At 35.5% G+C, this 71,019-nt stretch overlaps 7 protein-coding genes and 1 non-coding gene across 9 annotated transcripts in view; 5 read left to right on the plus strand and 3 right to left on the minus strand.

Annotated features, from left to right (window-relative positions):
- The first annotated feature begins 9,632 nt into the window (after positions 1–9,632).
- TRNAM-CAU (transfer RNA methionine (anticodon CAU)) lies at positions 9,633–9,717 on the plus strand. The gene is given in 2 exon segments: positions 9,633–9,670; positions 9,682–9,717. It is a non-coding gene; the product is annotated as a tRNA-Met (tRNA).
- A 325-nt stretch (positions 9,718–10,042) lies between these two features.
- LOC140978337 (uncharacterized) lies at positions 10,043–13,180 on the minus strand. 2 transcript variants are annotated; one of them, XM_073443285.1, is made up of 3 exons: positions 12,802–13,180; positions 11,140–11,294; positions 10,043–10,371 (listed from the first exon to the last, which is right to left on the minus strand). In XM_073443285.1, exons 1-3 carry the CDS (start codon positions 13,004–13,006, stop codon positions 10,186–10,188), a joined length of 546 nt encoding a protein of 181 aa, XP_073299386.1. In that variant the 5' UTR covers positions 13,007–13,180; the 3' UTR covers positions 10,043–10,185. The 2 variants fall into 2 exon arrangements, with proteins under 2 accessions (XP_073299386.1, XP_073299385.1); XM_073443284.1 differs by having other exon boundaries at positions 12,793–13,176.
- A 1,520-nt stretch (positions 13,181–14,700) lies between these two features.
- LOC140979664 (vesicle-associated membrane protein 721) lies at positions 14,701–17,656 on the plus strand. The gene is made up of 5 exons (XM_073445172.1): positions 14,701–15,088; positions 16,295–16,436; positions 16,561–16,681; positions 16,813–16,875; positions 17,308–17,656. Exons 1-5 carry the CDS (start codon positions 14,899–14,901, stop codon positions 17,452–17,454), a joined length of 663 nt encoding a protein of 220 aa, XP_073301273.1. The 5' UTR covers positions 14,701–14,898; the 3' UTR covers positions 17,455–17,656.
- On the minus strand, positions 17,408–21,289 carry LOC140979663 (pantoate--beta-alanine ligase). The gene is made up of 5 exons (XM_073445171.1): positions 21,174–21,289; positions 18,965–19,936; positions 18,706–18,819; positions 18,416–18,547; positions 17,408–18,122 (listed from the first exon to the last, which is right to left on the minus strand). Exons 2-5 carry the CDS (start codon positions 19,535–19,537, stop codon positions 18,006–18,008), a joined length of 936 nt encoding a protein of 311 aa, XP_073301272.1. The 5' UTR covers positions 19,538–19,936; positions 21,174–21,289; the 3' UTR covers positions 17,408–18,005.
- A 15,340-nt stretch (positions 21,290–36,629) lies between these two features.
- On the minus strand, positions 36,630–43,722 carry LOC140979668 (uncharacterized). Its single transcript, XM_073445173.1, has 9 exons — positions 43,498–43,722; positions 39,967–43,336; positions 39,782–39,865; positions 38,922–39,074; positions 38,658–38,821; positions 38,426–38,573; positions 37,707–37,829; positions 37,522–37,609; positions 36,630–37,225 (listed from the first exon to the last, which is right to left on the minus strand). Exons 2-9 carry the CDS (start codon positions 42,808–42,810, stop codon positions 36,996–36,998), a joined length of 3,834 nt encoding a protein of 1,277 aa, XP_073301274.1. The 5' UTR covers positions 42,811–43,336; positions 43,498–43,722; the 3' UTR covers positions 36,630–36,995.
- Positions 43,723–45,900: 2,178 nt separating this feature from the next.
- LOC140979941 (replication protein A 70 kDa DNA-binding subunit D-like) lies at positions 45,901–55,190 on the plus strand. Its single transcript, XM_073445604.1, has 11 exons — positions 45,901–45,927; positions 46,222–46,324; positions 51,403–51,547; positions 51,620–51,899; positions 51,982–52,072; positions 52,173–52,297; positions 52,478–52,556; positions 53,995–54,127; positions 54,213–54,373; positions 54,482–54,602; positions 54,683–55,190. The coding sequence occupies exons 2-11, from the start codon at positions 46,293–46,295 to the stop codon at positions 55,052–55,054; spliced, it is 1,539 nt and encodes a 512-aa protein (XP_073301705.1). The 5' UTR covers positions 45,901–45,927; positions 46,222–46,292; the 3' UTR covers positions 55,055–55,190.
- LOC140979940 (uncharacterized) lies at positions 46,322–51,030 on the plus strand. Its single transcript, XM_073445602.1, has 2 exons — positions 46,322–47,595; positions 47,696–51,030. Exons 1-2 carry the CDS (start codon positions 46,575–46,577, stop codon positions 51,028–51,030), a joined length of 4,356 nt encoding a protein of 1,451 aa, XP_073301703.1. The 5' UTR covers positions 46,322–46,574.
- Positions 55,191–69,284: 14,094 nt separating the features above from the next.
- The window catches only part of LOC140978654 (putative pentatricopeptide repeat-containing protein At3g11460, mitochondrial), a 2,226-nt gene continuing 491 nt past the window's right edge, over positions 69,285–71,019 (plus strand). Inside the window, exon 1 of the mRNA XM_073443849.1 lies at positions 69,285–71,019. This exon is cut by the window's right edge and continues 491 nt beyond it. Coding sequence (XP_073299950.1) covers positions 69,570–71,019 — 1,450 coding nt within the window. The 5' untranslated portion in view covers positions 69,285–69,569.

Below are 71,019 nucleotides of genomic sequence, written 5' to 3' on the forward strand. Positions count from 1 at the left end.
GGTGGTTCGTGACGCCCTTTTGAGATGAGTTATAAAAATAACTATCTCTATTGTTTTCAAAACCACGACCTCGACCACGACCACGACCAATTCAACGACCACGACCTCGACCTTGACCAAAACCTTGTCTTTGAATTTGATTTTGGTTTCAAGGTTTAAATTCATTTTTACTTACAGCATTTACTTCTGGAAATGCTGATGATCCAGTGGGTCGGGACTGATGATTTCTCATTAGTAGCTCGTTGTTTTTTTCCGCCACAAGAAGACAGGCGATGAGCTCAGAATATCTCACAAATCCACGCACTCTATATTGTTGCTGTAAAGTTATATTTGATGCGTGAAACGTGGAAAATGTTTTTTCAAACATTTCCGATTCTGTGACCTCATGTCCACAAAATTTTAGCTGCGAGATTATTCGATACATCGCTGAATTGTAATCACTGACTTTCTTAAAATCTTGGAATCTTAACATATTCTATTCATCACGGGCGGTCGGAAGTATAACTTCCCTTATATGTTCAAATCTTTCTTTCAATCCTTTCCACAGAGCCATGAGATCTTTTTCGATGAGATATTCACATTTTAAACTTTCATCGAGATGTCGACGCAAAAATATTATAGCTTTTGCTTTTTCTTGTGATGAAGATATACCATTTTCTTTAATGGTCTCGCTTAGACCCAATGACTCAAGATGCATTTCTACATCGAGAGTCCATGGCATATAATTTTTCCCCGTAATGTCGAGTGCAACAAATTCGAGCTTTGTCAAGTTTGACATGGTGGTACTAAAAAAAATTATGATGCATTTTATTAGTTAATGAATATTGCAATACAAAGTAATGGATAAACAACAAATACAAGCATTCGTAAAAATAAAGAAAACACATGAGGAGGATATTCTCCGATAAGTACAAGATTCGTGAGTATTATAACCAAAATAATTAAAAATAACTTTGTGAAAGCCATCTTCTTTTTTCTTCAAAAATTTGATGAAGAATAATTTTAGAGAAGAAGAGAAAGTTGGAGTGATTGAATGTGTTTGTGAGATCATATTTATAGGGCAAAAACTAGCCGTTTTGTTACCGTTTATGACCGTTGGTGTACAAGAAAATAAATGTATGTATTTGTATAATTTTATGGTAATAATATGGTGTATATAATATTAGTAATGTTTTAAATAATTATGTATATCATATCACAATATTATAATGAGGTGTCATAAGATATTTTGTTTAAAAACCTTATAGGCTTTTATACTTGTCGTATCCCTTACCGGGAGTGTGGGATGTCGTCTTAACATCCTCCCAGGATTTATAACAAGTTTTTTGAAAAATTTATTTTTATTATTTATAATAACATTATATTATATAGTAAATATATAAACAATAAATAAATAAACAATTAAATAAATATTATTATTTTTGTTACCTTTTTCTTCTGTTTTGGAGCTTGGAAAAATATGGAGGACTTTTAGAGCTTCGTGCTGATAACGTGTTGTGAAAAAGTAAAAATTTATGGTAAAAAGTAAAAATCTCAAACTCTCAAAATTATCACACTACACACTTTATAATATTTTTCTCTCAACTCAATTGTGATTTTCTTCACAAATGAGAGATCTATTTATAGAAAATTTTTACAAATAATCCAAAAATAAATTACATCATTACCTTCATCATCACACACAAATTTCAATATTCAACACCTAATTTTACCTAATTTTCAACATTCAAATATTCAGCATTCAAATATTCATACACACATTTTAAATATTATTTTTCAACATCGTTCACTTTTTCATAAAAAAACAATTATCACAAAAGTCTACGATAATAAATTATTTAGATTGTTTAATTCATCCAAAAAATTTACATAATTTATTTCTAATTAAATTCTCTCTTTCTCTCTCCATAACTTATTTAGACATAATCTCGCAATTATATTATTCATTTATTTTAAGTTAATTATATTAATAATTATCTAAATTTGAATTTTAAAATAAAAATAATTTAAATATTATCGGTAAAAAATATAAATAATTTATAATATTCGTTTCACAATTTCCTATCAACTCTATTTGCTAGTTAATATGTTAATATAAGACATTTTAATGGATAATCTAATCATTGCAACCCTGCAGGTCCAATTTGGTTTTGTTGTCTCAAAATCCTTTCAGTTTAGATTTTTTTAAAACACAAAATTAAATGTCTGATTAATATTTTATTTCAATTTTTAATACCTATTTTCAGATACTAGTTTTTCACATGGCCTGAATACTTACTTGAATCAGTGGCAGCAAGACAACTCTTGGCGTTACGAAGTCAAAAATCTTACTCTAATGATTAGGAAGAACATCAAGAAAAATGACTAAAAATAATAAAAATATAATTCAATTTATTGTAATATTTAAGATTGAATTTGACAATTTAAAAGGAAAAGACACAAAATAGAGACATTTACATGAGAAATTGTTGAAAATAATATCACTTTGGTTATATTAATTGTATATTTGTCATTATTAATCTATGCAAAAGATATTGTCCTGAAAAGCTGGTAGGCCACCAATTAATTATCTTCTGAAAAAGCACTATGCGTAATTTAGAGACCTTTTTACAAAGTATTTACCTAGTTATTGCATGCCACTTTCTAATGTTTCCCACCATTGACCCATTGCTAGTCCAAATTAATTAAAGACCAATATTATTAATTCTTCACGGGATGAGTTACAAAAAATTAATTCAGAGGAATTCTCAAATAAATAAAATAAATAAGAGGCAAAAATAAAAATAAAAAATTTGTTGAGTTATGGTAACATGAGCAATCTTTATTTAATAATAACAAAACTTGTTATTGTGTTGCTAACATGTCTTATCAAATGTGTATGTATGATTTCGAGCTTGATGATTTGCCAAGAAGTGGTTAGAAACTTGACTTGAGACTTGTGTTAAATATTCTGAACAAAAATCTGAGTTTCAAGTAATCACTTCAGTTTTGGAAGAGCAAATAATTTCTGGAAGTCCAAAATCAGTTTCGAAAGCAAAACATACGAGTTTATGTTTTAGAAATCATAAATCGTCTGCAAATTACAGCTGATGCAAAAAAGAACAACAAGCTACTATAACCGACCAATTATGGTATTTTAGTCATGTATCTCATCACAGTTATCAAAACGAGACGAATCAATTTGTGTTACAAAGATAAAGACAAATATCTACAAATCATCTTCGTAAGTCAAAGTCATGATCTGTTGGTAGGATCAATCATTTATCATCTTGGTTTTGTCACCGTATCACACCATATTGATCGAGACTGCTATGAGTAGATGAGGTCCTCACAAGTCTTTCCAAGCTTCTAGCATGTTTATATCTTCATTGACACGCTCCCTAAAAAAATTTCCTAAGAGATCACCTATTTAAAAACTGTCCAAGTCAAGTACGCTTAATTTGAGATTTTTAAGTAATTTATTCATGTTTCTTTCGTCTAGAGCCACACTTTGTCCGGTACTATCCTTTAGCATCGGCAACTGTCGGCAGAACAAAAAGTTGGCAAACACAATGCCAACACAATAAATGCAGCAGACAAGTTGGCTGAATTTCAAACGTGGGTTGGAATATTTGACTAACATTTCAGAAGACGGAAGATGTGTGTTACGCGTATAAAACGCGTCTTCACACGGTCAAGGGGCTCTATAAATAGAGCTCACCTCTTTTATTCTGAAATCATCCTTTCTTCGAGTTTTCTCTCATCTGATAACATTCTATAATATTTGTGAGGTGTTTGTTCTCCTGTATTAAGAGAGTGTGTATTCTCTTTGGAAACACAGTGAGTGAGTTGTACACCACAAAATATTATAGTGAAAATTCTTTTCATCTTGCCCTTGGTTTTTACCCTAATAATTTTTAGGGATTTTTCACGTAAATCTCGGTGTCCAGTTTATTCTTTATTTTCGGGTTTATTATCTCAAATTACCGCAAGTAGGACCAACAAGTGGTATCAGAGCCTTGGTTTAAATTTCTTAAAATTCTGAGTATGCTCTGTGGTTGCAGCCTAGACTGATCTTCCACATCAGAAAAGATTTTTTGAGATTTTTTATTTAAGGCGGGATTATTTTGTCCGTTCTACTAAAATTGTTGTAGACATAATGGCGGGAAGGTACGAGATAGCAAAGTTTAACGGAAGCAATTTTATGATGTGGAAAATAAAGATACAAGCAGTTTTAAGAAAGGAGAATTGCTTGGCGGCTATTGGAGATAGACCGGTGGAGATTACAGATGATGGAAAGTGGAATGAGATGAATGACAATGCTGTTGTCAATCTACACTTGGCTATAGCAGACGAAGTTTTGTCAAGTATCTCTGAGATAAAAACAGCCAAAGCTATCTGGGATACTCTGACAAAGATGTACGAGGTCAAGTCCCTACACAACATGATTTTCCTAAAGAGAAGGATTTATACTCTTCGGATGGCGGAATCTTTATCGATGACCGACCATATCAACACACTGAATACTCTATTTACCCAACTCTCTTCCATGGGGCATAAAATAGGGGAAAATGAACGTGCGGAGCTTTTACTTCAAAGTCTACCAGATTCATATGATCAACTTATCATCAACATAACCAACAATATTCTTATGGGCTTTCTAAGATTCGATGATGTCTTAACTGCGGTTTTCGGAGAAGAAAGTCGGCGCAAGAATAAGGAAGACAGGTTGGTAACCTCGAAGCAGGCAGATGCTTTACCGATGATAGGAGGAAGATTTATGGACCGTGAGCCAAAGACGAGGTAGATCAAAGTCGAGAAGTAAGAAGAAAAATATTCACTGCTTTAATTGTGTCGGTAAAGGGCACTTCAAGAAAGAGTGTACGAGTATCGAGAAGAGGTTTCAAGGAAATGTGGCCAGTACTTCAGGCAGTGGTGAAATGTTATTCAGCGAAGCAGCAACTGTTGCAGAAGGCAGACACAAATTTTGTGACACGTGGATGATGGATTCAGGAGCGACGTGGCACATGACGTCTCGGAGAGAATGGTTTGTCCATTATAAACCAGTCTCAGGAGGATCTGTATTCATGAGAAATGATTATGCCTTGGAAATCGCTGGGGTCGGTACTATCAAAATTAAAATGTTTGATGGCACCATTCGCACCATACAGGAGGTACGACATGTGAAGGGACTGACGAAAAATCTTGTGTCCTTAGGGCAATTGGATGACATCGGGCGCAAAACTCGTATCGAGAACGGGATCATGAAAATTGTGAAAGGCGCGCTTGTGGTTATGAATGCGGAAAAGATTGTTGCAAATCTGTATGTACTTTTGGGAGAAACACACAAGGAGGCAGAACTAACTGTTGCATCAAATGGTTCAGGAGAATAATTAACAGTGTTATGGCATAGAAAGCTCGGGCATATGTCAGAACGGGAGTTGAAAATTCTCTCAGAACGGAAGCTGTTGCCGGGACTTACAAAAGTGTCATTACCCTTTTGTGAGCATTGTTTTACCAGTAAACAACATAGATTAAAGTTTGGCACTTCTACTGTCAGGAGCAAAAGCATATTGGAGCTGATTCATTCGAATGTTTGGCAAGCACCGGTTGTATCCCTAGGAGGAGCGAGATACTTTGTCTCGTTCATTGATGATTTTTCTAGGAGATGTTGGGTGTATCCAATCAAGAAGAAATCAGATGTTTTCCAGATCTTCAAAGATTTCAAAGCGCGGGTTGAACTTGATTCAGAAAAGAAAATCAAGTGTCTTAGGACTGACAATAGAAGAGAATATACCAGTGACGAGTTTGATGCATATTGTCAACATGAAGGCATCAAAAGACAGTTCATAACGGCTTACACACCTCAACAGAATGGAGTGGCGGAGCGGATGAACAGGACCTTGTTGGACAGAACAAGAGCTATGTTGAGGACTGCGGGTCTAGACAAGTAATTTTGGGCAGAAGCAGTCAAAACCGCTTGTTATATTATCAATCGTTCTCCTTCAGTGGCGATTGATCTGAAGACTCCGATGGAGATGTGGACTGGGAAGCCGACAGATTATTCTCATTTGCATACATTTGGAAGTCCGGTGTATGTTCTGTACAATGAGCAAGAAAGATCGAAGTTGGATTTGAAATCCAGAAAATGTATCTTCTTGGGTTATGCTGATGGAGTAAAGGGGTTTCGCTTGTGGGATCCTACTGTTCACAAGCTTGTCATCAGCAGTGATGTTATCTTCGAGGAAGATAAAGTAAAGAGAGACAAAGGCACACCGAATTCAGAAACTATTATATTTCAGTGGAAAATAAGACGGATGAAGGTCAAAATTCTTGTAAAGCAGTACCAGAGCACGAAGAACAAGAACAAGTTGAGTCTGAAGTTTCCAATTTGAGGCAGTCAACTCGAGACAGAAGACCACCAGGTTGGCTTTCAGATTATGTCACTGAAAGTAACATTGCATATTGTCTATTATCAGAGGATGGTGAGCCATCGAGTTTCCACGAGGCTACTCAAAGCTCGGATGTATCCTTGTGGATGATAGCAATGCAAGAAGAGTTGGAGGTATTAGACAAGAATAAAACTTGGGATCTTGTTACACTACCACGAGGGAGGAAAGCCATTGGAAACAGATGGGTCTATAAGATCAAGCGTGATGGCAATAACCAAGTGGAGCGGTATCGTGCTAGATTGGTCGTAAAAGGGTATGCTCAGAAAGAAGATATTGACTTCAATGAGATATTTTCTCCTGTGGTTCGACTTACAACAGTCAGAGTAGTTCTAGCATTGTGTGCGGTGTTTGACCTACATCTAGAACAGCTAGATGTGAAAACAGCATTTCTTCATGGAGATCTTGAAGAAGAAATTTATATGCTCCAGCCAGAAGGTTTTGCGGAAAAAGGCAGAGAGAACTTGGTTTGCAGGTTGAACAAATCTCTGTACGGTCTCAAACAGGCGCCGAGGTGTTGGTACAAGAGATTTGATTCCTATATCATGAGGCTTGGATACAACAGACTAAGTGGTGACCCTTGTACGTATTTCAAGAGGTCTGGTGATGATTATATCATTTTGCTGTTGTATGTGGACGATATGTTGGTAGCAGGCCCCAACAAAGATTAGGTCCAAGGATTGAAGGCACAGTTGGCTAGGGAATGTGATATGAAGGACTTGGGCCCAGCAAACAAGATTCTAGGGATGCAAGTTCACCGAGACAGAAGTAACAGAAAGAATTGGCTTTCCCAAAAAAATTATTTGAAGAAAGTCTTGCAACGCTTCAACATGCAAGATAGTAAGCCAATTTCGACCCCTCTTCCTGTTAACTTCAAGTTATCCTCAGATATGTGTCCTAGCAGTGAAGCAGAGATGATAGAGATGTCTCAAGTACCATATGCATCAGCAGTAGGAAGTTTGATGTTCGCTATGATCTGTACAAGACCGGACATTGCTCAAGCAGTGGGAGCAGTTAGTCGGTACATGGCGAATACTGGAAGAGAGCATTGGAGCACTGTTAAGAGGATTCTTAGATACATTAAGGGTGCCTCGAATGCTGCATTATGTTATGGAGGATCGGATTTTACACTCAGGGGCTATGTCGATTCAGATTATGCAAGTGATCATGATAAGAAGAAATCTACTACTGGTTATGTGTTTACACTTGCAGGAGGAGCAGTAAGCTGGGTTTCAAAACTGCAGACAGTTGTGGCGTTATCTACAATAGAGGCAGAATACATTGCAGCTACTCAAGCTTGCAAGGAGGCAATATGGATTAAAAGGTTATTGGAGGAGATTGGACACAAACAAGAAAATGTTTCCTTGTTTTGTGACAGTCAGAGTGCCTTGCACATTGCAAGGAATCCAGCATTTCATTCCAGGACGAAATACATTGGAGTTCAATTTCACTTTGTGCGAGAAGTAGTAGAAGAAGGAAGCGTGGATATGCAGAAGATCCATACAAAGGATAACATAGCTGATCTTCTGACCAAGCCAGTGAACACTGATAAGTTTGAGTGGTGTAGATCCTCAAGTGGTCTAGCGAAAACATAAGCAGCAGAGAATGGCAAGATTGAAAGGATGTGTGGAGATGTGTTTGATTCTCAATCAAATCTCCAAGTGGGAGAAATGTCGGCAGAACAACAAGTTGGCAAACACAATGCCAACACAATAAATGCAGCAGACAAGTTGGCTGAATGTTAAACGTGGGTTGGAATATTTGACTAACATTTCAGAAGACGGAAGATGCGTTTTACGCGTATAAAACGCGTCTTCACACGGTCAAGGGGCTCTATAAATAGAGCTCAGCACTTTCATTCTGCTAATCATCCCTTCTTTCAGTTTTCTCTCATCTTATAACATTCTATAATATTTGTGAGGTGTTTGTTCTCCTGTATTAAGAGAGTGTGTGTTCTCTTTGTAAACACAGTGAGTGAGTTGTACACCACAAAATATTATAGTGGAAATTCTTTTCATCTTGCCCGTGGTTTTTACCCTAATAATTTTTAGGGGTTTTCCACGTAAATCTCGGTATCCAGTTTATTCTTTATTTTCGGGTTTATTATCTCAAATTACCGCAAGTGAGACCAACAGCAACAACTCCCCGCCCTCATCGTTCTCGTGACACACATGCCCACCAACCTTGCTTAATTGATCAGTTCATGACAAGATCAGTGCATATATGATTATATCCTTGTCCACATCGTTCTTGGCGGCATAAATATAACTACTTCATGTTTTAATAATACGTTTATTTCAAAGGAATCTTCCGTTGACGAGGACGAATCGGATGGAAATGGCAGAGGAATGCTTGCCCCGCCCCCTGAAGACTGTAGACTTTGAAGATCAAATCAAGAGAGAATGGTGGAGATTAAATCGGAGACAGTCTCTATGAAGAAAATCAACTAGAACGAGAACGATTACTGTGTGAGTACTTAAAAAGAGACATATTTTCAAAGATAAATTCTACGCACCAAATCAAGTTTGTAACTCTTCAATATTCAAGTTTTAAAAATACATAATTTGAAGAGAGTTCATTCACACAAAAGAGTAATAAGTTTCATAAAATAATTGATTGAAATTCTTTACTTATAGATAAAAAAATATGTATAATTGGTTGTTGACTTTTTGTCAAAATCAATTTGTAATGTTCTCGATTATTATTGACAGTAGTCTCGGAGTTTCAGTTGAGAATGTGAAATCAACTGATATGAGTTTATACAAAGATATTATATAAATCAAATGTTTGGTTTTAGTTTTTGTGTTTTGGTGAAATAATTTTGGATTTTTTTTTTTGCATATTTCGAATCAATATAAATTTATGTCATTTCGTAGCAATTTAAGATTCAATTAGGGAAATATGAGGTATTATATTACATAGTAGCACTCAAACACAATATTTTGTGCAAATTAAAAATTATTTGTATATAAAAATTAAAATAAATGTAAAAATGATAAATTATTAAAAATAATTAACTATCTTATCTCTTTAAAAAAATAAGATAAGGATTTTTTTTTAAAAAAAAGGCTATTTTAGGAAAAGTAAAAGAAATGTAAAATAAGTTATATATATATATATATAAATAGTTTTACATATAAATGTATATGTAAGCAATGACTTTAGATTATTATTTATAAATAAATGGCCAAAATATGACCACAAGGGGTGGTGGCGCAGTTGGCTAGCGCGTAGGTCTCATAGCTTCTGAGTAATCCTGAGGTCGAGAGTTCGAGCCTCTCTCACCCCAAACCATTTTTGCCTGCGTATGCGATACTGATCCGACTCGTTTCTGTTTCATTGTCGACCCTACCCGGTTTCTAATCCCAAAGAAGATCCAGATTCTTTCGTCACCAATCACCCTCTTCGTGGCTTTTGTTATTATGTTGATTATGCCATTCATGTGTTATCTGAATGTCTTTGATTCAACGTCTCATGTGCAACAACTTTCTACGGAAAGTTGGGTTTCCCTATATTTTCATGCGACAAAACTCATCCTTAATTATTTATCAAATAAATTTATGTACTTCAGCGAAAACTCATCAAATTTGAGAAAATAAACAATTAAGTCTCAATAGAGATGAATTGTTTTTAGTAATTTTCTATTAATTTAACTCAACATTCATGGCAATCTCAAATCTCGACTATATTAGTCTTACTGAGTATCCAAGGATGAAACAGAGTACCTAAGTATACTGATACGCGATATCCCTTGTACTTAATCATCCTTGAGCATACCCAAAACAGCATCTTCTTTAGATTGTTCCGAAGTAGGATCGGTCTTGGGTGTATACGAGGATATTGTTTTGGCTACACCACGGTTAACTCCCGATACATCTTGTGTTTCCATGGCTTCACGCGCTGCTTGTTCTTTCGCTTGTTTAGCTTTCTCCAGCACTTCTTCCTGGGGATAACTGATAAGTGTTCCGAAAATAATTCAAAATATAATCTTTTAACATAGACAGGGACTGATCAAGCTCATAGCAAAACAAACTCAGAATGATAGCCAAAATTAATGTGTTAAGTTATTATCCATCAGTGACAAACTTTATATTTCTGTTTAGACCATATCTCAGGAGCTTGATTTTTTTGGGAAAAGTGGTTTCAATGTTTCAAGCTCTAGAGCACAATTCTCATATATTTTATTAAGTTAATCTTGGGTGACCTTTGTGGTCTAATATTTGACCAACCTGCATGGTACATGTTGGCTGTTGATTATAGGCATATATTCATTGGGTAATCAATTTAACACGCACGCAAGGTGTGTTCTGCATGCGTGTTAAAGTACAAAACCATTGTCTGTCATCTCCCACAAGCTCAAACTTTTAAGATCGATCTCAACCCTGACCTAAAAGTCGAACTCTACATCTAGACACGACACTTCAGAATCAAGATAGAATATATACCGCTCATTATTTTTTATTAAGGCCATTCCACACAAAGGATGCTGAAATCACAAGAAAAATGTAAGAACTTCCATTCAGTCAAAACAAATCCAGTTGTCAAGCTATAAATTCAATAATTTTTCTTTTATTTCTGAACAAGTATATATTTATTTCTATTAGCACGTGCAAACAGTTTGGTGGCCTGGTTCCACCTCGAAGGCTGAAAAGCGTTGCTCTCCTAGCTCGATCAAATTATTTAAGACCAAGCAACAGATCAAAATATGTACCTGGAATTTCTGAATTTGCTTCTGCTGCTCAGCTTGTAATCTGCCGACTAAGCTGAGAAATTCTCCAACTGATGACTCTATGCACTCGTTGAGTGTCTCGGCCAGAGCTTTCCCCAAGAAAAATGCATCCAAGATTTTTCTGCTCTCGTTTTCACCTGCAAAAGGTCGTTTGATATTCATTTGAGGCAGTGTTGTTGATGCTTCTATGTCAATAAAATAACATTTTTTTGTTATCCGTTAAAGTAGACGAAGAGGTGTTTCTTCACCTAGTGGTTTGAATTTTTTTCAAGAAACATGAAAAAGAAACAGACAACATAAAACCATTCGACAGAAATAATCAGACTGACTTTAGTTATACTTCTATAAAACACTTGCAAATTGAAAGTCGAAGGAATTTTGAAGATGCTATAAATAAACTCTTGCTTGAGCAGCTCTGCCAACCTACATTTACACAGTTAATGCTTATGCACAAAATCTACTCCCAACTAAACTTGAAAGTTAATAAACTCGGATATTGAGCATCATACACTAATTAGAGTTGCATCAAATAAGTTACTATTCCACATAGGTTTAGCATTAGAATATGCAATATGTGGACACAACGAAATAAAAATTAAGTTATTCAGTTTACACTATGAGTCAAGTCTATAACAATAAATTCATTATAACTAAAACATGAAACTGGATTGCCGCAAGAACAATCTCAGCAGCAATTTCAATGTGTTGTCTCAAAGGAAGAGACAACTAGCAAGTGCAGTGGTTAAGAAACTCAGTGGTGGAGGGTCTTAGCAATAGACTATAGAGATAGTGAATATACTTCAGCCTGTATATACATAACATAATTTCCACGGTAAGAACTCGATGCACTCCAGGCAGTGCTGACTGAGTTCTTCCAATCGGTTGAAAGCAAAACCCATTTCGACAAGGAACTAAAGCCGGTTAAACAATGAGGAGAAACTTGGTTAGGTAGAAACAGATTGTGGACACAAAATTTCTTAAAGCCAGCAGGGCCAAAACTAAATTCATAAACAGTAAAAACAAACCAACCTATGTAGATACAATTTGCTTAAAAAAGCATTCGTTCTCTAACATGGATACCTTGAGAACCAAATAAGCATATGTTTCCCCAACTTACAATGGCTAAGGCGGTAGTAACTAGGCAGAAATTGCTAAATTCGCTAATTAAACTTGTACCTGAACACGATAATATTTAACTAGAAGCCAAAGATTGATTGAATAAAACTGAGAGAGTACTATTCCAATTTTTATGAACTTTGAGCCTCAATTTTCATTAGCATGTCAAAAGTTTGAGACTTTAGTCCTTTAAACAGCAAAGCTAGAAATTTAACAGAAAGAATGGAACCAGATGAAAGATTAGGAAGGAGTGGCGCTACTTCCCCTCCGCCGCTACACTGTAGTAAAATAAATTTTAGATTCAAATCCAACTCAACAAGTTTTCATTAGTTTAGAACGATTCCCATCCCAAATCTACACTGCCTAAGATACTTTTAGCAAAACACCAAATACAAATCCACATTTAACCAATAAAGATCGAACTTTTACACGATTATCTGCACCGACATGAAATTCGAATTCGATCAGCAAAAACATAACAATAAGAAGCTGAAATGTGCTGACAGATAGAAATGGTACCCGAATCACCTGTACTCCTACACCCAACTGACCCAAGATTAATTCCTCGAAACTTGTGCGACCCAATTGAGACCAGCTTCAGATTGGATGAAAACGATGGATGTTCACGCCAGAAAGCGGCGGCTTTTTGTTGGCGGGTTATCAACGGGGTACGAGGTTTCGAACAAATCGAATAGGCTTGTTGGGACGATGCTATCACTCCCCCGCCGCTCATTTTCTTCTTCCTCCCCTTCTTGAATTGAGAAAAGAAAGGACGCTGACTCAAGAGAATGGTTCGGTTTCAGTTTGCTGTTTGCAGTCGAATTTTAGTACAACTGCAGCTGCATTTAGATGCGGCTTTAATGGTTTGTCCGAAAAGGTGTCCTCGTATCGGATATCCCCTTGAGGAAAAATGAGACTACCCTTCCTTTATTTTTTTTTATTTATTTGTTTATTATTATTATTAATTATTATTTTTCAAGTGAAAATTGTAGCTTTTTTTCATGTTAAAAAAATGACACTTTTTTGTCAAATATTTTTTTATTTAGTTATTTTGGTAAAATATATTATCAAATTTGAGTATTAATAATATATTATCAAGGTGCACGTCAAAAAATATTGAAATTATAACTTGATAATATAAAAGATTTTAGACAAAAATAAAGATCCAAAATTATATATAATATATATTTTTTTATGTGTATAGATTTTTTTGGTCAAAACTTTTATTTCTACTATTTTATATTTATAGTGAGTGAATCAAATTCAGGCATATAACCAACCAAGCCAAACATATATTCTATATTTGGTTTGGTAAGTTGGTTTGATTTAGATAGATTATCAACTTTATATTAACATAAAAAGTATAGATAATCAATTTGGTTCATGAAGTCTCTATCTAAAGAAAAAAATGATTGAACCGTGGTGCTTGATTAATTTTAAAAACCACTCTGAATCGTAGTTGATCGAAATTTGATCCAATCTGTACTTTAATTTTCGATTTAGTTTGTGGTTCGGTTCAATTTATAAATATTGTAGATACTTCAATCCTAACATAATTATATTACCCTTATACATCATGCAAATTCCATCATTCATTTGGGGTCGTGATATCTAAATTGGGAACATGTAACCATTAGATCTAGCATAAGATTTAAATTTTCTGAATATACAGATCTTCGTAATAGCATTCAAATGTTTAGTAATAATAAAACTTGTCGCTTATTTATCTTGATTCAGTTTGTAGATTTTTGTAGTGAAATTTTATTTATATTATAGTTGTAAAATCGAATACTTATCACTTTACCAAAAATTGTAACGGATGATAACAGTGCGACTTAAATATTTTAAACTGTATAACAGCCCAAACAGCCTGATTCGATCGCTCTCGTAACAGAAACAATTATTCCACCTCAATAATCATTCTCAATAGTTGCACTCCTTGCGATCAATGAGAGTATAAAACGTGACATTGACTCTGATACCTATTGTAGGACCAAACACTTACCATTTCACAAAAAGTTATAGCTAATAATAACGGTGTACTCAAATTTTTTAAATCTTATAACAGTCCAAACACTACAGTTTGATTATTATTACACCCAACAATAATTTAAATCGATTTTTATATAAGAGATTGAAAAAATGATACTTTTATTTTTATATTATATTATATTATATTATATTATATTTATTCCATATTTAACCAAATACCAAAAAAATCAAAAGGCTGTAAATTTTATTGAATAATAATAATAATATAAAATATCAATTTTATTCGTATTTATCGATGTTTGATATTTTTAATTTTATATTTTTTTATTGAATCAATTATAATAATTATATTTAAACCATCAATTTTAGTGTTTATGATCTAAATTATGCAATTAAATAATGACAAAAAAATGTAATGAATAAAAAAGAAAAAGAAAAAACCAGTTGTTGGCATTGGTGGTAGCAAACCAGCAATGCTTCAGTCTTCAACGGCTCACAGCAAAAGCCTTTTCCTAAGCCTTAGCGTGTAAAGTAAAAGGTCTCCTCTTCGGAAACCCTCTCTTCTCCACAATTCCTCTCTCCAAAATCCCTATATTTTGCTGGCAGATTGGTAGATTCTGGCTTGGTACAGAAATGGGGCAGCAATCGTTGATCTACAGCTTTGTGGCTCGTGGGACGGTGATTCTGGCGGAGTATACGGAGTTCACGGGAAATTTCACCGGAATCGCAGCTCAGTGCCTTCAGAAACTCCCCGCTACCAACAATAAGTTCACCTACAACTGCGATGGTCACACCTTCAATTACCTGGTGGAGGATGGATTTAGTATGCGCCTTTTCGATCCGTCTATTACCCTTATTATTTGTCTTGTCTTGTTTATTTGTCTGATCCGATTGTTTATTTGTGTTTTTTATTTAATTGGGTAGAATTTGTACTTGCGTGTTTGGCTTGGTTATCGATTTCGCGAGATACATGGTATTGGTTTTTAGTCACGAGTTTACTTTTTTGTTTGGGATCCGGATCTTATTTGAATGGCTTTGCTTGCTTGAGAGTTTCCTTTTGAGATAGTAGCTTAGATCTTAGTCCACTTTACTTGTTTTTTCTTAATTGATTGTTTGTACAGATCCCTATACTTTGTTTCTTTCATTTGATGAAATTTTTGTTGTTTTGATGAGGATGAGCAAATCAGAGTGTTTGTATTTACATCTTCTTAATCTTTGGTGTTTAAAGCATCACATCGAAGTTTTTAGTTCATTGACTGTGCTAAAATCTTTTCGACTTGAATACTATTTTGTTACAAAGTTGATGTTTGATGGGGTCAGGACTGGTGCTTCTGTTGAACCATTTAGATTATCGAGGTTGTTATTTATTTTGTAACTGGTTTTGCAGTAGTTGTTGTTTTGACGTGGTTTACCATCTTCGAATTGATTTTTGGGGTACCATGGAATTCTTAATTGATGGGTTTTGGCACCCATTGCTTGAGAGTTTCCTTTTGAGATAGTAGCTTAGATCTTAGTCCACTTTACTTGTTTTTTCTTAATTGATTGTTTGTACAGATCCCTATACTTTGTTTCTTTCATTTGATGAAATTTTTGTTGTTTTGATGAGGATGAGCAAATCAGAGTGTTTGTATTTACATCTTCTTAATCTTTGGTGTTTAAAGCATCACATCGAAGTTTTAGTTCATTGACTGTGTTTAAATCTTTTTGACTTGAATACTATTTTGTTACAAAGTTGATGTTTGATGGGATCAGGACTGGTGCTTCTGTTGAACCATTTAGATTATTGAGGTTGTTATTTATTTTGTAACTGGTTTTGCAGTAGTTGTTGTTTTGACGTGGTTTACCATCTTCGAATTGATTTTTGGGGTACCATGGAATTCTTAATTGATGGGTTTTGGCACCCAATCAGTGGAAACTAACCTTTACTTTCATATTCTTTTAATTTCATTTCCAGTTACTTCACTCTCAGGTTGAATGTGTGATCATGCAAAGTTTTAATGGACTAATGGTAGGTGTTTTTTAATGGCAGCTTATTGTGTTGTGGCTGTTGAATCTGCTGGAAGACAAATTCCAATTGCATTCCTGGAAAGAACAAAAGAGGATTTTACCAAGAAGTATAGTGGAGGAAAGGCTGCTACAGCTGTAGCTAACAGCCTAAATAGAGAGTTTGGGTAATAGCTTACTGTTTAATCTCACTTTTTCATTTTTCATTTATTCTTAATTATGATGGATGTTATTATATTAATCCATTAAATTGACAAATCGTCTTCTATTGACATAATGACTAAAACTTAGGCCCAAACTGAAGGAGCAAATGCAGTATTGTGTAGATCATCCCGAGGAGGTCAGCAAGCTTGCTAAGGTGAAAGCTCAGGTTTCAGAAGTCAAAGGAGTGATGATGGAGAACATTGAAAAGGTAAAAGCATTTGTCACGTTTCTCTGTCATATTTTCATGAGCAACTTCCTGTCTTATGGTTGTATGTTATGGCTGAATTTATTGTTTCTGATATAAAAGTGTTATTTGTATTGTGCTTATTGCCTCTGCAGGTTCTTGACCGTGGAGAGAAAATCGAACTTCTGGTGGATAAAACAGAAAACCTTCGCTCTCAGGTCTGTGAATGCCTTGTTATATTAATTGCTTGCTGTGTGGACCTCTTGGAGTCATATATTTAGTGGAATACCTGTTACTAAACTTTGACTATGACCTGGGTTGTGTTGAATTAGTCTAAGGTTTCAAAGTGAAATGGTTCGGTTTTAATTTCACGGGAAAGAATCAACATAACCGTGTTGAACTAGATTTTGTCAAAGTAGTTCTGCTGAAGCTAAAGTACTAGGAGTGGTCATATTTCCATTTTTATGCTATAAATCTTGGTAGATTCTCTGTGAACTTGTTGAACTTGGTGGTTATGAAACTTTCGGGCCATTGGTTAGATATTCAAATTTTATTCCAATTCCTGGGGATCGAATTACATTGTTCAATCTTCATGTGCATATTTTTTTCACGACATTGAATTATACACGTGCATTTGTAATTTTACGTAGGCCCAAGATTTTAGGACTCAGGGAACAAGGATGAGGAGGAAGATGTGGTTTCAGAATATGAAGATAAAGCTGATTGTTCTTGCCATAATTATTGCCTTGATTCTTATCATAGTTTTATCGGTATGTCGTGGATTCAAATGCCATTAATTTGGATTTCGATCAGGTTGGTTAGCGACCAATACTAATGTTACCTCAATCAGTCAGATATTTCTGTGCTTCCCATGAATAATTTTTGTTTACACTGTAATTTGTATCTTGTGAAACAATGCTTATGCCTTGTACAGATTGTACTTTTTGAACCCCTCTTTATACATTATTAGAATGGCCGTATGTGAAGAAAGTTTGCATATACGTGTTGTGTTTCGTGATTTCGTCTGATCACAAAACTTTTCTTCATTTAAATAATTATGATGATGAGATACCCCAACGATCCTTTCATGTTTGGTAGGCCTCATGCCTAAATTCTCATATAAGTACCGTCTCAAAGAACGTCAAATTAATCGCTCAACTTTCACGAGGAAGGTGGTCTGTTAACTTGTTAAAAAATTACACGAGTATGAACTCAAACTTGAAGTGTTGTATTATTTCGTAAACGAACAAGAAATCGTCTGGACGGGTGGCTGGAGGGGAACCAGATTTGATCTCGTCCAAAGACAAGGTATGAATAGTCAATGATATCAACGATTTCCGAACATATGCTAAACGTTGATTTCCATGTTGTCAATTAGTCTGACGTTTCCAAACCAAGCGGCAACACAACACACTGCAGGTCTATTGATCTCTTTCAAATCTTCCAAACTTTCTTGATCTACAATCTGCTTAGCAATGAGAAAACAAAAAAGAGAAATCAGAACATTTCAAGATTATAATATTATACCATATGCGAAATAAGCATGGTTTATCTGGGTAGTTATCGCTTCGCTCGATCAATCGTGGATTTCATTTGACAACTTTTACAAAGTTTCAAAATACCAACTTGCTAACTTTTAAAAAGTTCCAATTTTACCAACCTAATTTTCGATTTCTGAACATGTTATACATTTTTGTGTTGTTTTTAAAGTATCCGACTCATCAAAGTTCTTGGTCCAACATGCCCTATGTAGCTAACCTCGGCATAATCGATTATTCCACCAGCTTCTTGTATCGCATGGATAAGAGAATCTTTTAGTTCTTTGCAATCAACTTGTCCCTTCTCTGCTGCAACTTTAGCCTTATACAGAGACTTGCTTATCGATAACGCCTGTGAAAACCAAAAAATTCTGAGTCAAACAAAGATTAGGAAATAGGAAATTTGCACCATCGATTCGAGACCTTGTCTATTTGATTATTTCTTCTCAAATGTATATTACACTTTGAGAATTTAATAGGATTCATAGGGTGGTAAATCAAGAAAGAAACCTTCCCCCGCTGGTCTAAGGAAAGATGCACATTACGCGAACTCATTGCAAGGCCGTCTTCATCTCGCATCAACTCTGAACCGACCACTTTAATTCCAAAATCTAAATCTCTGACCTGAAACATAAATCCTCAATTCCAATCATGTGTAAACTTTATAAAATGACATACTAAACATTAAAACAAGAAAAAGAAAAAATAACATTTAGTTTTATATGACAAATTCTTAAAGTAGTTCCAAAGAAAGAGACATGAAACTAACCATCCTTTGGATGATCTTCCATTGCTGGTAGTCTTTCTTGCCAAATACAGCAACATCAGGTTCAACTATATTAAACAATTTAGTAACAATTGTAGCAACTCCTCTAAAGAAAATAGGCCTACTTTTTCCACACAAACCCTTCTCCAAATTCTCAACCTTAACCCAAGTCTCATGCCCAATCCCACTATTCTCCACACAAGAAACAATTTTTCCCTTTTCTTGACCATTCGTGTTCTCAAAACCATCATTTTTTCCGTAGTCATACAAATTCTTGGGATTGAAAACAACATCCACACCACCAGGAACGGACTTCAATTTTCCGATATCACCAAGGAAATCAGAAGGATAGGTGGACAGATCCTCATTTGGGGAGAACTGCCCAGGATTAACATAGATTGAGACAACAGTGAGCTGTGTGTGTTTGTGGGATTCTTGAATTAGAGAAAGATGGCCTTGATGGAGGAAACCCATTGTTGGGACTAAGCCAATGGATTTGCCTTGAGATCTCATGGATCTTGACCATTTTCTCATCTCATCTTTATCCGATATTATCAGTGGCTCTTGATTTGCCATGAATTTAGAATTACTTTTGATTGAGCTTTTTCTCTACAGTGTTTGAGGATCAATATCCAGAATTTCAATAAAACAACAATGAATGGGGATTCTTCATTAGTTTGAGGATCTTTCTTTGTACTTGAAAGAGGTGGACCAGATATACTGAAGGGATTACCATTATGCCAATATGGCTAATAGAGGGATATAGTATAAACTATAAAGTCGTTAATCTGGCGGATCAGTAGATGAAGAAACAATTAACAAAAACTCCTGGAGGCTGAGCACTAGATATTTGATTGCCTATATCTGCCAGAATCAAGGTGCAAGCTTTACCTCCAATCACAATGCTTCTTCAGTAGATCTCTCGAAATTAATTAACATGAAACCAACTTGAAATACAAGAGAGAAAAGAAAACCCTGGAGAAGAAAGAAAGCATATTAAACACATCTATAATCACACGAGAAAAATGGTATTTTTAGTTGATACAGTGCTGAAAGATCAACAATTCTCCAAAAAAGGAGAACAAACTATTAAGTACCAGTAACAGTGAAGAACACACACAAATTATAAAACAAGCCATTATACAAAATTTGTGATGAAACATAGGCCAACCTTGAAATTAAAATGCTGTTATAGAGAACAGCAAAGAAGCAACTATTAAGGCCTTCATTCCATTGAACGGCATTATATGAAATAAACATTGGAAAGTGGGGTAAATATAACTGTCTTATCACTTGAAAGAGCATAACCAGAAATTTTAATCTGTTAGGCAAAATTTGATCTTGATTCATGTTTGACCAAACCACATAAATTTCAAATAAATCAACTGAGAAACTGAAAGAAAAAAATCACACTTATAAAATTATTTCCAAATTTTGCAGTTTATTTTCTAAATTATGATGGCAACTCCCACAATATGATAACCATTCACACTTAATAGATAAACCTGGCATTTATGTACCGGATAACTAGAGAACAAATAGTACATAACAAAATGATTTGAAACAATGAACAACCCTCAAAAGAGAGCAAGATCTAACACCATATACCATCTAATAAAAACATCTGCTGCAAGTATCCACCATTCCACCAAAAATAAAAATTGTTCTTGAATCATCAACTTAACAAAACTCAAAATCACAAATCCACATAAATACAAAAGCCTAATCACCTATATCTCCGCATACAAAAGCAGAACATGACCGATGCAGCGGCCACCTCAAATAAATATTCTTTTTCAAATTTCATGAAAGATTTTTAAAATATAATTTTGCTCCAAAAATTCATTGAATCACACCCAGTTCCAGAAATAAATTCTAATGTCCGCCCCTTACTCAATCAAAGACACAAATATATGACAACAAAAAACAAAACAAAAAATACAACAAATTGCGAACCAAAATCTCAATGAGGGGACACAAGAGATGACCCAGAATAGAAATCGAGCCAGAGGCTTAATCGCGACACCAATCCACAAACACGAATAATGGAAACTCACAAAATCATAAGATAGGAACAAATATAACAGAAACAATGGGAAAGATATACAAGAAAAAAACGAGAAAATCCAATGGTAATAATGATAATAAAAAAAAAAAAGCTTAATCGCAATAATCGAAGCGGGAAATGAGCCAAAATGGGAAGAAACTGTACCCGAAGAAGGGTGGTGATTCTTTTTCACGGCAGTCACCTCCTCCGACCCACTGTGTAGGCACTTAGCCACGCATCCGAGTATTTTAATATTTACAAATGTGCCCCTCAACTTCTTGTATTCGGTCTATACTCCCAAATATGGGTATCTCACTCTCAGTTTACCGTAAGAAACCAAATAAATTCCGAGTCTAGCAATTGATCCCGCTGTCGTGTAGGGCTTGATGATTTAAGCGGAAGCTGGTGAAAAATCCTCAATCAAAACATTTCTTTGGGTTCATTCCTTACCCACAAAATTGTGGTACTATATCATACAAATTGTGGTACACTTCATTTGAAAATGTGTACAATGTGGTACTAAAAAAGTACCCAGGGACTGAAAAAAAAACGACGGCTGGAGACTGAATGCAAATTTCTCGATGATTTAATCGTATCCAACGAGACGGCGTGACTGGTAAAAAAATGGGAGACTTTCTATTCAGTACCCATTTTCTCCAAACTTTCTTTTCACTCCCTATCTATTCTCAATTACCCAAAATACCCCTCAACCTTATATTTTAAAATTAATTTTTCTATATTAATGGCCCATCATGCTTCCGTAAAATAAATTAAATCTTATACCTTTTTGACCGGAGTGCCACCGGGTTATATCCACCGTATTTTACGAACTGCTCCTCACAGTCCAACCACACGATCGCAACCGATGGTTACAGACGCAGATTCCTTCAGCAGCACTTAGCACAACCCTAATTCGTTTCCTACCTTAGGGTGTACAGTAAAAGATAAAATTTTGAAAATAATTCATGAGAGGGGCTAAGAGCAAAGATCTCTTTATTCAAACACAAACATTTATTATTACATTGAAACCTCCTGTAGAGGAGGAGAAACTTGTTTAGCTACTTATAGTAGCCGAACTTGAAAAACACATAAACTAGAAATATTACAATTTATGATTGAAAGAAATGAGGAAAATGTTCGATGATCTTCACTTCCTTCTTTCTGCCTTATTTATAGAAGGCTTCTTCGGATTTGAAACTCGGACTTCAAATCTTGATAAGCCTTTACAGCTTGCCTTGGGACCATGTAGTGGTTGAATGGTCCTTCCACTTTGTCTTTTTCTAGATTATTAATCTAGCAATCAACTTCTCATCTTCTTTTAATTCTCCGAGATACCAATAGAGATGAGTCTGGAATAGATCTGCTGTTATCTCATCACCCTTTTCTTTGTACATCTTAATTATTGATCTGAGAGCAGCAGCTTCACTCCGCTTGTAGTTTATCCTTCTTTTCAAAACTTTAAGATATACTCGATACATCTTTGAGTTTTGATTTTTCTGGTGTGTATTACTGGTTCCAAATTACCCGTATTTATATTGTAAATTTTTGGGTCCAGTTTCTTGTTTTGATTGGATTTCCTTTATCTTTAAAGATAAGGTATCCGATGTTCTTTGTCATTTTTCCACCGATTATTGGTGGTCCTGTCCTTCCACTTACATGGTGGATTTTCTTTTTGGTGAGTGGGTTTAGTCACATCTCCCCTTTAATTTTGTCGAGGAATCTTCGGCTTTTTGTATCCTCGAGGAAAATGTGAATGTGGTCCTTCCCCACTTGTCCTTGCTTCGGTAAAATGTTTCCGATCAGATCTCGGTTTGAAACCTTTACCGAATTCCGGTTCTTTCTGATTCTGGCATTCAAGGCAGATGTTTTCTGACCATCTTCCTATGTGTGCCATATTACAGAACTTTCGGCGAGTCTCTTTACTTGCCGGCATCTTGCTGTTCCATAGAAGATTTCTTTTCTTTTCGAATAGATCTTCTGCAAAGCTTGTAGTTTTTCCTGTCATAGTGTTTAACAGGAATGATCCATTTAAAGAATTTTGGTAAAACTTAAATGGAAACTTGACTTTGTCCATCTCTGTGAGACAGACCCAGATACCCCATGCTCTCCTGGTAGACATATCATCTTCATTAAATGAAGAGACTAAGGGGGTTTCATTTGTAGGAGGATCCTTTATAAATTTTTGAGAATTCATGTCTGGCCTCCTTAGCTTGATAAAATGAAAGGCTTCGTGTGAGCCTTTTCCTGCTGGTTCTGGTGCTGCACTGAAAAAGTATAGCTCCAAAACATCTCCTCTGGACAAATGATCATTATTTGCCCAAGTCTCATGAACAGCTTCCTGAATCCATTTTGGTAATGCTGATATCTCCGGGAAGCTGGGCGAAGTAGTATAAACTGAGGCAAGAGCCCCAAATTCATACCAGGCTTTGACCTCCTTTGGATATGAATTTTGTTTCATCCATACCCTAGGATATTTTCCTGCAATATCAACTCGAACCATGGCTGGGTTGATGCCAATTCTTGTGTTTAATTTCTCCCAATTCTGTTGGTAAACCTGGAATGGAGAAATTGCATTTTCATTAGTACCAACCTTAGTTTTGCCTTTGTCAGTACGAGGCCTAAGGTTGATCTCTCCCTCTTCGATCCCCGAGGTGGAGGGTTGACTTGAAGACTCAAAATAAGGATCAGGAGTCTCAATTTTTGTTTTAGCCGACTCATCCGGGGATGATCCCGACTTAACACTTGTGCAAGGGGTATTTGAATCCCCCGCTACAGGTATAGAGTCCTGTACTCGAAAACTCTCCATTTGGGAAACCAATGGTTTCTCAATACCTTGGAGGATAGGCCTTTGCATTACAGACCATAACTGAGTATATGCCTGTAAACATCCTGTAATTCGATCAGAGACAATTCTCTTATCGGCTTGTTGTAGCCTTCCCGCAACTTCTGCGTTTACGGCCAACTTGTTGAACTCGGTTTGAAGCATTTCAAGGTGTTCCCTCAAATGCCTCTGCATCTTGATAATAGCATCAATGTCAATGCTGTCCATCTCTTGTTAAAAAATCTGCAAGAATATTTTCATGAGATTTAATTATCATAATATCAAAAATATAATTTTGACATAATGCCTGCCATCTTAATAATCTGGCCTTCTCAGGTTTAGATTCAATTCTATTCCTTAAGAACGCTTTCACCTGTGTGTTATCAACTTTCAAAGTGAATTTCTTTGCAAGTAAAAATAATGGCCATTTTTCAAAAGCTCTTTTTACTGAATAAAATTCTTTTTCGTTGATATGTCATCTTATGGCTTCTGCATCTGAGAATAAACCGTTACAATATCTGCATGGTTGTTCTCCCTCTGGTGTGAGCTTAGTAAGAACTGCTGCTCACCAATGATCACTGGCATCGGTATACAATACCAGATTATCCTCATCTTGAGGAATAGCCATTTTTGGAAGATTCTTACAAATCTTCTTTAATTGACCTAGTCCTTTTGTGTGTTCATCTGTCCATATATATCTAGCATCTTTTTTCAATAATGGACTAAAGATTTTCCTGTGTTTTGCTAGGTTTTTAATAAACATCCCAGCAAAATTAACAACTCCTAAAAAACTTTGAAGTTGCTTCTTGTCGTTGAGTCTTTCTGGAAAATTCTGCACTTTTTCCACTATGTGTTCTTGCAGAATAATTCCTGATTCATCGATTTCAATTCCGAGGAATTCAATCTTCCTTGTTGCAATGACTGCTTTCTTTTCAGATAAGACCAGTCCTTCTCTTTTACAGACATTGGAGAAAATCTCCAAATGCTTAACATGTTCATTCATATCTTTAGATGCTATTAAAACATCATCAATATAAACAAACATAAACTTAAAATAATCTTTAAAAAGATTGTCCATTTTTCTTTGAAATATCTGGGGTGAATTAGCCAATCCCATTGGTAATACTTCCCAAATATAATGTCCCTGAGGTGTAGAGAAAGCTGTGAATTTCTTACTTTCTTCTTGCATCCTAATCTGGTAAAATCCAGACTTACAGTCGAACTTAGAGAATATCTTAGCGTTACGTATGCAACTTATTAGATGTTCTCTACTAGGTATAAAATACCCATCAAACTCCAGAATCTTATTAATTTCTTGATAATTAATAACTAATCTGGGTTTTTCTCGTTTTATCTCACCATGATTCCTTACCAGAAAACCTGGACTTCTATATGGTGACACTCCTGCTTTGATTAATCCAAGGTCCAAATGTTCCTTGATTATAATCTGCATATCCCTTTGGTCAATGATATTCATTGGGATAGGCTTGCAGCGGACAAATTCATACTCTTTGCCTTCCTTAATTTTAAGGCAAGCTTTGAGTTGATTTCTGTCCCACCATGCCAAGGGATCTTCATTATAATTTTCCTTGATCCTCTTCTTGACATCTTCCAGGGATACCTTGGATTCAAACTCTACTTCATTTTTATATAGAGCTATCTTAAGGCATTCTATCTCTTCTGGTTGGAGTTCTTTATCTGCTCTTAACTGGAGCATTGTTTCTCCAAACCTTCTAGAGTCTTTCATGTTTGGGTTCAGAAGTTGTCCTGAATCACCACGCTTGCTGCGAAACTGGATTGGCAATTTTCTGTAAAATGCCTCTCTTAGTCTCTGGACTATGATTTTGTGGTTACAAGGAGTTGTAAACACTAATTTTCTTGTCTCATTTTCTTGAGTATAGGATTTTAACATTTGTAGGAAATTGTTTCCTAGTAAAATGTCAGCTCCTGTATCATGAAAATAAATTGGTGGTGTCTTCACCTTATACCAAGGTGTTTGCCCAGCACCGCTAATCATTATTTCAGTCATCTTAATCCCTTTACATAAGATTAAGATTGTTCTGGAAAAATCTCTTCCAGCAATCTTTGGTAATTCTTCTGCCAAACTTGTTGGAAAAACTCCTCGTTTTGCTGTACAAATACCAGCACCTGAATCAATATAAGCAGCAAAATATTCTGCTTTATATTGTTCATATAACATTCCGACTGGAACGTATATGGAGAATGGACTTGTGGTCATTGGATTTTCCACATCTTATCTTCTGCCATAAACTCCATTACATACTCTAGACGTTTCCAAGGTTTATGTTCCTCCAGAAACTCTAGTCCAAGAATCAGTTGATCTGATTCTTTTCCTAGACTTCCTGTGATACGAACTTCCAATTCTCCAACTTGGATCATTCCTTGGTAAGTTCCTATCATAGGTTGTTCTAAATAGTAGATGGTATTACAAGGAAATTGATTACTTTGTTTCGTAATATCAAATACTATTTCAACTTCTTTCCACCCTTCTGGGCATCTAAGCTTTCCTATTGTTGAAAAACTTTTTAGCTCATGTTGGATTTCTTGAACAGGGGTTTTTCCCCATCTGTAGCTTGTAATCCTATCTCCTTGAAAAGATAGTCTTCTTGATTCCAATATAAGACTTTGATTCCTTTGTAGAATCTGTTTGTCTTGTATTTGGATATCTGTCTCCTGTATTACTGGAAACTCAACTCGTTCTGGATAAATTGCCTGAGCAACTTTTCCAAATATTTCTGGTATCTCAATAAACTCATTTCTAATAAACAACTCTGAATGATGTGTCTTAGATAAAGCATATGAGATTTGATAGGTAATAGAATATGGTCTGTTACCTTCCTTCATTAGCCTTTTCTCCTTGAAATTTTGATGTAATGTCAAGGCTCGGCTAAAATCTCGATCTGCCAGGTTGTAAGCTATTCGTGGATAGATAACTCCTACAATCTTTCCTGCACAGAGATTTCCTGAGATAGTTCCCAGTACTGAATCTTGAAGGTTCCCCATTCTTTTATCGCATATAGCAATATCAATGGGTGAATCAATACCTTCTTTGAAAGTAGCTTGTATCATAATTTGGATTGCTCCAATATGAATCCAGGACATAGTCCTTGCTACTTCGATCTTGAGTTTTTGTAATTCCTCCTTTATTTCTTCAGAAGGAATTAATTGCATCTCCATTCTATTTCCCGTAAGTTCCATTGGGATTGCCATTTCCCTTCTGGAGACTTTATAGATTAGATGATGCTTTCTGTTTCTTAGGCCAAGATTTCCTAAGAACTTTTCTACCTGTCCTGCAGCGAATCCTTGGTATCTCTGTAGACTTGGATTTTCTTTCATGATTCTTTGAACCATATTATTCGATATTGTTGTCTGGCTAAAGAACCCAGACAAATCCTCATGTGTTTCGTGTCGAAACACCTCGTTTTCAGTCAGATTCCGATTCAGTTCCATCGGATTCTCCCTGACTTAAAACCTCTTCTTCTTCATCTATACTCTCATCTGAGGTAATGTCCTCAAATCGGTATACCTGAATAAGATCTTGGTAATAAACTGCTTCTTCGATATCCGGAGTTGGATCGAAGCATTTAATACCTCTTTTTTCATTTTCTTGACAGTTAGTTGAGATGTGTCCTCTTGCTCGACATGTCCAGCAATTACAGTCTTTAAAACTCTCATTAGCTCGTGTGTGAGCCCTTCTGAACGTTTTCTTTGTAGGTGTTCTTCCTGTGCTCCGAGATGTACTCGATGCCTGGGAGGATATCCTACTTCTTGATGGTCCGCTTCTTTGTCCAGATTGATAAGATCTGGCTTTTTGTCTAGACCATATTGTTCTTGGTTTCCAAGAACTCCTTCCCCTTCTAGTATAAGGATGAGTCCTAAAACTTTTTCTTTTATGCTTTTGTGATTTAGTTCCAATAATTGTTGGAAGATCATTTTCTTTACAACACAAAGGCGTACGTTTATTAATACCCCTTAATCGCTTGTAATTCTTTTGTAATGCTGCCAAATGGCACCATTCCGCCAATTTTCCTTTAAGGAAAGAAGCTCTTCGCGCCAATGTATCTGGATTTCCAGGTACATATTCCCTTATGAGCATTTCTCTCCAGGGACTGGGCATTTTTGCGAAGAAAAGCTGCATAGCTATATCTTCTTCGACTCCTGAATTCCATCTATATTTGGTAAATAACATAATGTATTCATCCACTAAACAGATGTCATGTAATTCAAGACTATACAGAGCTTGAGTATATTTCTTCCTCTTCTCTGTGTCTTGACTATTAAAATAGTCTACCCCTATAAATTGTGCTTTAAATAGGGTAGCCATTCTTCCCGCTATCTCGCTTAGAGATTCTCCAGCTAGGACCGACTCTTTAGTTTCCACCGAAGTCATGTCCCAAGCAATTTTCACTGATCCCATAAGGCTCATTTCTAGGAGTTTGATGAATCCTTGTCTGTTGAGATCAAGTGTTCCTGCTGCAATTCTCATAGCAGATGTCCAATCATCTATGAGTTCTTCTCTGTTTTTGAAATCTAATACATCAAGGTTAAGCATAACCCCGTAAGGATGTATAGGATCTAAAACAGTTTTCCCATAGGGGGTTTGGTGCAAGGGAATTTGATTTCTCCTTGTCCTTGTTCCCGCAGGGTGTGAACCTCCACCAGTATGGAAATCAGTCTGAGATTCTCTCATGTGTATATTTTGAGATCCCACACTTTCCCTTGGTAGTTCCTGTGAAGATGACCAGGTTATAGCAGGTGTTTCACCTCCTGCTGTGTTCATCTTTAGATCCACAACTTTGAGATTTGCGAAAGATTCCGCAAGTTCTTGTAGATCATCCAGACCAATCCTTTCTAAAGTTGTCATCAGATTAATTTCTTTTCTGAGACAGACTTAATTAGATTGATCATCTTCTCTTCTTCAGTCAAAGGTTTTGACACCACTCTGGCCTTTCCTTGTTGATGTAACAAAGGTTCAGTACCAAATGATGGTGGTAACCATCCTCCTGAAGATCTTTTACTAGAACTTGGTTGTTGTTCTAGTTTCTGAATTCTTGTTTGAATATCCTTTAGTATTCCAAGAATTTCTTCCTGGTTTTCAAGGATTTTTTCAACTCGTTGTGGTACAAAATATAGCATATTACCATAATTTTGTACTGTTTTCTGAATTTCTCTAAGATCTAAAGAGAGCTTAGAAGAATCTGGTATAATTTCCATAAACTTATTAGATTGAATCATAATTTTACCTGAGGATGCTGATGCTCCCCTTTCTGTTTCTGATATCTAACAATAGTTAGATTCCCTTGTTTATATTCCCAAATATTGGAATAATTCTTGTTAATTATTTTTCTCGAACCTAAGTTCGGATTCATAATTTTCGAAATTCTCCTCCTCAAACATTTCGTTTCTTTGTAACAATAAATTTTGTGTTTGAAATAAATCAACCTAGGCTCTGATACCATTTTGAAAACGTGAGGATCAATTAAAATTAAAATATGAGATGAGGATATTTTTGGTATTTTAAAAGACCTTTTCTCTCTCCAGGGAGTTGAGGCAAAACCCACTTTGGTTTGGGGACTGAGCATCAATTCCCCCTAAAAAAATTTGTTATCTTTTAAAAAAAAATTAATAAAAATCAAGTCAGGGGGCGTGACTTGGAACATTTTTATAAAAACATCTGTACGTGTTGTCTTTAACGAGTCTTTCATTTATCATTATAATAATAACAATAATATACATGATTCGAGAAATAGATTGAATGACATTAACATGATTCGAGAAATTATCATGGGATAAATTTAAGAAGAACGACTAGTCCAATCAGCTAGGGGTGGGCGCGGGTCGGGTTTTCGGGTTCGGGTATCCGACATGATCAAAAATTTTCTGGTATTTTCGGATACCCGGCAAAAACAAACCTTTTTTTAAAATTTTTTTACTATTTTTTTGATAAAATATATGTATTTTTCACATTCCACAAAAAATCATGTTATTATATCGAGTTATGACTAGTCATTATATCATATTATGGCTAGTAAATTAAAAAAACACAGGTATTTTTCACATTTCATAAAAAATCATGTCATTATATCATTTTACGATTAATCATTTGTCATTATATCGGATTATAACTAGCCACAAAAAAATACATGTTTTTTTTAGTTGAATAGACGGATATACTCATAAAAAAAAAATTCAGGTATCGGTAAAATACCCGAACCCGATAATGTCGGGTACCAGACAAACCCGATTTATTTTAAAAATACCCGGCCGATCAGGTTCTATCCGATCGGGTACCCAGTACTCGAGAATAAACGCCCACCCCTACAATCAGCAATGAAGAAACAGTTCATAATCAAGCTGTTGGCTAAGTTGAGTCGGTGAACAAGAACCAACCAAAAATACATCAAGAAGAGGATGCTACAGAAAATAATGAAGATACAACGGTCCAACAGCCAGATCCAAGCCCATGTAGACTAATCCTGCGGTGGAATAAGAATCATCCACTCAAGCTGGTCATCGGTAATTCGACCGCTCATCTTAAAATTAGAATGTAAATGTTAGATGAGTTCATACATGCTGCATTTGTTTCTCAACTTGAACCTCATAAGATTAGTGTGGATTCACAGTGTATAAATGCAATGCCGAAAGCACTTAATCAGTTTGAGAGAAGTAATATTTGATATCTAGTTCCCCGACCGATTAATCTAAATGTTATTGGAGCTAGATTCGTCTTTAGAAATAAAATGGAAGAGAGTTGATCAGTAGTAAGAAATAAAGCTAGACTTGTAGCTCAATGTTATAGACAAGAATAAAATATCCGTCCTTTGGTTATTTGCGCATGCTAAACTCCTTACTTGATATCGGCTTGATTTTGTTGAAGATAAATAATGTGTGCTTTGCAAAGGTGAGTTTCAAACTATGGCCCATTTATTCTTTTCGTGCCCTTTAGCTAAAAAAATCTGGGATGCAATTCGTGATTGGCTTGGTATAAAGAAATTGATGGGCTCGACTACTGCAATCATTCGTGCCTTCAGAGGCGTCTACCGTGGGAAGTCTATGCTTAACAAGTTGAGGCTATTGGCGTGTTCTGCTACTATTTATCATATCTGGAGCGCGCAGAACCGAGCAATATTCGAGAATGAGACTACTTGTGTTGAAGAAACTATTAAAAAGATTAAAATTGTATATATTCGTTACATACCGAATGCGATTAATGTACTATAGTAATCTAGAAAGGTAGGTGATTCGAGTTATGTATTTTGTATCTCTCTTGGGGATATCCAGTATAATTGTTCTTGTATTAATTTTTTACCCATTTAATGAAATATTTTTTCATTAAAAAAAATAATAAAAAATATATTTTGATGAATCATTTGTTCATGTAACTAAACTTGAGGTCATCATAATAATTCTTACATTTGCTGCCTTCAAGTACTTTAAAATGTATCAAATAGATGTTAAGTCAACATTTCTAAACGATCTATTTAATGAGTAAGTGTATGTTGAACAACTTTCTAGTTTTGTTATTCATATTCATCCTAGTTATGTCTATAAACTTGACAAAATATTAAATGTCTTAAAGCAATATCCTCGTGCATGATATGACACATTGACTAATTTTTTGCTTGAGCATGACTGTGTGATTGGAACCATAGATAAAACATTGTTTAAATTTACTAAAAATGATTATTAATTATTTGTGCAAATTTATATTGATGACGTAATATTTGGTTTAGCTAACCCTAAATTTTGTGAGATATTCTCTAAGATAAATAGAAACATTTTGAGATGAGCATACTGGGATAATTAAATTTCTTCCCCGGGTTGCAAGTGAAGCAACTTGAAACAGACATTTTCATCAACCAGACTAAATATACCTTGGATTTTTTAAAGAAGTTTAGCATAGAGAATTGTGTTGTGGGTGTCACTCCAATGAGCTCATCAATCAAGATAGATAAATATAAAGGGAGAATCTCAGTGGAAACAACAATGTACAGATGATTAATTGGATCACTCTTATATATGACCGTTAGTCAATCAGACATAATGTTTGTGGTTTGTTTATATGCTCACTTTCAAGATAATCCTAAGTAAACTCACTATATTGTAGCTAAACATATACTTAAATATCTTAAAGGAACTCTATGTTTGGGTCTTTAATATCTCAAATACTCCAAGGGAAATGGTATTCTTGAAGAAGAACCCAAGATTTCATCTGTTCAAGTTGCCATCAATCTTGCTATGGAGCGAGTTAATCAAATTTCCAAAGATAAGATGAGCGAGTTTGACAGCCAAATCGATTACCGGACTGTTGTTCATTTTGAGGTCGTAAAAAACAGAAGAATGTGAAAGCAGTGGCAGCACTTGAGAAGAAGATGTTGTGTTGGGCAGAGACATATGTCATTTATGAAGCTCTCCAACAGCGAGACTTCATTGAGCTTAAATTGAAAGAAATCATATGGTACTTAATCCAACAGAAAAGAGAGAACTCTGTTGTTCATAGATCGATTGCCAAGAATGATGTAGCCATCATCAGTACGCTTGAAATGGACACATTGTCCTTGTCAATGTTGGTAAAGGTGAAGTGGTAGGATTATGAACTCCCAACAACTGAAGATGTGATTTCTGCTGTTTTAGATTTAGGGAAAAGTCAGGTTGGTGAGAGGTCATCTTCTGATGATGTTCCAGATAGAATTTCAAAGGATCGGGCTGTTGAGAAAGTAGTAATGTAAGAACAAGTTCAAGCCACTGAAATAGACAATCATGTTGAATTGGTTACAAATGTTCCTTCCTCCCCTCATCCATAGACAATTCAATTTGAAGTTCTCCCAAAGATTCCATTAATTTATGTGGATGAGGTTGTTTGTCACTTTCTCCAATCGATTTTGACCACTCAAAGATGGAACACTCTTCTCCTATGCTCCAAGATCCAACCGTTGAGTAAGAAGGTGTCTATGCTAAAGATGATCTAAATTTGGAATCAGTGCCTACCAATCAGACCGGTGCAGACATGCAAGTTGATCAGATTATTTTTCCAGAAAATCTGACCGGTAAGAAGATGGTAATTTATGGTGCATTCAGGTCAGCTGATGCACAAAAAGAAGTTGTGCCCAAGTACTTCGCGAGCTAAGTTCAATAGAGACAAGTTTCAGGCTAGCCGTAAATCAAACTGTCACTAAGAAGAAATATGTCACCATGAATGTTGAACTGTTAGGACAGATTACTCAAGTCAAACAACGTATAGACAAATGTAAAAAGGAAGATTAAGAGAGAGTGGAAGAGCATAAGGCAAAAAGGCTGAGGATCGCCGTAAGTTTGATGAAGCAAAAAAAAAAAAGAGGTTGTGGCAATGGCGCGACGGTTTTGGTTAAAGTTTTAGATGATAGGACTTTTTATTTTGTAGGTGTAATAGGATTTTATTTTATGTACATGTAACATTGATATTTCATTTATTCAATTAAATACAATTGTTCTTCAAAATTATATGTTACATAATTATTTTGTCATCACTGAAAATAGGGTAATTGTTAGAATATTTATATTATCCTAAGTTTTAGTGATTGACAAATAACATCATCGAGATGTTTTAGGATCCAGACCTTATCGATTGTAATTTTAGGTTTTCAGACCGATGGATCAATTCAAGCTGTTCAGGCAGAACATCAAAAGTTCAAGCGGTAGATTATTTGAACTCTAGTTGCAAGTGATCATCTCTCATCAGACCAGAGCAAGTCTTAAATAAAATACACATGTTTAAACTATTAAACTCCAACCGCAATGCAATTAGTCAAATATGAGAAATTTAAAAAGGGTACTGCAAATCAAGTTGTTCAACAAATTCCAGATATAGAATGATTACATAGTGTTCTACCAACTTGTTTTTCAGAAGCTAAGAGCTTAAAATCGGAAAAGCGAAATAAACATTAAATGAGCATTTGATTATATGTACGAAAACTAAAAGCGACTTGTCCATTCTGTCAGGTAACAATACATATTATAGTCCATTATGCTTTGTTAAATGTTATTGTTAACAATTTGATTTCAGTGACAACAGTTAGGAAAGAAGGACATCGACATGAGGAAATGGATAAGGTTGACAGTGGGTTTGGGCAAATAAATCTGTTGCCACCTCATCCTATGAGACATGCATCTGCAAAGCATTCTTTATTGTCTAGTGAATTAAGTCTGACATAGTTTAGCAGCTATCTTCCATTGAGATTTGATAGCTCTGAGATTGAGGAGTCAGCAGATGAGTCGATTGAGAGCATAGACCATGTATTTGTGACTGTTCTGTGTGCTAGATATGCTTGGTTATAATTAGCTACATTCCAGCTTTTCAAGAATGTACTGTTATTGTGGCATACGACTGAGGTTGGATTGAGAGCCCATGGTCGTACTGTCTATTGGGATGTGTTTCGATCCCAATTTCTTGATAAGGATTTTTTTATAACAGACAGACAAAAGAAAGAGAGATAATTTGAGGGATTGAAAGAGAGGAATATGTTTGTTGCTGAGTATGAGTCTTGATATTCTGCTTTGTTGAGGTATGTGTCATATGCTTCTATGAATGCCCTTGCTAAGATGAGGTATTTCCTGATAAGGTTGAAGCTAGAGTTGTTTGATCTTGTGCAATAAAAAAACCCCGATATTGTTTGGGGATGTAGTGATGAGAGTTGAGATGGCTGAGTTAGAAATGCAGGAGTATAGGGCTCAGAGAAAATTACGAGAGCCGTCACTGAGACCACATGGACATTCCTTTAAATTTCAGAAGGGTTCATCTTCTTCTTAATCCTCATCTGGGAAGCATCGATTTGATCCATGATGTGTTGAGAGTTGTGAAGGTTGTTCTCAGTCTGTTCAGGAACAAAGAGGAAAGTCTAGAGTAGTGATGTATTTTTAATTGTGGTGGACCTTATTTGATCAGACAGTGCACACAGACCAAGATTACGTGTTATGAGTGTGGTAGTGTGGGCCATATGGCGATTCAATCTCCTAGTCGTGAGAGGCAGCAAGAGTCTAAGTGTGATAGAGGCAAATCCTCAGATAGAGGATGATAGCCTCAGAAGTATACTCAATGACCTTCTGGAGGACATACATATATGCTGGGAGATGGTCCACCACAGGAACATGTGTATGCCTTGAACGAGAAGGCACGAGAGGATATGATAGCGGGTAAGTGTTACTTATGTTCTTATCCTACTTATATTCTTGTTAATTTAGGTGTCTCGCATATTTTTATATCGTCGAGGTTTGTTGTTAAGCATCATATGCGCCCTTATCAATTGCCAATGCCTCTTTCTGTCTCGACATACTATATAGTTGATACATCATTTGTATTATTTCTTATGAGGGCTACGAGCTGAGATATGATATGATTATCATGAAGATGATTGATTTTGATTGTTGTGGGAATTGATGTTTTGAGAAGATATTGTGCGACTGTTGATTGTTATCAACGAATAGTATATTTTTTTTACAAAGATAAGAGATATCGTTAGATCTTTTATGAGAATGGTTCTCGTCCCCATGTTTCGTTGGTATTTGATATTCTGAGCTCTCGGTTATTGAAGCATGAATATGAGGGCTATCTTATTTATGTTGTAGATATGATAGATAAAAAGAAGAAGGTAAGAATAGAGGAGATACCTATAGTTGTTGAGTTTTCTGATTTTCCTGATGAGATTTCAGGATTCTCATTAGTTTGTGAGGTTGGGTTTGGGATTGAGTTGATGTCAAGTGCTTCTCCTATTTCTTGTGCTCCTTATATAATGACACTAGCAGAGTTGAGAGAATTGAAAGCCCGGTACAAGACTTGTTGGACAAGAGATACAGTCATCCTTGTATATCGTCTTGGAGTGAAACAATTCTATTTGTGAAAAAGAAATATGTAATGATACTGCTTTGTATTGATTATCGATAGCTGAATAAGGTAGCAATTAAAACTAAGTATCCCCTACCTGGTATTGAAGATTTATTTGAATTGTTATAGGAGACTTCAGTGTACTCGAAGATTGAGTTGAGATCTGAATATCATTATATACGAGTTAGGGAGGAGGATGTTCTAGAGATAACATTCAAGACCAGATATGAGGATTGGGTTGAAAATATTTTCAATTTGCGGAGCAACTTTGTTTCTTTTATTTGAGTTAAGATATATGTGAAATAAACTTTAAATTTTTTAAAAATAAGGGTTGGTTTTGTGAGTAGAAAATGATCATATCAAACCTACCAAAGGTAATAGCGATTAATTTAATCCTTTTTATTATTAATATTTTTAGAGTTAAATACAGTAATTAATTGATTTTATTTTAAAGTTTTGCGTTAATTTGTATTAATTCAAAACAATAAGATAAAAAATATAAAAAGATAATGAGACAAAATAATTAGTAAATTAATTAAAAATAAGAGCGATAATTGCAATTTTGAAGTTGACATGCCTAATTAATTATTTAAGATATTCCCTCTTTGTAATAGGATGGTATAGATATAATAAGAGATAATTAAATTGTTTAATTTATATCAACTAGATTTGACTTCAAGTTTATTTATCTACCAGTAAAAATTTCAAATGTTCACAACACTTTCTAATATAATTATCAATGATTTTTAATAACGTTATGTTTTCTCGAGTCTTTTGATAATTTGCATGAACCAGAACCAAAAACGTCAATAATTTATACGAGGAATGGTTTATAATTTCATAATGTTGCAAGAAGCACTCGTTGCCATCACACAGCACAGCAAGACAAGCAACTCCATCAATAGAAAAAAGTAGAATCAACTCAAGAAGTTGCAGTCAATCACAGCTAAGAATTTTCTGACTGCAATATTACATGCCAATGACAGGTATTTGGTACAACACATGAACCAAAAAGACAATTAACATATTTTCTCTATGTAACGAGCAAGAAAACACCAACCGAAAAATCACTGCAACTGCAACTGCCGACCTTTTAGAGGAAGGCGGAACCGTAAATGCCCTCTTCCAAGAGGGATTCAGGTGGCAAAAGAATAAACGAATGAGGAAAAAAACGATTCAATATACTTGAGAAGAAAATATGAACAGAAAGGACGAAGATACATCTACACAAAATTGTGACCCAGCAGCTGTTCAAAGAGGCTATAATGTGTATTCACCTCTGTTAGAACTACGCATTTGTATTCTTTTGAGATGGGATATTAGGCTTCATTTGCCGAACTGGGTTGGTGTTCCCTTTAGCCTGAAGTGCAGCAGACATTGATCTTAAATGATTAGCAATCTCAGTAAATGAAGGCCGGGAATCTGGATCAGCTGACCAGCATTGTTCCATCAGTTTCCGCCAATCCGGATCACACCATTCTGGCACCGGGGGACGTAGAGTATCCTTGACGATTCCACCTAGATGCATAATTAGGAAATAATTTCATATTTATATCAAGTCCACCACAAAATCCAGTTCAGTAGCATTTTCAATTCCTCATGGACCTTATCATGGACTTGTTTTTATATATTCCAACATTGTTATCATTTAAGCAACCGACATCAAAATTCCATTATTCAAATTGATCTTGTGTCACAATTACCTTATCATGGACTCGTTTTTATATATTCCAATATTCTTATCATTTAAGCAACCAATATCAAAATTCCATTACACAAATTGATCTTGTGTCACAATTAAAATGTTGGCTTACCAATTATTGCCCCACAGTGCATATTGGAGTAAGGTTCTTCCCCAGTCAAAATCTCCCAGAGTGATATGCCAAATGAAAACACATCAACCTGTTGAGCTCAAATTATAACATCCGGTTCTATCAGATGTGACTGAGAAGCATTATTTGTAAGATCTAACATGGCATATAATTACAATGGTCCTCACCTTTTCAGATACTCGGATGGTGCTTCCATTCAACAGTTCGGGTGCCATCCATGGAAGGGATCCTCGTACACCGCCAGATACAAGAGTATTGCGTTTTATTCTTGACAGTCCAAAATCTCCAACCTACAAAAAATTTCTTAATCGTCAGGAATATTACAGGTGAAGAAAGCCCGATTGCGAAAATCTGATGCATACACAACCAAAAAATATCACAAAATGTCATTTCATATTAGTAATATTTGTCCTGCACACAACATGAGAAAGAAGGAAGAATTTAATTTTATGTTCCACACAAACAAACTATGCCAAGGAACTCTTAGCTTATATGCAAGTTCTTTGCTCCCAAAAAAGAACCTATCAAAAAACGTGAATATTGCATTTGCATGTGCTCCAAAAAGGCCACGCGAACATCGATTTTGTGAAAACGATCAAAAGTAGCTAGCATTCATACTGCTTCAACACTTATCAAAGCCCTAAGTTATTGAATACAGAATCTAAAATGGCGGATAATTATAATTCCAGAAACAACCAAAATTAGGAAAAGTAAATAAAAATAATAACCCAATTGGTTTAAAAAGTTTTCCCCTTAATAACTGAATATGTCTTCCAGCTTATTGTTTTATGAACAGAGGCATCCCAATGGCAATCAGCACCTTTACAGGGAAAATGCTAACACACAGTTCAAAATGTTGTCCACAACATCACCGATAAAAAAATACCTTGCATATAGGTCTCTGAAGATCTCTCAGGTTTACCAACAGATTATCACATTTCAGATCAAAATGGACAATATTTTTTGAGTGCAAGTACTCCATACCAAATGCAGCATCCGTGGCAATCATAAGCTTTTTACGATGATCAAGTACCCTGCCATATGGACTTTCAGAATGTCAAGTACAAAATAATTAACAAGATTATGCAGAATTAAGGAGGAAAGGAAAGTTTCCATACTTATCTTTCTTAATTAGAGCATTCCTAAGAGATCCATTGGCCATGAATTCTGTCACGGTCGCTAAAGTTCCCCCAGCCCCATCAGGTACCACCCCATAAAAGGCAACCACATTTGGATGGTGAAGATTTGACAAGATTTGCGCTTCCCTCCAAAAGTCTTTCGTCTGCAAAGGCACAACAAAAAAATCACTTTCACTTTAGTGTGTGGTACAAAGGTTTCGCACAGGAAAGTGACAGCTGAAAGAAAATACACAAACGACCCACCAACTGCTCTTGGTCCGATGATTTTCCTAAAAAACAGGTCTTTTTAATTCTCTTAATGGCAACATCTGTTCCTCTCCATTTCCCATGATATACCGTTCCATACATGCCAGATCCCAGCTCTCGTAATTCTTCAAGATCAGCATTTTTTATGATCTACATTTCCACACAGACAAGATAAATTGGCAATTGATGAAGATACATACTCCAAAATTGAGAGAGATACACACAAAACAAAATCAACTCCATTCTACAGATATCAATCAACTTCTGGAAAATAGTTCAATACCGGATTAGTGTCAGGAGAAAACTCGTGCATGATATAGACATTTTATCTGATTGATCTTCAGTTATCTTATGGTAACAAATGATGCTCTAATAACTTCTAATATAGGCTGGAAATAGAGAGTTTTTCCAAATGTCAACTGAAGTCTTTACATAAGTTTATACATCACATTGCGTCAGAGCTCTACACTTTGCAGGGGATTTCCAAGATCAACTTTTGCATAAAGTTTTCCATGTGTCAATAGCATAGCCAGTCGATTTAAATAACAGAGGCTAGAAAAAACTATCAATCTCTTAGTTGATATCATCAGTTCAACATACACAAAATGTCAAAGATCATCCTAACTCGACATTCAATTGACAGTCTGAAGAACAAAATGATGGCAACATCTGCCAAGATGTTCACTTACCCCTTACTCCTTAGTAAGGCAACAAAACAATCTTTCTCAAGTGTCTCTTCCACTTTCCCAACACAGCCATTAAAAAATAAGATTACACTAAAAAATGATTAAAATGACAACTAGCAAACATTTAAGAAGCTAAAAAATTGCTCTTAACAAGAAAAACATAAGTTATACCTGCAGCCCATATAAATCAGCTTCCATTTCAGCTATCATTGCATCACTAAACAATTCCTCTTCGTCGCACTCAGCATTGGCATCCTGCATCAGCAGAAGTCACTTAAAAGTTATATTAAATGTTGGAACAATGAATTAGGATTCCGAATGAAATTAAAACAAAAAACAAAAAAAACAAATACCACCTCTGCAACAGTATTATGTACAGGGCTCTGAGCTTCTGTTGAAGATTGGATATTGACAGCATATGATCCCTCTGAGGCAATAGTGTCCGGAGAGGGAAATTCAGCATGTGATAAATCAACACCCAAGTTCTGAGCAGCAGGAAAAGGCTTCTTCTGCTGATGTAGCTCAGGGTTATCAAATATTAAAACATCTTGTAATTCTCGGGGCTTGCCAGAAAGTCCAACATTGGCTGACATTTCAACCCTGCGGTCAGAGTTATTGGGCAACTCATCATAGAGGAGGGAAAATTCTCTCGGGTATAAAGAATCTCTCATATGATTCTGAACCAAAGAATGATTATGTGGCATTCTGTTCAAATTGGTATTATTTAAAGCTGCTTGTCTATGCAAATCTTCTGGTCTTCGTACCTTGCACTGCTCATTTCCAACAACCCTTGAACCCTCGAAAGATTCGCACGCCAGAACCTCAGATAAAACCAGATCACTAGATAATCCACTAAGTATATAGCCATAGCAGTTTTCATCTGGATGCAGTTCTTCAGAGTTATGAATAAGCCCTCCCACTTCTAAGTTCCTGGTCCAAGATGAGTAGCTTTCTGTTTCAGCTCTAGTGACTCCACCAAAGGTTTCCCCCATATAATTGCTATGGGATTGCTTGATTTCTGAATCATTTAAAGTCGTTGGGTTAGTTACAGATGATACATTGACCAAGCAACTAGAAATACGACGATCCTGTTTTGGAGAGCCAAGACAATCAAGGGGAGCTGCCTCGACATTGACATTTTCCATTTTTTTTGCTAGCTCCATGGCAACCATAGGCACCTTGCTTGACAAAAGATTTTCTCCACAATATGAAAAATTTCCATTGCATTCGTGATTATTCTGTCCACCGTATCTCGAGCTACATTCATTTTCATTCAGCATAAAACCTTGCTTTCTCAAATCCTCATTTTTTGATGGGCATTTCTCGACATGACTATTTGCATCATAATTCGATTCAAACTTCTTCCACAAACCTGAGCCAAAAGGAGAGATCAATGTATCCCCTGAAATAGGAAAGGATGGCTCTGCATTAGATTCTTTAGTTTGAAGCTGAGCATTGATAAAGCCAACGCTGTCATGAAATTGCCCTGGCTTTCCTAGAAAAGCATCTTCTACAATGTGAGATGATGATTGAGGCCTTCCCAAGTTCAATGAGAATGACTGAGTTGCACCTTCCTGCGAAGAACAAGCATATTTCTGCCCCTGTTCCTGAAGCTTTGAATCAGAAAAGGCATGAGGCATTCCACGATAGCAACCAGATGAGTTATTGGATGCTGAAAATATCCCCGCAGACATAGCGGGTTGAGGAAGAGGATTTTCTAGTCCCAATTCCCTCTCCATGATTGCAACAGCATCATGACAGTGTTGCTTGGGTATGCTGTTATTGTGTTCTAGTTCTGATGGAGTCAAGTTCTCCCCTTGTAAAATCAAATGAGACATTTGAAGAGTATTACCATGAGAATCAGCGTAGCACATGGACTCTCCAGACGGAATTGGCATTTGGACAGTGCCAAATGCACCTGGATCTTCAACACTACCAAGTAATGCAGTGCTTTTAAACGCAGTTTTCTTGTCAAATTTCAAGTCAGCCAATCTACCAGGAACATGAGTCAAGGAAGGGGAACTAAACAAATTATGGGGCTCACTCAAAAATTCAGTTGGATGAGGAACACCAAGACAATCATTGGTTTCCAACGGACATAGAGGAGACGATGAGATTTTTTCGTAGTTTGGATTGCTTTCTGAATTTGGCATCAAATGAACTGTTTCGCAAACAGAAATCTGGCTGCTGTTGTATTTCTGAGAGCTGCGATCAGCCTCGGCTATACCATTTACGGCAATAACATAGTGACTACCAGGGTCGCTTTGCTTAATTGAGCCAGTATCAAGTGCACAATATGTTTCAGGTTCATCAGAAGGAATTAAGAATATGCGTGGTCTTAGAGAACCTTCGGGATTCTCAGAACCATAATATTCCTCAATCATGTTTTGCATATCTTCATCGGAAGACACAGATATAAGTGCGTCAAGATCCTCACCTGGAAGCTGGTATTTGATTGAGTGAGGCTGGTTAAAAATTCTCCCAGTTTTATTTGACAATTCCTCCCACGAGATATTCTTTGGGATTGAAATAATGCGGGTCTCTCCCCCAACGAACCTGAGCTTTCCATCACTTGGTCGTGGCAGTATTTTGCCACCAAAACTGCAAAGAAACTTCATTTTTCCAGAATGAGAGCCCTCTGAAGCTCCTAATCCAGAAGAATATAAAGATTTAGAGGACTCCGACTCGCTTAATATTGGTATATTTGGCACCAAAAAAGCCTGATTACAAGACACCTCACTTCCAGACTTTCTGGGCTTATGCCCACCTGCCAGATTATCCTTGTATTTTGTGCTTTCTTTATTCACATAAACAACGTTTTCAGTTTCTGTCATAGACCCTTGAGCAGAAGCAAATTCCGTGAGGTCGGAGCCACATTCAGAATTCATTCTTGTTAAACCAAGAACTCTAGCAAGGTCCTCATAAAGAATTTGCCCATCCGACACCCCGACCCTCTTCTCGTTGTTGGTACCATCACCGTCCACTGCAGAAACAACTCTAGCCGTGGCAGACCCCTGAAGAAATTCCATTGAGAACTCACCCCTCTGTGAAGGTACATTGTTATTTACATAATCCCACACTGGAACACTGCTTCTGGTCACAGCTTCCAATGAATCCTGCTGAGTCCATTGAGTATAAAAGCCAGGCGCCTCACCGTTCACGGTTTCAGCAGTATTTTTATTGGGCTTATTTAGCTGCATTGGAATAAATTCTTCAACTATCCCAATATTCTGTTTGATTGCACCTCATCGATCAACCAAACAACTCCAACGAAGCTCTCTTTCAAATATAGGAGGACAACAATGGAGTTAGAGTTACTCTATGTTCCTTCTACACCCTCTTGTTTAAACTCTAACTTCTTTCCAAACAACTTCGCATGGAAAACTCTCACGTCCCATCCACTAAATTACAAACTCTGGCAGTTCCTAATTTCTTTTAGTACATTCTACCAACATTATTACTAAATTTCCTACCTACACGATTTTGCAATTGCATACTACAGGTGCCAATAGAGTGGGGAGAAAAATGAAAATGCACGCACTCACACTAAGAATATAAAACAGTGCAGCAGATACGAGCTATACCCAGCTAAGCATAAGTGCCTACAATAAGCACAATGTCAAAATAACTACAACATCAGCACAACTCTATCGATCAATGATTTTTACCCCCAAATATTTCATCTTCGTCTCTAGATTATCAAACGCAATTATCCCGAGCAATTACCTGAAATCCACATCGGAAACAAAATCAAACATCTGCGAGCTAATCGCACTTCAGAACATAAACTGTTTCGAAATTGTTCGTCTTTAATAAGGATAAAACTCAAAATTTTCCAAACGATTAAAAAACAATCATTTGCGCAGCATTGCAGTCAATCCACTGACCTTTTGCTGTTCCGGAGCGATTGTTCTTTGAGACGTCGTGATTCAACGCTCCCAGATGGGAAATTAAGAGGAATTGCGCCGATAATTTGGAAATTTGAGCCGATGAAACGAGGAAAAAAATTGGGGCAGAGGGAAAGATATGGCGCTGACGCTCCGTTTGCTTCCAATTCTTGGCGTGGAAACCGTTCTCCTACCCGACCCTTACCCCCAAAATATGGTAATACAGGTCCGGGTTTTGAATATTATATATATATCATGCATATTTACATAAGTCTTCATTTTTATATCAACTTTTATATATATATATGTATATAAATTCGATATCATGTGTATCTAATCGTTGATGTGGCATTCATTTATTGGATTGAGTAATTGAATATTTATTGGATTGAGTAGTAGTCCAAACACCTTATTAAAAATGTGTGTATGTTTTTAAAATAAAAATACGTGTTTAACGAGAAATAAAAGATTTTTATAAAATAGATGTTCAAATTTATTTTTAATTATAAGTTTTTTTTCTAAATAGTTATCAAAACATTTTTTTATAAAATAGTTATTCAAATACATATTTATTTCAAAACAACTTACAAAAAAAAATTTGAAAAATTTTTATAAAAACATTTTAAAATATTTATCCAAACGTAGTCTTAGTTAAAAACATTTAAATAAACTCTTGAAAACATTACTAATTTGATAAATGGTTGAAATAGAAGAAGAAAGATTAACTCATGCAAAAAATATCATTTCAATTTGTAGGTTGGAATTCGGGTAAATGGATCGAATCACTGTAAACGGTTCAAAGCAAACCCGCGGGTTTCCTCCTGTTAGTTGGGATTTTGCGGGAACGCTATTCTTTCACTATTTTAATTTTTTTATTAAAAAGCGTGTTGTTCCTCCATTCGACCAATAGTTAACGTGTAAAGAAAAAATAATAATAATAATATATATTTATATATTATTTATATTTATCTACATATCTAAAAGAGAGAATAATGCGTTTTTGGCCAGTTTGTGGCAAGTTCCCGGTTGTTTCCATTCCACGTGGATAACATGCACCGCTACACATATGCATGACACCCATCTATCACATGTCTCCAGTGTCTGGTTCGTACACATGTCTCCAGTGTCTGGTTCGTACAATTGATTTCTTCCTCTTGTTTGTTCTTCTCGTCACTCTCGGTCCATACACTTCGACTCTTTCACCTTCCGCCCCCTCGGTTTTCTCTGCCCAGCGATCTCTCTTTCTTCCCCCCGCTTCGCCCCGCTCAACTTCGCCCGCCGTCTTTTGCTTTTCTTCCTCCTCTCCTTTCGCTTCGTGTTGTTCACCTTCAGACGTTGTTGTTCCCGGCCACCCACCGTCACTTGCTGCTCTTCCTCTCTTCCTTTCCCTTTGTGTCGTCCACCTTCGGCCAGTGTTGCTCCCAGGCCAAGACTCTACGAGCCACGCTCTTTTGTTTTGCTGTTACGCTTACTTGGGCCTCGGACGTTGAATCCACTGACATTTTCTCCCAGGTTTCGATGCTTATTGTGAAATTTCCCCAGCTAATTACAGTCACATATATGCTTGCCTACTCATCTATTTTTTCATTTCAGTTTTCTCGTGCTCTGTGAAGTACTCTGAACGGTTTAGCGGCCTTCTTCACTGCATACCAAAGGCATCGCCTAAGGTAAGATATAAGTGTATCGGCTACCAGCTGTTTCAAGTTTAGACAAGTTGGTTGCGCAGCTTGTGGAAAGTACCTTAACGGCCTTATGAAAATTATGAATGTCATGTAAGGTGGATATACTTCCCGGTTTTTAGATCCCATAACGGTCCATTTAAAGACAACAACAAACGTTGATAATGATGATAGCCACATATGTAAAAAAAATTCAGATAACTTTGTGACAAAAGGTTATGTGATGAATGACTAACGTGGAGATTGGTTTGCTCTCTGGGTAAAAAAAAAAAAAAGCTGGAACACCATTATGGCAGTGGTGTGTGTGGGGGAGAAGATTAGAGCAAAACAACTACTTCTTAAGAAGCCAATATTTGTGATGTACTAGGCATTCTAACCATATGTAGGAGGTCTGTAGCTCACCTTGAAAGGTTGACTTGGCTTAATTTGGCCACCATAAATGATGTTGTCGAATGGGTATGTCTTAATTCTGAAATTAAACAATTAGAAATAAATTACTATAGAAGCACGTGATACATTTGCATTATATAGATAGTATGGTTTTTACATTATATATTTTTTTGAAACATAACATTTTATATATATTGTAAAAAACCATATTTTTACATTATACTAATTTTATTAAACATAGAAAATATTTCATAAAAAAGGCTGTATTTTACAAACTAAATTATTTAATATAATGATTATTTAATGATGTAGTAGGGATAAATATAGAGNTGTGTTCTTCTTGGAGCTTCATTTTGCCTCAGTTAGTCTTATCATTGTTGTTCTTCTCTGTTTCTTTGGATTTTGTTTGCTTATTTGCTTTTGTCAACGCATTGGCTTGGCACGCTCTGTGGAATTAGTCGCCTAATGACAAATTCCCCATGGTTGTACGGTCTTTGTCTTCCGTTATTCGTGAATTTGTGTGTTAACGTGCTTAAAAATACCTGAAATAATGAATGTGTGAATTGATTTGAATTATACCAGTTCTTAGGTTGAAAATCTGAGTATGAGTGAAAGTGTTGTAATTTATAATTTTTTTATATAACTTCCCCTGTAGAATTGCGTGGAAACTATTGCAGCCAATTAAAGGTGCAGCTCGCCCTCATTGAAGAGTTGCGTACAGAAAAAATGCTAGGTTCTTCAACCCGACCAGGATATAGGTTTGGTTCTTGGTTAAAATCTTTTATTGCATAGGGTTTATTTATACATGTTTGTGCTGCGTCAGTTTCCTGTTTGGCTTGCAACATTTTAGAAATTACTCACCTTGCCTGTGTGCCATATTGCGCTTTACTTCGTTTTTTTACACTACATAAACGTTTGTCCTATTTACACTATAACATTTTCACATTTTTAGTGCGTCGATTTCGCAATAATATCACACTCGCACAAACAAAATTCTTAGATGCCAATATGGAAAAAAACACGACTAAACGAAAATATGCTTGCTTGGAAGATCGTAGAATGGCAAAAAATAGCCGGCGAAATACAAAAAACCAAATACAAATATCTACCGACGGTGATACAAATTGTGTTGAGGCAGACTTGTTGCAATCTATAGTCAACTCCCCAGACCTGCTACCTGATGTGCCTAACTGTGAATTTTGTGATGCAAAGCGTATTTACTTAGAACCACCAGCATTTTGTTGCGCCTCGGGAGAAATAAATCTTTTACTTACAGAAATGCCTTCCGATTTAGTACAATTATATTGTGGTAGTGCTGAAGATGCTAGAGAATTCAATAATTGTGTTCGTAGTTACAATAATATGTTTGCGTTTACATCACTTGGAGTCCATTGCGACAAATCTTTAGCTAGACGTAATGATGGCATTTACACATTCCGTGTACAAGGTCAACTTTATCACTTCATGGATCAATTAATACCATCAAATAACGAAAATCCCAAAAACTTGCAGTTGTACTTTTTTGACACTGAACATGAAATATCGAATCGAATGTGTGTAAGCTCAAAGTTTAAAGAAAATCTTATACAAAAATTGATTCATATTTTAGCATTGAATCCATATGCAAGTTTCTTCCGGAGCCTTAATAGCATTAAAAATCTGAGCGAGTATAAAATTTCCTTGCAAGCTGACCCTATTATTGACCAACGAACTCTTAATAAGCCTACAGTGTCTCAAGTTGCTGGAATATGGCTAGAATCTAACGAACATGAACAATGTACAGGCCAGCATATTCAAGTTTATCCAAAAGATAATCGCCCTCAGATAATCAAACACTATTTTGCTTGTTATGATCCTATGCAATATCCTCTCATATTTCCAAATGGAGAATCTGGTTGGCATCGCAAAATTGAACGATTGAATCAAATGCAAAAAAAAATGCGCCCTAAACCGCCATGCAGAAGCCAGACCATTTACGACATCCAAAGTTTCACAAATGCTGAAAATGTCATACAGACTGAAAATAAAGGTGACTCTAGGTTGCAATTTTTTTACTCATAAAATTAAACTTTAGTACTCCAATGTGTACATTTACTTATGTTATAAAGTTGTTTTTTTTATTCATGTAGATTTGAGCAAGCGCAATATGCAAAGGTCAACGGTATCATGTCGTGAGTATTACTGTTATAAGTTACAAATAAGAGAAAATGATAAATCTTTTCTATTACATATTGGAAGGCTTCTTCAACAATATATAGTTGATATGTACATCAAAATTGAAACATCAAGGTTAGATTTTTTCAGGACTACAGACATACAAAACCGTTTACGAAATGAGGTATATCGTGGGTTACTAGATGGTATTACACAAGGTTGCCAAACGGGCCTTGATGTTGGAAAACGCATAATCTTACCTACGTCTTTTATTGGAGGACCTAGAGATATGCGTAAAAGATATATGGATGCTATAACTTTAGTTCAACGCTATGGAAAACCTGATATTTTTTTAACAATAACTTCCAATCCAAATTGGCCAGAAATAAAAGCGTTGTGTTCACCTTTTGATGAAATACAAAATAGACCTGATTTAACCTCTCGAATATTTCGTGCAAAATTACAAGTGCTAAAAAAAGAATTGTTCAACAAAGATATTTTTGGTCATGTCCTTGCTTATGCTTATGTAATAGAATTCCAAAAACGGGGTTTACCGCATGCACATTTTCTTCTTATTTTGAATAAGGCTTCAAAATTATTTCATCCCGAAGCATTTGATAGAATCGTTTGTGCTGAATTACCTGATCAGCAAACTCAGCCATACCTTTTTTCCCTGGTAGCTAAGCATATGATGCACGGACCTTGTGGCTCATTGAATCCAACATGCCCTTGTATGAAAAATAGCACATGTAAATTTAATTACCCTAAAGAATTCTCCGAGAACACTAAATATGGAACAAATTCATACCCTATATATCGTCGTCGAAATAACAATCATTCTATTACTATTAGGGGGGCACAACTTGATAACCGTTGGGTTGTGCCTTTTAATCCATATCTCTTAGCCAAATTTAATTGTCACATTAACGTTGAAATATGTTCAACTATTCAGGCTATAAAATATATATACAAGTACATTTACAAGGGTCATGATAAGATTTTATATACATTAGTTGCAAACGATAGCAATCCCGTAGTTGATGAAATTAAAAATTTCCAGTGTGCAAGATGGATTTCACCACCTGAAGCAATTTGGCGTATTTTCAAATTTGATCTAAACAATGTACATCCATCTGTAATATGTTTACCAATTCATTTAGAGAATGAACAAGTAGTTACTTTCCCTGCCAATCAATCCCTTACCAGCATTGCCAACAACTTAACCCTCAAAAAAACTATGCTAACACAATTTTTCTTCATGAATGAACACAATGAATATGCAAGAAAAATGAAATGCTTATATATTGAATTTCCCGAATACTTTACGTGGCATAGTGATTCAAAAGAATGGGAACCACGTAAAAAACAAGAGGTTATAGGGCGGATTTATAGTTGTCGTCCATCAGATGGTGAAAAGTTTTATTTAAAGTTTTTGTTAATGCATGTGCCAAAACCTACCTCTTTTAGAGACTTAAGGACAATCAATGGAGAAACTTTTTCTACATTTAGAGAAGCTGCGCAAATGTTAGGTTTAATGGAGGGAGACAACACTGCTGATATGTGTATCCAAGAGGCTGCTACTTACTTACTACCTCATGCTTTGCGTCAACTATTTGCTACAGTCCTTGTTCATTGTAATCCAACCAATCCGAAACAATTGTGGCTGAAATACGAAAATTTCCTTTCAGAAGATTTTGTGCAAAACAAAACTCTTACCACTAACGCAATTAGACACAAAGTTATAAACATTCTAGCTAACTATCTCTACTCGATGGGGAAAAAATTGGAAAACTTCTTCCCTGCAAGTGATGATATTCTTATAAGCTTTCATGACAACTTAACAAAAGAATTGCAAAGTGAGCAAGACATAATTACACCTACTGAAGACCTTGCTGCTGTTGAACAATTAAACGCAGAACAAAAATATGCTTACAATAGAATTTTATATCACGTGAACAACAATTTGCCAAATGTTTTTTTTGTTGATGGTCCTGGAGGTACAGGAAAAACTTTTTTATATAAAGCACTTCTTGCCACAATTCGCTCAGCTGGTCACATAGCACTTGCTACAGCTACTTCAGGAGTGGCAGCATCTTTGTTGCCAGGTGGTCGCACTTCACATTCAAGATTTAAAATTCCTTTGGATGAAAATGATCCGAACCTTTGTAACATTAGTAAACAAACCGCATTAGCTCATTTAATCCAAACAGCAAAATTAATTATTTGGGATGAGACAACAATGGCTAAACGCAGCATTATTGAAAAATTCAATGACATGTTGCAAGACATAATGAGTTCAAATGCATTATTTGGTGGTAAAATCATTGTATTTGGTGGAGACTTTCGTCAAACACTACCTATTACTCTTAAAGGTACAAAAGATGATATAATTGATGCTTCAATCGTCATGTCACCTTTATGGAACCAATTTGAAAAATTAAAGCTAAAACAGAATATGCGAGCTCTGCTTGATCCTAACTTCTCGTCTTACTTATTGAACGTTGGTGATGGAGTTGAGGATACTAATGAAAAAGATGAAATTCAAATACCATCTAGAATAAACATTCCATTTGTAGATGATACTACTTCTCTAAATATGTTGATCGACATGGTTTTCCCTAATATTACTGATTGTAATTTGGATTTCTCTTTGTTTGTTAAACGAGCCATACTAACTACAAGAAATGATTTTGTGCATGAGATAAATGATGCCCTCATTAATAGATTCCCCGGCGAGGAAACCACATATTTTAGTTGTGATGAAAATGCAAGTAGTTGTATTGTCCCAGACCAAGAAGAGTTGTTTCATTATTTGACTCCTCAAGGACTCCCTCCTCATAAATTAACTTTGAAAGTAAATTCACCCATCATATTGCTGAGAAACATTAATCCAACAGAAGGGCTTTGTAATGGTACGCGTCTTCTTTGCAAAGGTTTTAACAACAACGTTATTTACGCTGAGATTTCAGTTGGCACCCATGCAGGAAAGCCTGTATTTATTCCCCGTATAACACTAGAGGCTCCAATCGATAACTTCTCATCTATTCCATTTAAAAGAAAGCAATTTCCAATACGACTATGTTATGCAATGACCATTAATAAAGCACAAGGGCAAACTTTAGATTATGTTGGTGTGTATTTAAAAGAGCCCGTTTTCTCACATGGACAACTTTATGTTGCGCTATCAAGAGCCAAAACCATCGATCAATTGACCGTGCTGATTAGACCATCAATCCCATTTGTTCGAAGTACAAATTACACTAAAAACATCGTGTATCGTGAGGTGCTTGAGGCTGCAAATATACGCTAACATAGGCAAGCTCTTAACCTACATTCTTTATACGTACTACATGCCCGCTTCTTATACTTTTTTGGATGTTTTAAATGCACTAACCTCTTGTTTGAATTGTGCATCGCTATTTTTAAAAACCTTCATATCTACTGCTGCTACATTTAATTTCATGTTAGTATTATACTCCTAAACCAAAGCAATACTTTTAGTTTCAGCTTTCACATCCTCAAACTCTAATGAAATCACCGGTAATTATCACTGTTTGGAAATTCCTACCACATAAACTACAATTATCATTGTTTACAGTAGTCAATTTCTTCACCTAAAATTAGCTGCTACAATTTTCTAAATTGCTCGTACTGATCCTTCTCCATTTTTGTTCCCATTTAGATCAATGGAAGATAAGTGCACAACGCTTGAACATCTAAAACCTGATCTTCACAACTGGTTCGTCAAAGTTTTTGTGTCAGAGAAAACACCAATCCGCTTTACAAAATGGGGAAGACAACAAAAACTTGTTTTTACTGACAAAGAGGTTCATTCATTTATATTTTTTCCCAAAAACTAATTGTTGTTGCATATCTTTTACTTCAATAATTTATGTCAGCAGAATACAAGCATGCAGTGCATCATTTACGAAAATGATGTCGACCAATTTGACAAATTGCTTACGTCGTACAAAACATACTATGTGGGCAATGCAAAAATTAAAGAAATAAGTGGCAACACCCCAATTCTGGCAGCTTCCAAATATCAAATGATCCTTAATAGAAGTGCCTACATCAAGCTTACCGCTGAGGAAGATCAGTTACCTGTTGCCCCTGCCTATCATTTGACACCATTTGCACAATGTCATGAATTAGCAGATGTTGCAAACAAACAAATAAGTTATGATCTTCCTCAGGTCTTTCTCCTTTGTATAGTCATAACATTACTTTTATTTCTGACTTGATTAATTTTTTTTACCAGATTTGTTATGCAGCGTCATACATGTCTTCCCAGCACGCTACATCGAAAAAACTAAAAGAAACTTACAGGATTTTGTAGTTGTCAATGAAGAGTAAGCCACTTTTGCTCAAAACACATAATGTAAACTTGTACAATTCAAAACTTTCTCCAAATCTATTGAATTCACATTTAGAGTTTTATTATGTGCACAGGCGTACACCCTTAATCCTTACATTGTGGGAGGAATTTCTTCAAAGCGAGGCAACCTATTTAGCTGAAAATGCTCACAATATGCCCATAATTTTAGGCATGCGGCTTTCTGTCAACACCTTCTATGGTAAAATTTCTTTTTTATTAACCTATCAAAAAATGCAAATGACTATGTTAAATGATTCATAACTTAGTATATGTTGTTGCTAATTGTTCACATTCGATCTAATAAATTTATTTTGTCGTATCCAGATGATGCTAAGAATCATTTTAAAAATACATTCTCACAGGAAATGTATTATTGTAGGGCTGTCCATTGGAACATTTCCCAATAGCACTATTTTATTTGATCCTCCATTACCACAGACAGAGCAGTTGAAATTATGGTAATTTACAACTTCATCATTAGTATTTTTTTTCAAGCTTCACAACTACTCATTCTTTTACAAACAAACTACTATATTTAATACATAAGTTTACCATTGTTGCTCTTTCCTAATATAGGTTACTATTACTCTTCTCATATTTCGTTATTCAAATGCTTACATTTTGCACATCTTTTTTTTTGTACCTATCGCTTTTATTCAACTTATTATTTACACCGAAAACAGACAACAGTGTAGTTATTTGTGCCAAACTATAACTCATTATGTTTTCCATTACTACAACTCTTGTACCACCACCAACTTAGACTTCACTAGATCTCAAACATAAACTCAAATCTTTATACTTTTGCTTTAAAAAATCGGTTATTCATCTTCGAAGTATAATACAACAATTTATTTCCAAACATTCCTTTTAATCCACGTACTCTATTTTTTTTATTGTTGATATGTGAAACCTTTGACAATTTCAGTTAGATATTTTTGCTGCATTTGTTTTTTTTTTCCTTATATTGTATTTTCTAACATTATTCATGGTCTCAGCATAATGCGCATGGTAAAGTTTATAACATTAAAAAATATGATAAATGAAAACTTCGCTATTTGTTATTTTGTATAGAGTTTTACAATTACTCCTTGCTCTTTCAGAAAAAATCTTTTTCCCCTTGCTTATTTTTGCTCACAACTCATTATCTACAACCAACTAAGATAAGATATTGTTACATTACCTAATTTTAGCCACTTTTGTTAGCCATTATTTAATTTGTTGTATAACTAAAACCTTACACCTCTTTAAAAAGTGTCCAGCACAAACTCTTTAAAAAGTGTCCAGCACAAACTGAAATCTACAATTGATATCCACCATATTCATAATCACACTCTCATTTTACATATTGTTCTTCTAGAGCTGAAACAAAAATAAATGTTTGCATATTTTACTGTCATCTAACCTGTAGCTTTTGTTTTAACTCATTACCTACAACAAAACAACATAAAGTACTTTTACCTAGGCCTAATTTTAACCACTTTTATTAGTCTTTTTTGCATTTCGTGTATAGCTAACACATTAGACCCCTTTAAGTGGTGCCATCATAAACTGAAATCTAGAATTGATTTCAATCATATTCTTAACCATAGTCTTATTTTACATATTGTTCTTTCAGACTTCAAAGTACATAGTCAGGCAATTTGTGAGCATAACCATGTTAACTTTTCATATTATTGAACCTTATATTCTTCTCATTATTCAAAGATATTTTCATTCATTCTCATTGTCTGCTTTTCAAAACTTCTACTACTGACATTACAAGTAAACCAAATCAAACTTTGGAGTGTTTTTTTTTTTTTTTTGCTTAACACATAATTTGTTTCTGTTTATCTTTAAGTATGCTAGCTTTCTATAAATACAAAAAAAGTAACTTACACACCAAAAATTTCATAGGATGAAATCTAACAAAGAATATGTAGAGGCTGTTATTTCCCAGAGGCTATATGAGAAAGAAAATCAGAGCATATACCAACCATTTGAATATCAGATTCGCAAAATCAGTCAAATTCTAAGCTTGACTGAAATGGTAATATCTTACTCATTCAAACACTACTTTGCATTTCTATAAATTTCATGAGTACACTCTAATATCACTAGATTTTTACTCACAGGTTAAATCTTTCTGGGTTAGGGCTAGACTAAAGATTACTGATCTAGAGCGCGGTCTATATTTTTTAGCATGCCCAAGCTGTTCTAGACCTTGTGGAGCAGCATATACATACGAATTCACGTGTTTCTACTGCAATCATGATTTTCCAAGTCCAAAACCACTGTTAGTTATCTATATACTTTAAATACCTAAGATATTAACATAATAATATCTAATACTTTTACTCCAAATTGTAAAAACCTTACATTGTCACCAATTGTTTCCATATAGATTACGTTTTCAGGCAGAATTATTCGATGGGACTGGGAGTCTAAATGCCTACGTGGAACACAAGGAAGCAACAATCTTGTTAGGCATGTCAGCGGAAGATATCATTACAGCTGAACACGAGGTAAAATTGATTAAGACACATTTTTCTTCAACACAAAACTCTCTATACCTTTTATATTTAATTTAACTTATATACAACAGGGAAGACAGCTTAAATCTTACGAAATCAATGAAAAAATCAAAGATTTGCAATTTCTCTTCCAAATTAGAACATCCAGAAATGAAGCAAGGGGTAGAAGTTTCGTCAGGAACACAGTTATAGCATGCCTTCAACCAATAGAACTATCATCAACATCGCACTCTTCTGAAGAAAAGAGCTCATCTTTACATGTGCACAAAGAGTTGCTGCCAGATGTTACCACACTTGATTTTCAAGAAAGCTCCTCAACAGTACAAGAAGCACCTCTTCCAACAGATCAGATTGAACATCATCCCAGTACAAGTGTTAAAAGAAAACTCAATTCCAAAGAAGATATAGCACAGAGAGATCTGAAATATGCTAAAGAAGATTGAGATACTTATAATGTACTCAGTTTTAAAACTACTATGTAGCAAGTTTCTTACACATGTTTTGCCGTAAACAGGACACGAAAAATTTTTGAAATGTATATACATATAGATTCCCACTAGAAACTCTTATGTATATGTGATGTGCTTCTACTGCTAACCATCCCATATATGTTATTACATAACGTTGTGTCTTATTTATATTGGAAACTACAGTTATTTCCACGGTATTCATCCATTTAACTCGGAGTCGATAAATACCATACCCTTCTTGCTACGCAGTTCAAGCAACAAAGGAAAAGTCGCAACAGTAAATTGGGAAACAAGAGCTCTAGCCTTTCTGCAGCTTCAAAGCCATCCATTGTTTATGAGGTACAACCCTTTACTAAAAAACACTCTCTTCCGGCTAACGGTTGATGTTCTCGAATATTAGGTGATTTGCATGCTTCAATTAATTCGGATTCTTATGCCCATTGCAATTAGTGTTCTATGTTGTTGCTTTTAAGCCTCTCAGTATATCTATAGATTTCTGCCAGAAATTTGTAGTTTCCTCAAAAAAGTTAAATTGTTGTATTTTCTGAATTCTTTATATTTCAAACTATGAATGAATTTTCAAGACAATGTTTCGCCTCCAATGAGCTCACGGCCAGATATAATATGCTTCATGTAATGTTCTCTTTGTAACAAGCCAATAGTACACTAACTCATAAACCTTAGGATGAATGCAAACATATAGACAAAATAATCAGCAGACCAATACTATGCACATGTTATCACTATGATTTGCATTCATGTTATACTTGCTGAGTTAATATACTATTGTTTTATATATTCAGCTGCTGCAATGCACAATTGAAAAGAAATTTCATTTCAGGTAACTTGATTATATCTTAATCGTTTAGTTTTAGCAAAAAAAAACTCACTACTCAATAAAAATTTTAAGAAAAATACTCATTTAATAAAAGTTTATTTAGATAAAAAATTATTCTGCAGAAAGTTCCTTTGTGAAAGATTCTCACACACATAAATGATGGAGAAACCTCGGGACAAAAGGTTCCTTATATATCTGGCTTTACATCAATTTTTACATCAATTTTTTAGCCCCCACTGATTCATTCATTTCCACTTGAAGGCTGAGCACTCTGAATTGCATTTAGAAATTTTAATTTCTTGTCGTACTTATTCGGTGTGTACTGTTGCTTTTTTGCCATCCAATTCTCTTAAATGGCAAGTTATCTTCAATGCAATTCCACTTGAAGGCTAAGCACTCTGAATTGCATTGAGCAATTTTAATTTATTGATGTACTTATCTGATGTGTACTGGTGCTTTTTTGCCATCCAATTTTTCTTAAATGACAAGTTATCTTCAACACAACCTTTGCTACCTCAATTTTTCTTATGGGTGTACGAATATGTTAAAACTCTACTAAATAATAGGCGACCATATAAAATTAGAACAATAATGAACATCATCATGAACCATATATTTAAAACTACCCACATAAATTAATTGAAATATACTTTAAAGTTATTCATTTAAATGTTGAAATCAATTTCCCTACTATCTTTTTTCAGGTATAACTTCATGTACTATATTTATTTCTTTCAATAAACTTCGATTTTTCCTACTCAAAATTTTAAAATTTTCAAATCTTAAACAACTTAGCTATATCTTATTTCACTTTTTTTTATCAACCAAATGTTATTTTATATGTTTAGTTATGCGTTACGATATACAGTGCAGACTCTTGCTCAACAAAAAAATTTGAATTCCTTCCAATTTGAAAATTATTTTTTTGTTTGTAAAAGTGTTCATTTTTTTGACACACAACATAGAAAAATGATGACTAAGCTTGCTTCAACGTTACAAGTGTCAAAAATAAACCATGTAATGACTAGCCTTTCTTTTTTATTAAAAATAGTAGCTTTTAATCCAACACGTGTCAATAGTTGTTTATGACTCATCTAAAAAAACCACCTCTTTTGCCATATATAAATATCTACTTACCTTATTTATTACTTCAAAGTTAGTTAATTATTTTACCATATTTTCACTCTCTTTATTAGCTATATCTTCTGTTCATAATCAAATCTAATGGAAAACAACCCATACTGTACTTGTATCGATTGTGGGCAATGTTACTACAACTATCTATTTCAAAAAGAAGTTGACGTTATGATGAAAAGATTTTACTCCAACCCAGTATGGACGGTCATCTTCCGACGAGTGCTTACAATGGAAGAAAAACTTTCTCTTTTGCTAGAATATGCAACTGATATTGAGAAAGAATTAGATATCAAAGATATGCATGCATCAACATCAAACGATTGTCCACTAAATAAATAAGCAAATGTTTTCCTTGTGCTGTATAAAATGCTTAGTTATAAATTGTTTGTATCTGCTTATTAAGAACTTTAGTTTGTACTATATCTACTATACATATATAAAAGTTGTTTTTCATATCTTATTTCTATGAATTTTTTTGTCTTGTAATACATTTCCCTCTCTGTAAATCTATTTTACATATAGCATACTAAAATTTGCTTTCTCCTTACCATGAAAGTTAAGCTAATTCTATTCATATCTTTTAGTTTTTTAATTAGCATCTTGTTACACTGTTGTTATAAGTAGTTCTACAAATTCAATACAATTCTATATTTTCATATCTTCAAAAAATAAAGTAGCAATGCTAATAAATATATTGCCTAAGCTCTTGAATATGAAGTAAAGAAATCTTCAAACATCTTTTAATAATATTTACTTTAAATATTCTCATCAATTGTTCAATTATCACATAACCATTAATACTCTAAAATACTAAAAAAATCATAAAAATTTCTCTTTCATTTATAATAAAAAAAAACCATATGTTGAATAACAAACTTGGGAAAATACCTCAAAAATTGAGGTTATCAAAACTAGTATTATATAAAAGGACAATTGCCAAGTTGCAGGATAGTCATTCTCTGTGGACTGAACTTTTGATTTTTTCTAAATTTTTTATTGAATTGTAATTTTTTTTGTTCCAAAGGATCAAGTATATTACTTGTTTAGTATCATTAATTGACACATTAAATTTTTTTTATATATCTTTTGTATTGGATAAATTTTTAGATTAACGTAATAATCTGAAAATCATATTAGTTAGATAAATTTTAAATTATATTGAATAAACTATGCGCGAGAGGCTCGTTCAAAAAATATTTATATGATAATGATACAAAACTTTCAATTAGCAAAACTTAGCTTTAAAATGATATGTTTTATACATTTGGGCGAGAACAATTATGCGTTGATTCAAAATTTGTGTATTCCCTTGTTTCTCCATTCGAATCTCGACCACTTTCAAATAAAAAAAGTTTGTTATATTTTCCTATTTATTTATTTATTTAATAAAACATTAGGGTGCTACAAAAATTGGTTTTAATATTTCCACGTGAAATACCAAATATAACTCACACATAATTGAAATGACAAACAACTAGGAGTAATGTAATTGTTGAACATAATAATTAGGGGGAAAAAGTTGTGTTTCAAAGTCGAAATTGAAATACGAAATACAATTTTTACAACACTCATTGGTAATGAGTAGGTCTCTTGTGAGACGGTCTCACGAATCTTTATCTGTGAGACGGGTCAACCCTACCGATATTCACAATAAAAAATAATACTCTTAAGGTGTGTTTGGTTGGAGTGATTAAGTGGGGATCATGATTTTTTAACCCACCTAATCCAATGTTTGGTACGATTTTTATTTAACCAACTCAATCTCTCATATGAATGATTATGTTGTATTAAGTGTGATTTGTCCGTAAAACCCCATGACATCGACGATCACTCCCTGCCTTCTTCGGTCCCGAACGTCACAAGTTCCTCCACCCCCTTTTGGACCTTCATAAAACACCAATGAAACAAGTCATAAAACAATGGGTGTATTGGATGATTTATTAACGTTTTCAAATTTCATGAGGGCTTCGGTAACATGTGGTTGAGCAAGAAGCTAAATTAATATATGAAATCTTTAGAAGCGATCGGGATCATCGGAGTCCTTCCTTATTGATCTAACAAGTTAGCTGCAAATGGCACCCTAAATATTTTTTAATGCAGTTTTTCCATGGGAGTCAACTAAATTTAATTTCTTGCCCCACTGGCACGGAAAAATGTTACTGAAAGAGCATCAAATCAACAAGGCATATTAAAAACTATAACAAACATAAATATGTTTGAAACATAATTTACACATTATCGTCGTATGTTATCGAACTGTAATATACTTAAACAAACTTTGAACCACAACCATCTCAACTTTGATCTTCACGGCCTAACGAATAAGATAATATGCCGAATATTTCATAAATCAATCTACAATAACAAATAATCCACATAAAATTTTTCAAACTTCTCGACGTGAAATTACTTTATTATATATCTAACTCAACCAAATACTTATCCAAAATATACTTAAATGCATATATTTTAATTCTTATTTTATTTTTTTTATAATCTGAATTAAAGTGAAAACGTATTTGTTAAAAATGGAATAAAATTCAATTTTTTGTTAAATGACAAATTAATGCATCAACTTTTGTTAATGGTCTAAATAATATATACAGATAGGAATCGACTAGTTTTCTGATGATATTTAATTACAATGTTTATTTTGTCATTTATCACAAAAATGAACATTTATGCTTAATTTTAAAATAAGTATATTAATTTTTGGAAAATTGGTTTTTTTTTTTTGGTCCATTAACATGTCAAATTTTGGTTTTGCTCCATTAATTTTTCGAAAATTTGGTTTTCGTACACTAACTTTTAGTTTTCGATTATTTTAGTCTAATTGTCAATGAGACATCTGACAGGTCAACAATTTTTGATATCACATCAGTAGTTGGACCAAAATAGACAAAAATTAAAAATTTTATCAAACACTTTTATTACTATTTTTTGTTATGTTATAGTTAACTTGAGTTATAAGGATTATAAAAGATGAAAATAGCGACAAAACGGGATAATCTATTTTAGCCTCACTTGTAATCACATTAGGTCTATTTGTGTTCATTCAAAGTTGTGCAATCTTGGTGCGTTTTTGGGAAATATAGATTTTAGGAATCTCAAAATTTTATGTCAAATCAGAATACTTGTTTAAAAAAAAACATGTAAATGGACTTTTCAAGTACAACAAAAGAAAGACAGATTTGATCGAAATTTACAAATTACAAGTTCCAGTGATCAAAATAACTCATTCAACAACAACTGACAATCACGGAGCTTTTGCATGGGGAGTATTGTTGGAATCTGTAACGGGGCTGCCAAGGTATCGCGCCGCTATCGCCGACAAACGATCAATCTAAATACATGAAACAAACAAGTAAGATAGATTTGAGGTGTAATATATATGAACAGAAGAAACCATTATTTTTCACAATGTTGAAAATACATAATTGGTTTTGTATGATCTATTCGAATCACCTCTGCTCTCAATTGCACGTTTTCTGCATTCAATCGATGTTCCGTATCGGACATCTCTCGTCGTACAACAAGAGGGTTGCCACAGCTAACACATGCAACATTCTTGAGATTCTCCTTGTGGCTCGTGTTTTCGGCTGTGAGTCTGGCGTTTTCTGCATGGAGCTTCATGTTTTCTTGGTGGCCATGTTGCGTCTTGTACAAATCGAAATCATGGAATTACCATTTGAATGATAAAAATAATCCAAGATTAAAGATACGCTAACAAAATTTTCTTCTTTTTTTTTTTTTTTTTTTTTTTTTTTTTTTTTTTTTACCTTCAGTTGTATGCGCTTGTTTTGGAACCAGTGCTTCACTTGTTGCGGCTCCAACCCTAATTCAAGGCCCAGTGCTCTTCGTTGTCTGTCGTCCGGGTTTGGGTCGTCTTTGAAAAAACTAAAAAAAATTCAATTCAATTTATATATTTTTTTATTATAACATAGGGTGACAGAGAGAGGATTATACGACTCCAACCACAAATTTGACGACCAACTCGATCAAGTTATATATATTATTTAGCACTACTATACCAATTTCATGAAATTATTCCATTGAAAAATCATCGATCTTACGCTTCCAACTCTTGAATCTGATGCTGAGTGTGTCGATAATTTCTCCTTGGTTGATTGTCGTCAACCAAATCGATGATTTCCTCTCCATTTAAGTTAAGATCGAACTGTTGAGTAGCTTTCTTTGCCATCCTCCTTGTAATAATCTGAAACATGCAAATCATTTTTTTTAGCGATTTGAGTTATCAGTTAAAGATTTAATGGAGTTAAATATAACGTGATAGTATCATAAACTAAGATATCAGTGTAATATATATCTAAAAGAGTTCAATCAAAAAAATTATATGTTATTCATAAAAACTCTTGTGAGACGGTCACAAAAATCAATTTTATGAGATAGATCTTCTATTTGGTCACCCATTAAAAATTTAACAATTTTTATGTCAAAATTATTATTTTTTATTGTAAATATGAGATATGGTTGACTCATCTTATGAATAAAGATCTGTGAGACTAGCTCACAAGAGAATGAATCCTCGACTGTATCCCTGCCTATTATTGATACACTACTTCTTGTTGTTTCAACAAGCTAACTTGTTTCAACAAGCTAACTTACATAGGATCATTAATGTCTAGGTTAATGCAAATAATTAAATGAAAGATTTTTATAACCTTATGAAGCTACGACGGGATTTGTAACTTCGGTACCTTTTAATCCGCCGAAGAATGAGATCGGCACAAGAAAAGTTGAAGCGTCTAAGAAAGATACAAGGTTTTACTAGGGCCAACAAACAGAAAAGACGAATAAGAAATAGAGGAACTGGGATTTCGATTTTACTATGAAAAATGAACGGAATTTCCAACAAAATTTATAGAAAAAAATTTCAAATTGTTATAATCTCGAGAAATAAAAATGTTGGGAATGACAAAATATATTTATTTCGAGATTTCGTATTCTCAAAATCGCAATTAGTAATAATTCGCCATCCTAACAAAAAGAAAACGACAAAGCGTTAAATAGAACCAATAATTGTCGTTACTAAAAGAACAATTAAAACATGATTGACTTGTTGTAAAATTTAAGAAATTTAACTTATAGTGTTACCATTATATATAGATTTCCGTAAAATTATAATACTTAATATTAAAAAAATAGATAATGTCACATGTTCGATTAACATACATATTTTATAAGTTGGTATTATTCTTACGAGATGATCCCTATATGAGGCCAGATTGGCCCAAGAATCTTAGGTCCATAAACTTAGTCAGGAGGTCGGCCCAACCCAATCAATTTAACGATCTTAACCCATTCTTGGGCAACTGGAGTGCGTCATGTGTCGGCAAAAGTGGGAGGGGGGACCAGTCAAAGAAATAAAAATAAAACGTGGGCTGCATCTGTTGAACAAAATGAAATTTCAAAATGAAATTTCGTGGAAATTTCAGAAGACGCATTTTATACGCGTCTTTACACTGACAGGGGCTCTATAAATAGAGCTCCCCCCTTCATTCTGAAATCATCCCTTCTTTGAGTTTTCTCTCGTCTTATAATATTCTATAATATTTGTGAGGTGTTTGTTCTCCTGTATTTAGAGAGTGTGTGTTCTCTTTGGAAACACAGTGAGTGAGTTGTACACCACAAAATATTATATTGAAAATTCTTTTCATCTTGCCCGTGGTTTTTACCCTAATAATTTTTAGGGGTTTTCCATGTAAATCTCGGTGCCCAGTTTATTCTTTATTTACGGGTTTTATTATCTCAAATTACCGCAAGTGGGACCAACAAGTGGTATCAGAGCCTTGGTTTAAAATTTCTTAAAATTCTGAGTATACACTGTGCTTGCAGCCTAGACTGATCTTCCACATCAGAAAAGATTTTTTCAGATTTTTTATTTAAGGCGGGATTATTTTGTTCAATCTACTAAAATTGTTGTAGACATAATGGCGAGCAGGTACGAGATAGCAAAGTTCAACGGAAGCAATTTTATGCTGTGGAAAAAAAAGATACAAGCAGTTTTAAGAAAGGAGAATTGCTTGGCGGCTATTGGAGATAGACCGGTGGAGATTACGGATGATAGAAAGTGGAACGAGATGAATGATAATGATGTTGCCAATTTACACTTGGCAATAGCAGACGAAATACTGTCAAGTATCTCTGAGATAAAAATAGCAAAAGTTATCTGGGATACTTTGACAAAGATGTACGAGGTCAAGTCGCTACACAACATGATTTTCCTAAAGAGAATGCTTTATACTCTTCGGATGGCGGAATCCTCATCGATGACCGACCATATAAACACACTAAATACTCTATTTGCCCAACTCACTTCCATTGGGCATAAAATAGGGGAAAATGAACGTGCAGAACTTCTACTTCAAAGTCTACCAGATTCATATGATCAACTTATCATCAACATTACCAACAATATTCTTATGGGCTTTCTAAGATTCGATGATGTCTTAACTGCGGTTCTCGGAGAAGAAAGCCGGCGCAATGATATGGAAGATAGGTTGGTAACATCGAAGCAGGCAGAGGCTTTACCGATGATAAGAGGAAGAGTCATGGACCGTGACTCCAGTGGGAGCCAAAGACGAGGTAGATCAAAGTCGAGAAGTAAGAAGAAAAATATTTACTGCTTTAAATGTGGTGGTAAAGGGCACTTTAAGAAAGAGTGTACGAGTATCGAGAAGAGTTCTCAAGGAAATGTGGCAGGTACTTCAGGAGGTGGTGAAATATTATTCAGCGAAGCAGCAATAGTTGCAGAAGGCAGACACAAATTTTGTGACACATGGATTATGGATTCAGGAGCGACGTGGCACATGACGTCTCGGAGAGAATGGTTTGATCATTATAAACCAGTCTCATGAAGATCTGTATTCATGAGAAATGATCATGTCTTAGAAATCGCTGGGGTCGGTACTATCAAAATTAAAATGTTAGATTGCACTATTCGCACCATACAGGGATACGACATGTGAAAGGACTGACGAAAAATCTTTTGTCCTTGGGGCAATTGGATGACATCGGGTGCAAAACTCGTATCGAGAATGAGATCATGAAAATTGTGAACGCGCTTGTGGTTATGAAGGCAGAAAATGTTGCTGCAAATCTGTATGTACTTTTGGAAGAAATACATAAAGAGGCAGAACTAGCTGTTGCATCAATTGGTTCAGGAGAAGAATTAACAGTGTTATGGCATAGAACGCTCGGGCATATGTCAGAACGGGGGTTGAAAATTCTCTCAGAACGGGGGTTGAAAATGAAAGTGGATCGGTTACGGGTGTTCAAATGCGCAACTGAAGTTAAAATTTTCGAAAATCATATTTTAAGGACAAAAAATTCGAACACCTCTACTAAGATGTGTAGCAAATACAAAAACACAACTATGACATTCATAGGGTGTTTAGAAAATTTTACCTATTAATCTCGTGAGATTGATGATGGCTCCAACTTAGTTGATATACAACTAAGCTCTTCAAGGCAAGACAAATCTACAAGTTTCCTTTCTTCAAAATCAAGCCCACCACCAAACTTAAAAGATCCACCTTACACTTGCACTAGAAAATGTAGGGCATTTTTCTTTGAGAAGAGAATTGTTTCTCCAACTATTGAAGAATAAGATGAGAGAAAAATTTTGAGAGAATATTTTTTAAAATTTCGGCCAAGGTGTGTCTAATGGGGGGGAGGGGGGATGAGTTGTCTTGGTGTTTGAAAAATTAGAGACCACTTTTTGCATTCCATGCAATTTTTTAATGAAAAAGTATTCCCCAACTCTTCACCTCCCAAGCATGCAAAACCTATTAGGGCTTGTATCAATTATAAAGCACATGGACTTTATTTAAATGTCTCAAACACATTTGAGACCATTTAACATTTACTTGATTTTACTCAAGCCCACTAGTTTAATAATTATTTCTAATTGGGCTCTACAAGGCCCAATGTAATTTAATTAATCCAACACTTGAATTAATTTAATTATTTGGACTCTACTAGGTCCACTAGTGTTTAATTAATTCAACACTTTGAATTAATTTAATTTACTCCATAATAATGTTTATGAAAATCACAACTTTCAAATACATTACTTGTTTGGCCAACTTTTAATTTAGGAACACTTCCTCAAATTAAAAGTTACATTCTCTCATAGAAGTCATACTTCTATTTTTTCTTACTCCTATAAACTCCTTTATAATCCGTTCAACACATTGAACTATTTTACTTCTCAACGGGATCTAGAAAGCTAGTACTTGTGTGGCCCCCAATGGTTCATTGATACAACTAGCCGTGGGTTCACATCTCCATGTGATTCGGACTAAACATGTCCTTATTTGAGCATACCTCAATTGCTCCATTCTTACTTATCAACTCCTTGATAACAAGAACGTCAGAACTCAAGTCTGATAGTACCCAACCAATCATGTTAAACGCCTAGCAGCATCGCTTACATGATTCCCTAGGTATCAAATGATAGTGCCTGCAAGAACCATTCTATTATGGTTAGCGTACAGTACGGTCCCTTCATCTCATATATCCCAACCGATTCGACAACCATTGGTATATCGAGAGTCGTCAATGAATCGATATTATGTGTCATGTCGTAGTTGCATCGATGGTGCAATCTATGAAACCCCTTTCATAATTACCACCATACTCTGATCAGATATTTCAAACTACATATACATGAGATCACATAGGATATCCATACCCGAAGGTAAGCGGTGAATCCCCGACTACAATGCATCGACTCCTATATGTTTCGCCAAAACACCCAACCTTGCCACCTGATGACNTCTTAGCGGCGGCTGAATCGACTAAGAACTGTTTAGAATACAGTATTGCAAATATGAGTTTCATGATACTCATCATATGAGCATCTCATATTCTTTCTACTATTTGTATATTCAAGGAATTTATCTATGCAACATGCATGGGTAAACAGATAAAGAAGTGCCAAAATAATAATTTCAAATATTATTAAAATAAAGACTGTTTATACATAGAGTTTCATTGTGAACACTCGGCCAACACTTGGCTCGACGTGCACCTACTCTAACAGAAAATTCTCTCAGAATGGAAGTTGTTGTCGGGACTTACAAAAGTGTCACTACCCTTTTGTGAGCATTGTGTTACCAGTAAACAACACAGATTAAAGTTTGGCACTTCTACTGTCAGGAGCAAAAGCATATTGGAGCTGATTCATTCGGATGTTTGTCAAGCACCGGTTGTATACCTAAGAGGAGCGAGATACTTTGTCTCGTTCATTGATGATTTCTCTAGGAGATGTTGGGTGTATCCAATCAAGAAGAAATCAGATGCTTTCCAGATCTTCAAAGATTTCAAAGAGCGGGTTGAACTTGATTTTGAAAAGAAAATCAAGTGTCTGAGGAATGACAATGGAGGAGAATATACCAGCGACGAATTTGATGCATTTTGTCAACATGAGGGCATCAAAAGACAATTTACGACGGCTTACACACCTCAACAGAATGGAGTGGCAGAGCGGATGAACAGACCTTGTTGGACAGAACAAGAGCTATGTTGAGGACTGCGGGTCTAGATAAGTCATTTTGGGCAGAGGCAGTCAAAACCGCTTGTTATATTATCAATCGTTCTCCTTCAGTGGCGATTTATCTGAAGACTCCGATGGAGATGTGGACTGGGAAGCCGACGAATAATTCTCATTTTCATACATTTGGAAGTCCGGTGTACGTTCTGTACAATGTACAAGAAAGATCGAAGCTGGATTCGAAATCCAGAAAATGTATCTTCTTGGGTTATGCTGATGGAGTAAAGGGGTTTCGCTTGTGGGATCCTACTATTCACAAGCTTGTCATCAGCAGGGATGTTATCTTCGAGGAAGATAAATTAAAGGGAGACAAAGGCATACTGAATTCAGAAACTACTATTTTTCAGGTGGAAAATAAGACGGACGAAGATCAAGTTTCTTGTGAAGCAGTACCAGAGCACGAAGAACAAGAACATGTTGAGTCTGAAGTTTCCAATGTGAGGCAGTCAACTCGAGACAGAAGACCACCAGGTTGGCTTTCTGATTATGTCACTGAAAACAACATTGCATATTGTCTATTATCAGAGGATGGTGAGCCATCGAGTTTCCACGAGGCTACTCAAAGCTCGGATGTATCCTTGTGGATGATAGCAATGCAAGAAGAATTTGAGGCATTAGACATGAATAAAACTTGGGATCTTGTTACACTACCACGAGGAAGGAAAGACATTGGTAACAGATGGGTCTATAAGATCAAGCGTGATGGCAATAACCAAGTGGAGCGGTATCGTGCTAGATTGGTGGTAAAAATGTATGCTCAGAAAGAAGAAATTGACTTCAATGAGATATTTTCTCCTGTGGTTCGGCTTACAACAGTCAGAGTAGTGTTGGCATTGTGTGCGGTGTTTGACCTACATCTAGAACAGCTAGATGTGAAAACGGCGTTTCTTCATGGAGATCTTGAAGAAGAAATCTATATGCTCCAGTCAGAAGGTTTTGCGGAAAAAGGCAAAGAGAACTTGGTTTGCAGGTTGAACAAATCTCTGTACGGTCTCAAACAGGCGTCGAGGTGTTGGTACAAGAGATTTTATTCCTATATCATGAGCCTTGGATACAACAGACTGAGTGCAGACCCTTGTACGTATTTCAAGAGGTCTGATGATGATTATATTATTTTGCTGTTGTATGTGGACGACATGTTGGTATCAGGTCCCAACAAAGATCATGTCCAAGGATTGAAGGCATAGTTGGCTAGGAAATTTGATATGAAGGACTTGGGACCAGTAAACAAGATTCTAGGGATGCAAGTTCATCGAGATAGAAGTAACATAAAGATTTGGCTTTCCCAGAAAAATTATTTGAAGAAAGTCTTGCAGCGCTTCAACATGCAAGATAGTAAGCCAATTTCGACCCCTCTTCCTGTTAACTTCAAGTTATTCTCCGAGATGTGCCCTAACAGTGAAGCAGAAAGGATTGAGATGTCTAGAGTACCATATGCATCATAACAGTGAAGTAGAGAGGATTGAGATGTCTAGAGTACCATATGCATCAGCAGTGGGAAGTTTGATGTTCGCCATGATCTGTACAAGACCGGAAATTGCTCAAGCAGTTGGAGCAGTTAGTCGGTATATGGCGAATCCTGGACGAGAGCATTGGAGCACTGTTAAGATGATCCTTAGATACATTAAGGGTACCTCGAATGCTGCATTATGTTATGGAGGATCATATTTCACACTCAAGGGCTATGTCGATTCAGATTATGCAGGTGATCCCGATAAGAGGATATCTACTACTGGTTATGTGTTTACACTTGCGAGGGGAGCAGTAAGCTAGGTGTCAAAATTGCAGACAGTTGTGGCGTTATCTACAACAGAGGCAGAATACATGACAGCTACTCAAGCTTGCAAGGAGGCAATATGAATTAAAAGGTTATTGGAGGAGATCGGGCACAAACAAAAGAATGTTCCTTTGTTTTGTGACAGACAGAGTGCCTTGCACATCTCAAGGAATCCAGCTTTTCATTCTAGGACGAAACACATTGGAGTTCAATTTCACTTTGTGCTGGAAGTAGTAAAAGAAGGAAGTGTGGATATGCAAAAGATCCATACAAAAAATAAAATAGCTGATTTTCTGACCAAGCCAGAACAGTGATAAGTTTGAGTGGTGTAGATCCTCAAGTGGTCTAGCGGAAACGTAAGCAGCAGGGAATAACAAGATTGAAAGGATGTGTTGAGATGTGTTTGATTCTCAATCAAATCTCCAAGTTGGAGAAATGTCGGCAAAAGTGGGAGGGGGGACAAGTCAAAGAACTAAAAATAAAACGTGGGCTGCATCTGTTGAACAAAATGAAATTTCGTGGAAATTTCAGAAGACGCGTTTTATACGTGTCTTCACACTGACAGGTGCTCTATAAATAAACCTCCCCCCTTCATTCTGAAATCATCCCTTCTTCGAGTTTTCTCTCATCTTATAATATTTTATAATATTTGTGAGCTGTTTGTTTTCCTGTATTAAGAGAGTATGCGCTCTATTTGGAAACACAGTGAGTGAGTTGTACACCACAAAATATTATAGTGGAAATTCTTTTTATCTTACCCGTGGTTTTTACCCTAATAATTTTTAGGGGTTTTCCACGTAAATCTCGGTGTCCAGTTTATTATTTATTTTCGGGTTTTATTATCTCAAATTACTGTAGGTGGGACCAACATCATGCAGCGAGCTCGACCTGTACCTTGGAGAGTTCGTGGATTGGGATGGTGAGCTCTGCAAGAGATATCTCCCTAACCGATGGAGATGGCACAGCATCTGGTTGGGAAGGAGAGATCATCATGGACTCGATAGGAGGCACGTTTCCTGAAGGCTCGACACTGAGGATAAGTGGAACTACTTCGACAAGTTGTTGAATAGACGGCGATGTTTGCTGTTTGTTCAGTAGATGTCTGAACGTGAACACCTGACTGTTGGGTTCAAAACTTTTTCTCCTATACTGCCAACTTATGATCATCTTACCGAGCTCTAACTTCCATGAGCAACAAAACTTGGTGCTATCCATGAAGATTGGGTACTTCCTCCAAACCAAGAAAATCGCCGCTACCGCAATCGATGGCAAATGGAACACACAGCTGAGAGAGCTCTCAAAACAGGGTCTATACAGCCAGGCCCTGATTCTGTACCTTCACATGTTGAGATCTGGTGCCACCCCGAATGCCTTCACATTTCCGTTTGTGCTCAAGTCCTCGGCCGCCTTGTCTCTAAAACTCTCCGGCACCCAAATTCACTGCCACATCGTAAAGTCCGGTTGTCACTCCGAACCCTTCATCCAGACAGCTTTAATTTCTATGTACTGTGGGTTTTCTTTGGTTGATCATGCGTACAATGTGTTTGATGAAAGTCCTGAAGCGAGAAGATTAACTGTCTGCTACAATGCCTTGATATCTGGGTACGTGCGGAAGACAAGATTATCAAATGGGTTGGTTTTTCTAAGCGAAATGAGGATGAAAGGGGTGCAGCTCAATGCCGTAACGATTTTGGGATTGGTTCCAGGGTGTACGGTTTCGACACACTTGGATTTGGGAATGTCATTGCATTGCCTGGCTTTGAAATCAGGTTTGGGCAGTGATTTTTCCGTGGGTAATTGCTTTCTGTCTATGTATGTTCGTTGTGGGTCAGTTCAGATGGCAAGAAAATTGTTTGATGAGATACCCGAAAAAGGTTTGATCACTTGGAATGCCATGATATCCGGGTATTCACAAAACGGGCATGGAATGGAGGTTTTGGATCTTTACCAGGATATGCAAACATCCGGAATATTCCCGGACGAGGTGACATTGGTTGGTGTCTTATCCTCATGCGCTAACCTCGGTGCACAAAGAATTGGCCGCGATTTGGAAAAGAAGATAGAGAATTTCGGATATGGATCAAATACCTTCTTAAACAATGCCTTGATTAATATGTATGCTAGATGTGGTAATTTGTCAAAAGCTAGGGCTATATTTGATGCTGTGCCAGAGAAGAGTTTAGTCTCATGGACTGCAATTATTGGCGGTTATGGCATGCATGGGCAAGGAAAGGTTTCTGTGGAGCTCTTCGATCAGATGATTGGAACCGGCATTGAACCAGATAAGGCAGTTTTTGTTAGTGTTTTGACTGCATGCAGTCATGCAGGGCTAACAGAGAAGGGGTTGGATTATTTTTTTTCCATGGAGAAGAATTACAATTTAAAGCCCAACACCGAACATTACTCTTGTGTTGTGGATCTCCTGGGGCGAGCAGGACAGTTATCTAAAGCTCTCGACATCATTGAGTTGATGCCGGTGAAACCGGATGGTCCTGTATGGGGAGCCCTTTTGGGTGCTTGCAAGATTCATAAAAATGTGGAGTTAGCAAAGTTGGCTTTTGACAAGGTTGTGCAACTTGAACCTACAAACATAGGTTATTATGTATTAT

This window comes from Primulina huaijiensis, chromosome 6, assembly GCF_012295235.1.
Source record: "Primulina huaijiensis isolate GDHJ02 chromosome 6, ASM1229523v2, whole genome shotgun sequence".
NCBI lineage: Eukaryota > Viridiplantae > Streptophyta > Magnoliopsida > Lamiales > Gesneriaceae > Primulina > Primulina huaijiensis.

What these genes read in the sequence shown, in the direction of transcription:
- LOC140978337 (XM_073443284.1), bottom strand. Translation starts at nt 13,006, where the DNA reads ATGAGCGGCGGGGGAGTGATAGCATCGTCCCAACAAGCCTATTCGATT. An exon ending in TAGGAGTACAGGTGATTCGG is followed by an intron (nt 11,295 to 12,792) that starts GTACCATTTCTA and finishes GACCTTTTGCAG; the next exon opens with GTGAAAACGAGAGCAGAAAA. An exon ending in AGCAAATTCAGAAATTCCAG is followed by an intron (nt 10,372 to 11,139) that starts GTACATATTTTG and finishes AGTTATCCCCAG; the next exon opens with GAAGAAGTGCTGGAGAAAGC.
- LOC140979664 (XM_073445172.1), top strand. Translation starts at nt 14,899, where the DNA reads ATGGGGCAGCAATCGTTGATCTACAGCTTTGTGGCTCGTGGGACGGTG. An exon ending in CCTGGTGGAGGATGGATTTA is followed by an intron (nt 15,089 to 16,294) that starts GTATGCGCCTTT and finishes TTTTAATGGCAG; the next exon opens with CTTATTGTGTTGTGGCTGTT. An exon ending in AGCCTAAATAGAGAGTTTGG is followed by an intron (nt 16,437 to 16,560) that starts GTAATAGCTTAC and finishes ACTAAAACTTAG; the next exon opens with GCCCAAACTGAAGGAGCAAA.
- LOC140979663 (XM_073445171.1), bottom strand. Translation starts at nt 19,537, where the DNA reads ATGGCAAATCAAGAGCCACTGATAATATCGGATAAAGATGAGATGAGA. An exon ending in GGAAGATCATCCAAAGGATG is followed by an intron (nt 18,820 to 18,964) that starts GTTAGTTTCATG and finishes TTTATGTTTCAG; the next exon opens with GTCAGAGATTTAGATTTTGG. An exon ending in CCTTAGACCAGCGGGGGAAG is followed by an intron (nt 18,548 to 18,705) that starts GTTTCTTTCTTG and finishes TGGTTTTCACAG; the next exon opens with GCGTTATCGATAAGCAAGTC.
- LOC140979668 (XM_073445173.1), bottom strand. Translation starts at nt 42,810, where the DNA reads ATGCAGCTAAATAAGCCCAATAAAAATACTGCTGAAACCGTGAACGGT. An exon ending in CATCGGACCAAGAGCAGTTG is followed by an intron (nt 38,822 to 38,921) that starts GTGGGTCGTTTG and finishes GTGCCTTTGCAG; the next exon opens with ACGAAAGACTTTTGGAGGGA. An exon ending in CCATCCGAGTATCTGAAAAG is followed by an intron (nt 37,610 to 37,706) that starts GTGAGGACCATT and finishes TGAGCTCAACAG; the next exon opens with GTTGATGTGTTTTCATTTGG.
- LOC140979941 (XM_073445604.1), top strand. Translation starts at nt 46,293, where the DNA reads ATGCTAGGTTCTTCAACCCGACCAGGATATAG. An exon ending in TTTCCAAGTCCAAAACCACT is followed by an intron (nt 54,374 to 54,481) that starts GTTAGTTATCTA and finishes GTTTCCATATAG; the next exon opens with ATTACGTTTTCAGGCAGAAT. An exon ending in TCATTACAGCTGAACACGAG is followed by an intron (nt 54,603 to 54,682) that starts GTAAAATTGATT and finishes TATATACAACAG; the next exon opens with GGAAGACAGCTTAAATCTTA.
- LOC140979940 (XM_073445602.1), top strand. Translation starts at nt 46,575, where the DNA reads ATGGAAAAAAACACGACTAAACGAAAATATGCTTGCTTGGAAGATCGT. An exon ending in CATACAGACTGAAAATAAAG is followed by an intron (nt 47,596 to 47,695) that starts GTGACTCTAGGT and finishes TTATTCATGTAG; the next exon opens with ATTTGAGCAAGCGCAATATG.